Raw genomic sequence first — 72,089 nt, 5'->3', positions numbered from 1 at the left:
TGTTGGGGAAGTCCAGGACAAAGGGTCACAGCTTAAGGATAAGGGGAAAATCCTTTAAAACCGAGATGAGAAGAACTTTTTTCACACAGAGAGTGGTGAATCTCTGGAACTCTCTGCCACAGAGGGTAGTTGAGGCCAGTTCATTGGCTATATTTAAGAGGGAGTTAGGTGTGGCCCTTGTGGCTAAGGGGATCAGGGGGTATGGAGAGAAGGCAGGTACGGGATACTGAGTTGGATGATCAGCCATGATCATATTGAATGGCGGTGCAGGCTCGAAGGGCCGAATGGCCTACTCCTGCACCTAATTTCTATGTTTCTATGTTGAGGCAAGTACGATAACAACATTCAATCGTCATGTGGGCAGGTACATGGGTAGGAAGGGTTTGGAATGATATGGGCTAAATGCAGGGAAATTAAAGGGCATTTTGGCCGGCATGGACAAGATAGGCTAAACTAAACTAGATGTCTGATTTCTATTCACTATTCTATTTTGTTTCTAACTTTGCTTGAATTTGCTATCTGATCAGGTATAGGGCATGGATCCAGCATCCCATGGATTTGAGAGAAGACTAGATGCAGGTTAGTAAAATACAGTTCCAGTGTAGGAAAATATATTCAGTGTTATCCATTGGGAGTGTAGATGTCAAAGGTGCTTCAATGCATCATGGAATAGTGGTTCAGGAGACTATAACTAACTGGAGATCCATTGATAGCAGGAACGGCTGCTGTCTTGCATCAGTGATTATGGTACAAGGGGCTGCAGCTAAGGTCACGTTTGCACCCACTGTTGATAAAGGGAATAACGTTTAATGCAAGATAAAATCCATTTAGATTAAAGATAATCTGAGGGTCTCCAGTGAGGTAGATAGTATAGAGGTGTGAAGGAACAAAAGGAGCTCCCTGTTGTAGAACAGTGAACCCAACATTATAGATGCAGCCCTGAGAGCATGCCGTAGATTAAATGATCTAGCTAGTGCAATCCGTATCCTTGAAGCAGTGAAGGATAAAGCCGGACCTCACAAAGAGATCTATCCCTTTATCTAGTAAATCCAAAGGGTTTCTAGTAAATCCAAAGGGTTTCTACAGCTATATTAATAGCAAAATGATAACGAGTGATAAAATTGGTCCATTAGAGAGTCAGTGGACAGCTATCTGCAGAGCCAAAAGAGATGGGGGAGATGTTGAACAATTTATTTTCTTCGGTATTCACCAAGGAGAAGGATATTGAATTATGTAAGGTAAGGGAAACAAGTAGAGTAGCTATGGAAACTATGAGATTCAAAGAAGAGGAAGTACTAACACTTTTGAGAAATATAAAAGTGGATAAGTCTCCAGGTCTGGACAGGATATTTCCTAGGACATTGAGGGAAGTTAGTGTAGAAATAGCAGGGGCTATGACAGAAATATTTCAAATGTCATTAGAAACGGGAATAGTGCCGGAAGATTGGCGTACTGCGCATGTTGTTCCATTGTTTAAAAAGGGGTCTAAGAGTAAACCTAGCAATTATAGACCTGATAGTTTGACGTCAGTGGTGGGAAAATTAATGTAAAAGATACTTAGAGATAATATATATAAGCATCTGGATAAACAGGGTCTGATTAGGAGCAGTCAACATGGATTTGTGCCTGGAAGGTCATGTTTGACTAATCTTCTTGAATTTTATGACGAGGTTACTCGGGAAATTGATGAGGGTAAAGCAGTATGTTGTATATATGGATGTTGTATATATGGACTTCAGTAAGGCCTTTGACAAGGTTCCTCACGGAAGGTTGGTTAAGAAGTTTCAATTGTTGGGTATTAATAATGGAGTAGCAAGATGGATTCAACAGTGGCTGAATGGGAGATGCCAGAGAATAATGGTGGATGGTTGTTTGTCAGGTTGGAGGCCAGTGACTAGTGGGCTGCCACAGGGATCTGTGTTGGGTCCACTGTTGTTTGTCATGTACATCAATAATCTGGATGATGGTGTGGTAAATTGGATTAGTAAGTATGCAGATGATACTAAGATAGGTGGGGTTGTGGATAATGAAATAGATTTTCAAAGTCTACAGAGAGATTTATGACAGTTGGAAGAGTGGGCTGAAAGATGGCAGATGGAGTTTAATGCTGATAAGTGTGAGGTGCTACATCTTGGCAGGACAAATCAAAATAGGCAGTACATGGTAAATGGTAGGGAATTGAAGAATGCAGGTGAACAGAGGGATATGGGAATAACTGTGCACAGTTCCCTGAAAGTGGAATCTCATGTAGATAGGGTGGTAAAGAAAGCTTTTGGTGTGCTGGCCTTTATAAATCAGAACATTGAGTATAGAAGTTGGGATGTAATGTTAAAATTGTACAAGGCATTGGTGAGGCCAATTCTGGAGTATGGTGTACAATTTTGGTCGCCAAATTATAGGAAGGACGTCAACAAAATAGAGAGAGTACAGAGGAGATTTACTAGAATGTTGCCTGGGTTTCAGCAACTAAGTTACAGAGATAGGTTGAACAAGTTAGGGCTTTATTCTTTGGAGCGCAGAAGGTTAAGGGGGGACTTGATAGAGATCTTTAAAATGATGAGAGGGATAGACAGAGTTGACGTGGATAAGCTTTTCCCACTGAGAGTAGGGCAGATTCAAACAAGGGGACATGACTTGAGAATTAAGGGAGAAGTTTAGCGGTAACATGAGGGGGAACTTTACTCAGAGAGTGGTGGCTGTGTGGAATGAGCTTCCAGTGAAGGTGGTGAAGGCAGGTTTGTTTTTATCATTTAAAAATAAATTGGATAGTTATATGGACGGGGAAGGAATGGAGGGTTATGGTCTGAGCGCAGGTATATGGGACTAGGGGAGAATACGTGTTCGGCACGGACTAGAAGGGTCGAGATGGCCTGTTTCCGTGCTGTAATTGTTATATGGTTATATCATGTATCTATACTCTGTGAATGGCTTGATTGGCCACTGACTGGTTAGCATGCTAACTAAGCTTTTCACTCTATCTCGATACATGCAACAATAAACTAAACTAAACCGTACTCTTTTATGGTGTATTTCTTTGCCATTGTTACACATTCCCAAATCCCTCCTATTGTCTCATATTTTTACCATCTTAACACACCACCTTATTTATTTCTGCTTTGTTAAACTGGAGAATGATGACATTGAATTGCCTGAGTAAACAGATTCTTGCCTTTCGTAGTTTGATTCATTCCCCCAGTCGCAAAAGAGCAGTGAAATGAGACCTATGAACCATAAGTTACTGAGGGTATTGGATATATGCTGAACATGACACTGAAATATATTGTGCTGAAAATGCTCTGTCAAACAGACAGAATTTGTACAAAGCAAAAAAAGAGCTGATGTTTCAAGATGAGCCCGTTCTGTGGTAAATTTATAGGCAACTGCAAAGTGGATTGGGTGAAACAGTGGCGCAGCGGTAGTGCCTTACGGGTTCGATTCTGGCTACAGGTGCTGTCTGTATGGAGTTTGTACGTTCTTAGCATTTGACAGCACTGGGCCTGTACTCACTAGAGTTTAGAAGAATGAGTGGTGTCCTCATTGAAATGTACAGAATAGTGAAAGGCTTGAAGAGTGGATGTGGAGAGGATGTTTCCACCAGTGGGAGAGTCTAGGACTAGAGGTCATAGCCTCAGAATTAAAGGACGTTCTTTTAGGAAGGAGATGAAGAGGAATTTATTTAGTCAGTGGGTGGTGAATCTGTGGAATTATTTGCCACAGAAGGCTGTGGAGGCCGTCAGTGTATATTTTTAAGGTAATGATAGGTAGATTCTTGATTCATACAGGTGTCAGGGGTTATGGGGAGAAGGCAGGAGAATGGGGTGAGGAGGGAGAGATAGATCAGCCATGATTGAATGGTGGCGTAGACTTGATTCAAGATTCAAGAGACATTTATTGTCACATGCACCAATTGGTACAGTGAAATTTGGGGTCACCATACAGCCATACGAATAAAAACAGAACAAAACATGATCGTATTTTAACATAAACATCCCTTGCACAGCAGAATCAAAGTTTCCCACAGTGAAGGAAGGCCCAAAGTTGCCAAATGGTGCCGAATAACCTAATTCTGCTCCAACCTCTTATGATTGAATTGGGAAGGGTGATTATAGAGTGATGGGTGTAAATATGACTAAGATACTGTATAGTATATGCATTTTTTTTCTTTTCTTTTTCTTTTTTGATTTTTTTGTATGGCTTTGTAAATATTTGATTAGTGTTCAAATGTAATTAATTTGGTGTCCATATAGTGGCTGGTGTACATATAGCTGCTAAATTTGTATAAGATAATTACAAGCAGTTGAATAAGGGGTGGGAATTAATAAGCTTTGGTTTCTTCCTGCTCCTTTTCGGACACATATGATTTCATTTATTTATAGATATTGTTTATGACACTTTATAAATATTTTAGTTTTGTTTTTTGTATGCTGTTTCACATTTGCTTTTTATTCTTTTATTCTGTTCGAAATAAATAATAAAATTAAAATCTGGTGAACTCACTCTTGACTCTTGCCTGCTTGAACTGGGCACTAAGGTAGCGCTCCCCTTGCCCAGGGTGCAGCCAATGGGCGCTCAGTCCGGAGTGTGACGTAATTGTAGGTGACGTCAGCGGCGGCGGGCCGGAGGCGGCGCGCATGCGCTGTGCGCTCCCGCCGCTGATCGGCAGCGACGCTGTTGTCGAGAGAGGGAGGAGAGGGGGGAGAAGAAGAGAGAGAGGGAGGAGAGGGAGAGAGAGAGGAGAGGGGAGAGAGAGGAGGAGAGGGAGAGGAGAGAGAGGGGGAGGAGGAGAGAGGAGAGGAGGGAGAGGGGAGAGGAGGGGGGGAGAGAGGAGGAGGAGCGAGAGGAGAGGAGAGAGAGAGGGGAGGAGGAGAGGGTGGGGGAGAGAGGGGAGAGGAGGGGGGAGGGCAGGGAGGAGAGGAGAGGAGAGGAGAGGGAGGGGAGAGGGAGGAGAGGGAGAGGAGGTGAGGAGGGAGAGAGAGTGGAGAGGAGGGAGAGGAGGAGGGGGAAGGAGTGGGATAGGAGAGAGGAGGAGAGGGGAGGAGAGGGAGGGGGTGCGAGAGAGAGAGGGAGGGGTAGAGAGAGGGGAGGGGGCGAGGAGGGGAGGGGGGCGGGGGAGAGGGAGAGGAGAAGAGGAGGAGAGGGGAGGGGTGAGGGGGGTGTTGAGGAAAGGGGGAGGGGTGAGGGGAGAGGAGGAGAGGAGAGGAGAGGGGGAGAGGGGGAGGGAGAGGGAGAAGAGAGATAGGATGAGGGGGAGGAGAGGAGCGAGGGGGGAGACGAGGGGGAGGAGGGGGAGAGAGGGGAGTGAGGGGGGAGAGGGGTAGGAGGGTTACTAGGAGTTGGAGAGGAGAGGAGCAGGGAGAGGAGGGAGAGAGGCGAGGAGAGGAGGGGGAGAGGAGGTGAGGAGGGGAAGAGGGGAGGAGAGGAGAGGGGAGGAGACTAGAGGGGGAGAGAGGGAGGAGGGAATAAAGAGGGGGAGGAGAGGTAGAAGGAGGGGAGGAGGGGGGAGGAGGATAGGAGAGGAGAGAGAGAGGAGAGGGGGGAGAGGGGAGAGGGGAAGGGAGAGAGAGAGGAGGAGAGGAGGGCCTTAGAGGAGAGGGGAGGGAGAGGAGAGGAGAGGAGAGGAGGGAGGAGGAGAGAGAGGGGGAGGAGAGGAAAGGGGAGGAGGGAGGGAAGAGGAGGCGAGGAGGCGAGGAGGAGAGGAGGGGGAGAGAGGGGGAGAGAGGAAGGAGGGAGGGAGGAGAGGGAGAGGAGAAGAGGAGGGAGAGGGGAGGGAGAGGAGAGGGAGGGAGAGGGAGGAGGAGAGGAGAGAGGGGGGAGAGGAGAGGAGAGGAGGGGAGGAGAGAGGAGAGAGGGAGAGAGGAGAGGAGAGGGGGAGGAGGGGGGAGGGGATGAGAGGAGAGGAAAGGAGAGGAGGAGAGGGGAGGGGAGGAGAGAGGGGTGAGGGGGGAGGAGAAAGAGAGGAGAGAGAAAGAGGGGAGAGATAGATGGATAGGGAAAGAGAGGGAGAGAGAGGGAGGGAGGAGGGAGGGAGAAGAGGAGGGGGGAGGGGGTGGGGAGAGGGAGGGAGGAGGCAGAGAGGGGGGGAGAAGGGGGGGAGAGGAGAGGAGGGGGAGAGCGGGGAGAGGAGAGGAGGGAGAGGAGGGGAGGAGGAGAGAGAGGGAGAGGAGGGAGAGAGGGGAGGAGGGGAGGAGAGGGGAGGGGAGGAAAGGGGAGGGGAGGGGGAGGGGGGAGAGGAGGGGAGGGGAGGGAGGGGAGGGGAGAGAGGGGGGAGGGGGCGAGAGAGGGGAGGAGGAGAGGAGAGGGGAGGCGGGAGAGGGAGAGGGGAGGGGGAGGGAGGAGTAGGAAGGGGAGGGGAGGAGGGGGGGGAGGGAGAGAGAGGGGAGGGAGGGGAATGAGGAGGGGAGAGGAGGAGAGGTGGGGGGGAGAGGGGAGGGGAGGAGAGGAGAGGAGGAAAGGAGGGAGGGGAGGCGAAGGAGGAGGAGGAGAGAGGGGAGGGGGAGGAGGGAGAGAGTGACGAGGAGGGAGAAGGGAGGGGTGAGGGGAGGAGAGGGAGGAGAGGGGAGGGGGAGGAGAGGGGGAAGAGGAGAGAGAGGGGAGGGGGAGGGGGGGAAGGAGGAGAGGGAGAGAAAGGGAGGAGGGAGAGGAGGAGGGGGGGAGAGGGGGAGGAGGGGAAGAGAGGGCGAAGGAGGAGGAGGGGAGAGGAGAGGGGAGAGGGGAGAGGGAGGGAGAGGGATAGAGAGAGGGGAGAGGGAGAGGAGGAGGGAGGGTGGAGAGGGGAGGAGGGAGGGAGGGGGAGGGGGATGAAGGAGAGGGCCGGAGAGGGAGCGGGAGGGGGAGGGGGATAGGGAGGGGGGAGGGGAAAGAGAGAGGGAGGAGAGAAGGGAGGAGAGGCGGGAGGGGAGGGGGGAGTGCGGAGGAGGTGGGAGGGAGGGGAGGGGGGAGGAGAGGGGTGAGGAGGAGGGGGAGCAGGGGACTGGCAGGAGGTGAGGAGGGGGGGAGACGGAGAGGAGAGGGGGGGAGGAGGGAGGGAAGAGAGGAGAGGGGAAACGGGAGGGGAGGGGGAGGGGGAGAGAGGGAGAGGAAGGGGAGGAGGGAGAAGGGAACTGGGAGGGGGGAAGGGGGAGAGGGGAGGAGGTGGAGGAGTGGAGGGAAGAGGGGAGGTGAGAGAGGGGAGGGGGATGAGGGGGGGGAGGGTGAGAGGGGGAGAGGAAGGAGGAGGGAGAGGGAGGGGGGAAGGAGGGAGGGGAGGAGGGAGGAGGGGGGGGTGGAGAGGAGGGAGGGGGGGAGAGGGGAAGGAGAAGGGGGAGGAGGAGGAGAGGGGGGGGGAGAGGGGAGAAAGGGGAGGTGAGATGAGGAGGGGGAGAGGAGGAGGGAGGGAGGAGAGGGGGAGGAGGGGGGGGGGGGGGGAGGGGAGGGGAGGGAAGGGAGGGGGGAGGGGAGGGGGGGAGGGGGGAGGAGAGGAGAAGAGAGGGGAGGAGAGGGGAGGAGAAGAGAGGGAGGAGAGGAGGGGAGAGGAGGGGAGAGGGGAGGAGAGGGGAGGAGAGGAGAGGAGAGGGGAGGGAGAGGCGAGGGGGTAGGGAGAGAAGAGGAGAGGGGGAGGAACTGGGGAGGAGAGGAGAGCGGAGGGCGGAGGAGGAGGGGTGGAGGAGGGGAGAGGAGGAGAGGAGGGGGAGTAGGAGAGCGGGAGGAAGAGGGGAGGGAAGAGGGGAGGAGAGGACGAAGCGGGGAGGTGAGGAGGGGAGGGGGAGAGAGGAGGGGGAGGGTGAGTAGAGGGGCGAGAGAGGGGAGCAGGTTGAGGAGGGGGAGAGGGAGAGGACGAGAGAGGGAAGAGGAGGGGAGGGAGGGATGAGAGGGGATGGCGAGGATGGAGGGGGGAGAGAGAGAGGTAGAGGAGGGGGGGAGAGAAGAGGAGAGATAGAGGGGAGAGGAGGGAGGAGAGGAGAGAGAGAGAAGGGAGGAGAGGGGGAGGGGAGGAGAGAGAGGGAGAGAGGCGGGGAAGGGAGGTAGGGGAGAAGAGGAAGGGGAGGGGAGAGGAGAGGGGGGAGAGAGGGGAGAGAGAGGGGGGAGGGGGGAGAGGAGGGGAGGAGGGGAGAGGAGAGGGAGAGGGAAGAGGAGAGGGGAGGGAGGGGAGAGGAGAGGAGGAGAGGAGGGGAGAGGGGGAGGGGGGAGAGGAGGGAGAGAGGGAGAGGAGAGGGGGAGGGGAGGGAGAGGAAGGGAGGGGGAGGGGAGGGGGGGAGGAGAGAGGAGAGGGGGAGGAGTGGAGAGAGGAGAGGAGAGGGAGAGGAGAGGGAGAAGGAGGGGGAGAGGGGAGGCGGGGGGGGGAGAGAGAGGAGAGGAGAGAGGGGAGGAGGAGGGAGAGAGGAGGAGAGGAGGAGAGGAGAGGGGAGAGGAGAGGAGGGAGGGAGAGGTTGGGGGAGGATGAGGGGGGGGGGGAGAGGAGAAGGAGGGGGAGAGAGGAGGAGGAGAGGGGAGGGAGGGGGGTAGAGGGGGAGGGGAGAAAAGAGAGAGAGGAAAAAGGCTGGGGGGGAGAGGGAGGATGGGGAAGAGAGGGGAGAGGGGATGAGGGGAGGGGGGAGGGGGAGGGGAAAGGAGAGAGGGAGGGGAGAGGGGGGAGGGGAGAGAGGGGGAGGCGGAGAAAGGAAAGGGGAGGGGAAGCGAGAGGGAGGGGGAGGGGAAGGGAGGGGCGACAGAGAGGGAGGGGGAGGGGGGGAGGGGAGAAAGGGAGGGGAGGGGGGGGAGGAGGCGCGGGGAGGGCTGGGGGAGGGAAATGGAGGAGGAGAGGAAAAGGCGAGGAGGGAGGGAGAGGGAGAGAGGGGAGGGAGGGAGGGGAGGGAGAGGGGAGGGGGGCGAGATGGGTGAGGAGGAGAGAGAGAGGGATGGGGGGGAGGAGGAGGGAGGGGAGGGGCGAGGGGGGAGAGTTGGAAGGGGGGAGGAGAATGGGGAGCGGGGAAGAAGAGAAGGCCGGGAGTGGGGAAGGAACCTCAGAAGTGAGAGAGAGGGGAAGGGAGGATGAGGGGAGAGGTAGAGGGGAGGGTGGGGAGGGGAGAGAGTGGAGAGGGAGGGAAAGGAGAGAGGAGGAGAGGGGAGTGGGGAGGAAGAAAAGAGAGGGAGGAGGCGGGATAGGTGAGAGGGTGAGAGGGGAGAGAATAGGGGAGAGGGGGAGGAGGGGGAGTAGGAGAAGAAGAAGAGGAGGGGAAGAGTGGTGGAAACAGGGAGGAAAAGAAGGGGGAAGAGGGAAGGAGAGAGATGGAGGGAGGAGAGAAAGAGGAGGGGGGTCAAAGAGGAAGAGGGGGAGGAGAGAGGGGTGAGGGGGAAGGGGAGGGAGAGGAGGGAGCGAAGGAAATAAGGGAAGAGGGAGGGGGGGGAGAGAAGAGGGGGAAAGGAAGGAGGAATCACGAGGGGAGGAGAAAAGGTAGGATAAGGAGGAGGGAGGGAGAGAGGGGGAGACGAGAGGGGGAGGGGCGAAAGAGGGTGAAGGGGAGAGGAGGAGGAAAAAGAGGAAAGAAGGAAAGGGAGAGAAAGGAAGGGGAGCGGTGGGAGGAAGAGGGGGAAGAGGAAAGGATGAAGAGGGTAGGAAGAGGTGAGAGAAAGTGGCACGGGAGGGAGGAGGGGGAGAGAAAGGAGAGAAGGTAGGGAGGAAAAACGTAATGAGAGAAAGGAGAAGGGAGGGAGAGAGGGGAAAGGAGGGAGGGGGAGTGAGGAGAGGAGGGGGAAAGGGGAGGGGAACGGAGAAAAGGAGAGAGGGAGGGGAGAGAGGGGAGGACAGAGGGAGAGAGAGAGGCAGGAAGGGGAGAGGAAAGGAGAGGGGATGGGAGGGGGGGGAAGAAGGAGGGGAGAGGAAAACGGAGAGAGGGGGAGGGAGGGGGGGAAGGGAAAGGGAGGTGAAGGAAGAGGAAACCATAGAGAGGAGGAGGGAGAGGGGAGGGGAGAGGAGAGATGGGTGAAAGAGGAAAAAAGAGAATGGGAAGAGGAGAGGGCAGGGGATAAAGGGGGGGGGGGAGCGAGGAGGGAAAGTCAGCTGGAAAGGAGGGAAGTGGAGAAGATACAGGGGCTGAGGACAGGAGGAAGGTTGAGGCGAGGACAAGAGATTGAAAGGCAGGGGAGCGTAGAAGCAGAGGCGGGGATTGCGGCGGCGAGGGGGAAGAGAGGTGAGTAAGAGGGGGAGCGAGAGGGGGGAGATGTAGGAGAGAGAGAAAGGAGGGAGGGGAGAGAGAGGGATGCGGGGGATGAGAGTGCCGCCGAGGATGGTTGGGGAGAAAGAGAGGGGGAAGGAGAGAAGAGGAGAGGGTGGGAGAAAGAGAGGAAGACCGCAGCAGAGGGGAGGGGGGAGAGGAGAGGGGGGGAGAGGGAAGGGGGGAGAGAAACGAGAAGAGGAGAAACAGAGGAGGGGGAGAGGAGGGAACGGGAGAGGGGTGGAGAGGGATAGAAAAGGAGCTCAACAAGGGAGAGCAGAAGGGAGAAGAGGAGCGAAAAGGGGAAGAGAGGGGTGGGAGAGGGGGATTGGGGGAGGATGAGAGGGGGGAAAAGAGGGAGGATATGGGGGGGAGAGGAGAGGCAGAGAGGGGAGGGGGGACTCAAGAGAGAAGAGGAAAGGGAGGGGGGAGAGAGGGAGACTAGGGGTGGGAGGGAGTGAGAGAGGGGGGGAGAGAGAGGGCGGGGCGGGGAGAGGGGTCAAGAGGCAGGAGAGGGGGAGAGATGGGGGCATAGCGGAAAGGAGGAGCGGAGGAGAGAGTAAGCCGGGAGAGGGAGAGGAGGGGGGAAAGGGGAGCGCACGAGAGCGGGGGCAAGAGGGAAGTAGAGGTGGTTAAAGAGGGGGGAAAGAGGAGCCGGTAATGGTGGAGGGGTGAGTAGAGGAGAGGGGGGGGGGAGAGAGTGAGAGGGGGGGGAGCGAGTGAGGGAGGGGGAGAGACTAGAGTGAAGGGGTGGGGGAAGGGGAGAGAGCAGGGGAGGAGGGGGGGGTGAGCGAAGAGGGAGAGGGGAGAGTGAGAGGAGAGAAGGGAGCCTAGTGAGGGAGGGGGGAGAAGAGAGAGGGAAGTGAGAGAGGGGGGCGAGAGGAATTGGGGGAGGGGGGGGGAGAAAGAGGGGGATGTGGAGAGGGCAGCGCGAAGGAGGGGGGGGGGGGAGAGGGAGCCACAGGGGGGTAGAGGGGAGGAGATGGGGGGGAGGAGTGGGGAGGGGGGGAGAGCGGTGGAGGGGGAGAGAGAGGGAGGGGGGGGGGGGGCTCGAGGGAGGAAGGAGGGAGAGGGGGGAGGGGGGAGAGGAGGGGGGGGGAGGAGGAGGAGGGGAGAACGGGGGGAGAGAGGGGAGGCGGAGAAGTGCAGGGAGAGGGGAGAGAAGAGAGGGGGAGGATGAGGGAGATTGACGGAGGGGGGGGAGAATTAAGGAGGGAGGGGCAGAGAGGAGGGGGGGAGGAGAGAGAGAGAAGAGGGGGGGGAGGAAGTGAGGGAGGGGGGAGAGAGAAGGGAGGGGAGTGGGAGGGGGAGAGGAGGGGTGGGAGGGGGAGTGAGATGGAGGGGGAGGGGGGTGGATGGCAGTGGGAGGAGGAGGGGGGGAGAAGTGAGGGAGGTTGATTGGGGAGTGTGAGGGAGGGGGGAGCGTGAGAGGGAGGGAGGAATGAAGGAGGGGGGTGAGCTAAGGAGAGGGTGATCAGGCGGGAGGGATTGGGATGAGTGGGAGAGGGATTGAGGGGGTGAGAGGGAGGCAGGGGAGAAGTGAGGGAAGGAGTAGTGGCTGAGGGGGAGGGAGGAAGGTGAAGGAAGGAGGGGGTGAGGAGGGAGGCCGGCAGCCCCCGGGCTGTAAAGAACAGGGGTGAAGGAACACCGGCTCCCACTACACACAGGTAACATCGCTGGAAAATATGGATAGGTGATGCTTTGGGTCAGGACCCTTATTCAGACTGGGTGGGGGAGGGAGCAGAGGTAGGAGGACAAAGCCTGGCAAAGTGATAGAAGGGGGTTGATCGGCAGACAGTTGCACAAGGGCCTGAGATGAAAAGACTAAAGGCGTGAGATAAGGACAATGATATGCTAATTGCAAAACCAGTGGACGGAATATAGATTGAAGGGGAGAAATAATTGCAAGTCCAGCAGGCAAGCGGTGGAGAAAGAGGAGGGGGGTTTTGGTAAATTTATTAAATTTGGAAAATTCAATGTTCATACTGTAGAAACAAAGAACTGCAGATGCTGAGTTATGCCAAACATAGACAAAAACTGCTCCAGTAACAGCAGCTCAGGATAAATGACATTTTGGGTCAGGACCCTTCTGTCTATCAATGTACATACCGTTGGGTTGTAAGCTATCCAAATGGAATATGAGGGGCTGTTCCTCCAGTTTTTTGTGCATTGCCTCACTCTGGCAATGGAAGAGGCTTTGGACTGAAAAGTTAGTGTAGCAATAGGTAGAGGAGTTAAAATAGTTAGCAACCAGGAGATCCAGTAGGCCTTGGTAGATTGAATGCAAGTGTTCGGCAAAACGGTTGCTGAGTCTGGGTTTGGCCAGATTTAAAGGAGGCCATATCGGGAACACTGGATGCAGTAGACGAGGGTAGAGGATGTGTACATGAACCTCTGGGAGGAGTGCTGAGGTTACTGGATGGAGGAGAGGGAGGAAGTATTGGGACAGATATTGCATCTCCTGCTGTTGTTAGGGGAAGTACCTGGTGAGGGGGTGGATTGGGTGGAAAGGGATGAATGAATCAAGGAGCAACGGTCTCTAGGGAAGGCATAAAGAAGGGATGAGAAGATGTGACTGGGATCTCATTAGAGGTGGCGGAAATGTCGGAGGATGATATGTTGGATGTGGAAGCTGGTGGGACGAAAGGTGAATATCCTTTTCTGTTAGTTTCTATTAATTGGATACACTAGTTCCTAGGATCTCAGGCTAAAGGCATGATACAAGAAACTGCAGATATGGAATCTTGGGTAAACAATTTGCTGGAGGAACTCAGTGTTTTTTTCTATGGATGTACAGAAACTTAATTATTTCTTCTATGTAAAGCACTTTGGTTTCAACGCGAGTTGATTTAAACATGCTATATAAATAAAATGTACTTACTGTACAGTGAGTGAAGGGAAATGGGCAATGGTATCTGAAGAAGGGTGCCAACTTGAAACACGGTCTATATATTTTCCGTCTGCAGATGCTGTCTGGTCTGCTAAGTTCATCCAGCTGTTTTTTTTTCCTCAAGTTAAAACATTAATTGCAGCACAGTCTTTAATTATCTGTTAAAGTCTTGACGACTTGAAAGTTTGCTACTGAATCGGCTACCATCCATCTATAAGAAAGGCTATGACGTTCTGTTTTTGAAATTGCCATAGGCTCTTTAGAAAATTTTAAAGCACTTAAAGTGTTTTTAATAGCACAGTTCAAATAGATGTGTGCTCGTATGCAAAGTCCAAAGATGACATGCAAGCACAAGTTATTACAAATCGGTAGTGCTGCTGCAAGTAAGAATTTCATTGTTCCAATTCAGAACATCTGACAAAAAAACTCTTGACTGTTGAAGCGAAAGGGAGTAATAGAAACCTTGTTTTGACTGCATGGAAACAGTCAAATGTAATTTGAATTGAAGGCTTTGACTGCTATTTCTTCCATTAATGCACTTTTAAATACAGATTTCATCTTATTGTTGAAAAATATTTTTGTATTTGCGAAAATTAATTGAAAGGTTCATTCATTTAATTTCTGGATGAAAGAATTGTCAAATATTGAGCTGATTGGTACCATCATGATTAGAATTTTTTTAAAGATACTATTGAAAATGTAAGATTGAGGAGATTTAAGATGGATGCTGAGAGGATCTTTTCCATCGGGAGAATCTGTTGAGGGGGGGATAGAGGGAGGAGGAATTAGGTGTCATGTATCTAAGACAAAGGAGGAGGAACTTCTCTTTGTGAAAGGGTGTAAATGTTAGGAATTCTCCTGCAACGAGCTGCGAACAGCACAAATCATTGCAGACTAAGAGAGCAGGCTTAAGGCCATGGGACCTTCTATTACTGATGTTCGTGTGTATGTTTTGATTGTATTGAAGTGGGAACGTTTTTGTGATTGGATTCTCATTCCAAACCCACCCACACCTGCATATTTTTAATCGGGTCACACATTCAAACTGCTGGTGGCACATGACTGAGCAATTCAGGGCATGATTGAGAGAGAGAGAGAGAGAGAGTGTGCTGCACTGGTTTCTTTGGAAGATGCATGAAACCAGATTCCCAACAGACTCCTTATTTGATTTGAGGATAACCTGGGGAATTTTTGTTTTGATAAACCTTTAGCCTATAGTTTTGAACGGCCACGTTGTTATTTTGTAAGCAAAATTGAAGCCTACAAGAGGGAATGGTTACCGTAGCATTGAAATTAAATTGACTTCAAGATAATGACAAATTCCCGGTAACGGTTTTTCCAAGTTGGAAGAAAGTGTACAAGACTAGGTACTGTTTAAGAAAGAAATACAGATGCTGGAAAATCGAAGGTAGACAAAAATGATGGAGAAACTCAGCAGGTGAGGCAGCAGGGTATTGGTGTAAAAACTGAATATTAATCGTTCCTCAAAATCTCTCCAGTATAGTAAAAAGACACATATGTATTTGAGAAAATGCTGGAGGAACACAATGGTTCAGATAGTTATATATGCTGATTTTTAAGTATTGGAAAGATGTAGTATTTAAGCTTGGCTGTATACTGATAAAGCATATTGTCTCTGAGTCAGACTGATGTTTATATTAAACCCAGTCAACTTTGAATTGAATGTTCCCTCAGTATCATCGCACCAAATAGAGAGGAGAGATTCAAGAGAGTTTATTGTCATGTGTCCCAGATAGGACAATGAAATTCTTGCTTTGCTTCAGTACAACAGAATATAGTAGGCATAAATAAATACAGAACAGATCAGAGTATATATCTATCTATATTACTAAAAGTAAGACCATGACTGCTTTTGATTCACTGCAATGTGATTTCCGAGAGAACGCCGCCACTTACGGCCGTCGTTTGTGGCCACCTTGCTCAGAGCCCCCCTCCGCTGGAATGGACCAGAGGATTTTTCCCATCGATGAAAAATCAGAGAGATATTAATGTTTTAAAAAATGTTACCATTCTCTCTGCTGCCCCTGCTGGTGGGAGGGGGGAGGGACTATAAAACCCGGATGTGGTGTGCCTCACTCAGTCTCTGCAAGATGGCCTTTTAAAGCAGGCGGGAACCTCAGACCTCAGAAGTGAGGGGTTGAAAATGTCTGTAAAAACTCCAGCCAGTTTTTTTAGAACATGATCGGGTATACCATCAGGTCCATGTACATTTCCGAGGCTTCACCCCTCCCAAGGCTTTTTTGACGTCGACCTCTGTGACCGTGACCGACATACCATCACAGCGAATGGGGGCTCGAGAAGGCACATCAGTGTTCTCCCTATCAAAGTGTGCGTACAACGCATTGAGCTCGTCAGGGAATTATATTTCACTGACATGTGAGCTGCCTCTTGATTTCGCCTTGTAGGAGGTGATTGCATTCAGGCCCCGCCACAGCTGTCGAACATCCGTCTCATCCTCTAGCTTGGAGCAGAAGTCCCTTTTGGCCTTTTTGATGACCTTACTAAGGTCGTATCTGGACTTCTTGTAGTCCTCGGTACCTTCAGACATGGTGTCTGGTCTTCAGAAGGGTGCGGAACTCATAGACAGTTTCAGCGCCGAATGTGCAGGTTCTGCGGCAGACGTTCTCCAAACTAAACTTTTCTCCATTTAGAAACATGAATGACAAGTTTACTTGATGAATATTATATAAATAGAACAAATGTTGACTTTGCTGGGTACAATATTGGTTCAACAAACAATGTTGATATAAAGGACATGCAGCTTTCTTTGTGTAGTTTAGTTAGATCCAATCAAGTCAACTTTATTTGTCACATACACATACAAGATGTACAGTGAAATGAAAGTGGCAATGCTTGTGGCACTGTGCAAAACAACAGGACAAAACAGAACCAGTATTTACATTAAAAAAAGAAGACAACAGTATCTATGCCCTGGTGAGATCAGAGTTTACAGTCCTGATGGCCTGTGGATAGAAACTCCATCCCCTCTGTTTTCGCAGCATGACAGCGGAGGCGCTTGCCTGACCGTAGCAGCTGGAACTGTCCTTTGCTGGGGTGGTAGGGTCCTTCATGATCTTGCTGGCTCTGGATCTGCATCTCCTAATGTATAGGTTCTGCAGGGGAGTAGCGTAGATCCTGTGCTGCGTTCGGCCAAACGCACTACTCTCTGCAGAGCCTTCCTGTCCTGGGCAGAGCTGTTGCCAAACCAGATAGAGATGTTTCCGGTTAGGATACTTTCTACAGCACCAGAGTAGAAGGATTGAAGGATTCTCAGAGAGACACTGAATTTCTTCAGCTGCCTGAGGTGGTAAGGCGCTGCCTTGCCTTTCTCACCAGTGCGGCAGTGTGTGTTGTCCATGTCAGATCCTCTGTGATGTGGATTCCCAGGTATTTAAAGCTGCTCACCCTATCCATGGTAGTCCCATTAATCCCCAGTGGCGTGTATGTCCTCGGTTGTTGTGCCTGTTTAAAGTCCACAAACAGCTGCTTAGTTTTTGTGACATTCAAGAGGAGGCTGTTATTTTGACACCAGAGTGCCAGGTCAGCCATCTCCTCCAGGTAGGCCTTCTCATCGTTATCGGAGATCAGCCACACCACCACTTGTCATCTGCAAACTTAATGATGAAGTTGGAGCTGAACCTGGCCACACAATCATGTGTGAACAGGGAGCACAGTAGGGGGCTGAGGATGCACCCTGGGGGGATCCTGTGTTCAGGGTGAGGGGGTTGGGGGTATGTCTACCCATCTTGACCGCCTGGGGCCTGGCGGTCAGAAAGTCCAGGACCCAGGCACACAGGGGAGTGGTCAGCCCCAGTTCCTGCAGCTTATCAGCAAGTCTTTTGGGGGCTATAATGTTGAAAGCTGAACTGAATTCAATGAACAGCAGCCTCACATAGCCCCTCTTCTGGCTGTTAAGGTGAGAGAGAGTAATGTTGAAAACCTGGGAGACCGCATTATCCGTGGATCTGTTTGGACGGTATGCAAATTGCAGCAGATCCATGGTGCGAGGGAGGAAGGCGCAGATGTAGTCCTTGATCAGCCTCTCGAAGCATTTCATGACCACTGAGGTGAGGGCCACCGGTCGGTAGTCATTCAAGCAGGCTGGAGAGGCATTCTTAGGCACTGGTACAATAGTGGATCTCTTGAAGCAGGTAAGGACCATGGACTTGGCTATGGAAAGGTTGAATATTGTGGTGAATACTGGAGCTAGCTGATTAGCACAAGACTTTAGTACTCTCCCAGATATACCATCTGGGCCTACAGCTTTCCTCATGTTCACACGCGTCAGAGCCCCCCTCACGTCAAGTCAAGAGAGTTTATTGTCATGTGTCCCAGATAGGACAATGAAATTCTTGCTTGCACAACAGAGTATTGTAAGCATAAATACAGAACAGTTCAGTGTGTCTATATAGAGAGACCATATATATACACACATAAATAAAAAGATGAAGTGCAATAGGCTGTTATAGTTCAGAGTTTGTTTGATGGCAAGTTTAATAGCCTGATGGCTGTGGGGAAGAAGCTGTTCCTGAACCTGGATGTACCAGTTTTCAGGCTCCTGTACCTTCTACCTGATGGCTGTGGAGAAATGAGTGTGTGGCCAGAATTGTGTGGGTCCTTGATGATGTTGGCAGCCTTTTTGAGGCAGCGACTGCAATAGATCCTTTCGATGGTGGGGAGGTCAGAGCCGATGAAGTGGTCACCACTTTCTGTATCCTTTTCCACTCTTGGACGCTCAAGTTGCCGAACCAGGCCACGATGCAACCAGTCAGTATGCTCACGATTGTCCACCTGTAGAGGTTCGAGAGAATTCTCTTTGATATACCGACTCTCCGAAAACTTCTCAGGAAGTAGAGGCGCTGATGTGCTTTCTTTATAATTGCATCAGTGTGCTGGGACCAGGAAAGATATTCAGAAATATGCACGCCCAGGAATTTGAAGTTCTTGACCCTTTCCACCATTGTTCCATTGATATAAATGGGATTGTGGGTCCTTATCCTACACTTTCCAAAGTCCACAATCAGTTCCTTGGTTTTGTTGGTGTTGAGAGCCAGGTTATTGTGCTGGCACGATTTGGTCAATCGTTTGATCTCACTTCTATACTCTGACTCGAACTTGATTATGGAGTTCGCACTATGTCCAGCTACACAGTCATGAGTATAGAGTGAGTACAGCAGGGGGCTGAGCATGCAGCCTTGAGGTGCTCCCGTGCTGATTGTTATCGAGGATGACACATTTCGGGAAGTCGAGGATCCAATTGCAGAGGGATGAGCAGAGATCCAGTTCTGAGAGTTTGGTAACCAGCTTGGAGGAGATGATGTTGTTAAACACCGAGCTGTAGTCAATGAATAACAGCCTGACATATGAGTTTCTGTTGTCCCAAGTGGTCCAGAGCGGAATGGAGAGCCAGTGAGTTCGTATCCACTGTTGATCTGTTGTGGCAGTAAACGAACTGCAGTGGGTCGAGGTTCTTCTCGAGGTATGAGTTGATTTGCGCCATAATCAACCTCTCAAAGCACTTCATCACCACAGACGTTAGTGCCACTTGTCGATAGTCATTGAGGCTCGTCAACTTGCTCTTCTTGGGCACCGGTATTATTGATGCCCTTTTAAAGCAGGTGCGAACCTCAGACCTCAGAAGTGAGAGGTTGAAAATGTCCGTAAAAACTCCAGGCAGTTGGTCCGCACGTGTTTTTAGAACACGGCCGGGTATCACATCAGGTCCAGGCGCTTTCCGAGGGTTCAACCTCCTGAAGAATCTTCTGACGTCGGCCTCTGTGACTGACTGAAATACCATCACGGGGGCTCGGGAAAGCACATCAGTGTTCTCCCTATCAAAGCGTGCGTAAAACGCATTGAGCTCGTCGGGGAGTAATGCTTCGCTATCAATTGAGCTGCCTCCTGATTTCGCCTATTGGGAGGTAATGGCATTCAAGCCCTGTCACAGCTGCCGAACATCCGTCTCATCCTCCAGCTTGAGTTGAGTGAAATTATAAATAATTCTCTTCTGTTGAGCTGCTGGCAAAATGTCGCTACGGGCAGGCGCCATCTTATCTATCTGTCGTGGTTGGACACCGTGAATGTGTGCACATCCCCAGCCATGTGCCTCACTCCAGCCTCGCTAGCCAGCGTGCTGACGGTGTTGTTGTTAGCCGGCGAGCTAGGGGTGTTATTGCCCACCTCAAATCGTGCATAAAAGGAGTTCAGGTCATCAGCTAAGGAGGTGACAGCACTCCCGGTTGAGGGGCTGCTCCTTTAACCCACGCCCTGAGATCATCCATTTTGTTTTCCAGGGACTGGACATTAGCAAGAAGAATGCTGGGCAGAGGTGGACAGTAGGCTAGAGCTCTTAGCCTGTTCCGAACCCCCCCCCCCCGCTTACCTCGATGTTTTTTTCCTACTTTTTCCCGCGACCATAAAATGTGTGGTATCCTTGCAATTTATTTTGATACCCATAAATCTGGAATTTAATAATTGGTAATAGTTTCTTGACTTTCTTCATGCTATTGATCTGCTTGGACAATTCGATTGTTTATTCATCTCACCATTAGATTTTCGTCTTTGACTTGGGCGGAATTTCCAATGGGGCAGGAATTGGGAAATTGCATGCAACATTTCCCAATTCTATATTTACTTTACAATTTCCTAACAATTTTATTTACCATATCCAAGAATGGATGTAAACAGGCAGAAATCAGCACGAATGTTCTGAGCTCCTTGGAATGTACCAACCCTGCACCATAGATCCTTTTGTTCAAATATAAAATAATAATGTTTCATGTCATCTATCATGCATAGTAGACACAGCATGTTGAAGAATAACTATTTACACTGCCAATGCTCCATGCATTTATTTTGTTCAAAAATCATCATAAAATCTAATGTTATTTGTTGCTGTGCCCAGATACCCCAGGTATTTTGAACCTGCAGACATTTTGCATGGTTTAAAATAATTGTGAAAAGAGTTAAGGGAAACTCAGAAAATAATAGTAATCCGCTTCCATGCTTGACAGATAATTCCATCAGTACACTACAACGTTAGGTGCACTACAGACCTCATCTCTTGTACCATGCACGTTTATCACAGACATTTGGACAATATGGACAAATGGAGCTAATTTATTGTCTGTTCCTGAAGAATCAATGCAAAAAATGCTCTTTGTAATAAGTCTTCTATGCCTGATTTGCATTTGTCAGCTGTAGTTCAGCTATCAGTGGTTACTGCATGTATTTAAGGTATTTTGCATTGTACCTGTTCTTGATTCTTTCCTTGTGAAATTACAAATGGATTTACAATCCTAGACAATGCAGCCTGATCCCTTGGTTATATTATGCTATAAATAGTAAAGGGATCAGTTTCCTGTTAGCGATTTGTTTCCTTCTGGTTCCTATTCTCTCTATTGTATAAGATACAGTGAATTTAGATATGTGTACGAGCAGCAGTAACTGCAAATTGAGCTGAAACAGCCTACTTGCTGTCTGCTGGCTTCTTACCAAATAATGATAGCTCCAATTCATGTTGCTGGGTGGAAATTCTACAGGATACCTGAGATTATGAGGGGTTTGGGCAGTTTATCTCTCCAGCAAGGCTCTCTAGTATATGCAGGAAGTTACATAGCAGTGTTTATGTGTGCTGATGACCCCGGTGTTAAAGTTTGGTCTCGTAGCAAGATGCGATGCAAGAATTCCATTTATTTTTAAGTAATTGAAACAAATAATATACTAAGCTTTAGCAAGAGTTTATTTCACGCGAGGTGTGGTCTTGAAAATTACACAGATGACAAACCCAAAACCAGAATTAAGAGCGATAAGCAAATTATTCAATGTTTTTTTTAATAAAACAAACATGATTAACCTATTTTGTCTATGATTGGGCACTTTAGAAGCACCTAATTATTATGTAATATTTAGACGTTCTCAAGGAGTTTGGTTCCATTGGAAATTTCTCCAGAATAAAATGAAAATGCAGTATTGGTATTGTAGTGGCCTGGTCAAGGTCAGGAAAAGACCGGACGCCAGGCGGATTCAAAAGAAGCTTTTTAATTCCAACAGTTCAAGAACACACACCGACACTCTTATCTCTACCCCTCGGGAGTCGACCGGTAAACCCCGTGGCAGACCTACGCCCCTGTCCCTCGATCGTCGAGGGGGATGATCCAAGGAGTGGCCTACCCCCCAGGGACCGCCACAGGACCCCCCCCCAAGTACCCGAGGTACGAAACGGACAGCGTACACGACGGCCAGACCGGGTGCAGACTACACTCGGACCCGGAACAGGCGCCTGATCAACAAGTGCGGGGTACGAAGTAACCAAAGGAGAGGTACCCTAGACAGAGGTCGCCCTCGCTTACGGGGCAGTGCTACCAGGGCCGGCCGATCGATATCGATATGTGCTGGCTTCAACCGCGCAACTGAAACAGTCTCCCGCCGATCCCCCATGTCCAGGACGAACGTCGACGAGCCTTGTTCCAAGACCCGAAAGGGGCCTTCGTAGAGGCCGCTGTAGAGGTGTCCGATGTGCATCCCCGCGCAGAAAAACAAACTGGCAGTCCTCCAGAGCAGAGGGAACGTGCGGAAGGAAGGACCCATGACGAGAAGTGGGCACCGGCACCAGCTTGCCCACCGTCTGCCGAAGACGTTGCAGAGCTTCTGAAGGCTGCTCCACCTGGCCACGTGCCGGCGGGATGAACTCCCCACCAGAAAATAGCGGAAATGGCGTACGGCGAGATATAGGGCGAGGAGCTCACGGTCGAAGGCGCTGTGACGACGCTGTGGTCCACTGAGATGCCTGCTGAAGAAGGCAAGTGGCCACCAGGAACCCTCAATGAGCTGCTCTAACACTGCCAGAACCGCAATCTCCGAATCATCCGCGGATGACAGGGGGCCATCAGGGCGTACTACAGGATCACCAGTACGGAGGAAGACTGGCTCCAGCGTGACGGAGTGCATCAGGCGCCGCCGCTTGACATCCACGAGCAGTGAATGGGCTCTAAGGAAGTCTGCGCCCAGCAGCGGCTGGGAAACGTCTGCAATGACGAACCTCCACGAAAACGAGTTGCAGCCAAAGTTGAGGGGAATGGTGCGAAACCCGTAGGTGCGAATAGCACTCCCGTTTGCCGCGGTGAGGAGGGGGCCTTGTTTGCCCGCCCGGATGTCGGTGATGGAGGGAGGCAGAACACTCACTTCCGCACCAGCGTCGACGAGGAAACGTCCCCCACTGCGGCGATCCCAAGCGAAAACGCGATGAATCGTGCCGGCCGCTGAAGGAATCGCTGACGACCGGCCCTTTAGTTTCCCGAGAACGAACAGGGTGGGCAACAAAGCCTGGCTGCAGCTCCCCAGCGGCGATGATAATAACACCAACCAGCTTTGCTGGCGTCTGGTTGAACTGCAGGCTGGTTATAGCGCCAGCGACCTCCGCTTGGGTCTGGTGAAACTGCAAGCCGATTCGGCTGGTTTGAACACCAGCGAAGGTGTGTGTTCTTGAACTGTTGGAATTAAAAAGCTTCTTTTGAATCCGCCTGGCGTCCGGTCTTTTCCTGACCTTGACCAGGCCACTACACTGGTGACCCCGACTTCGTTCATCACGTGTCGTGATGGATAATAACGCTGTTGCGCTGAAGCTCCCAACTCTATGGACTGAAGAACCCGAAACCTGGTTCCAGCAGGCAGAGGCCCAGTTTGCTGTGCGAGGTATCACGTCGGGGTCACCAGTGTAGTGGCCTGGTCAAGGTCAGGAAAAGACCGGACGCCAGGCGGATTCAAAAGAAGCTTTTTAATTCCAACAGTTCAAGAACACACACCGACACTCTTATCTCTACCCCTCGGGAGTCGACCGGTAAACCCCGTGGCAGACCTACGCCCCTGTCCCTCAATCGTCGAGGGGGATGATCCAAGGAGTGGCCTACCCTCCAGGAGTAGTTTTCAGCATATCTTGGGTATTGACACTTTACAAACAGGCGGTTTGCTGAATTTAAGTTCCACCTGCTTTTTTGCAGCATCAAGATCAAAACTGTTTTGATACTTGCAGTAGCCATTTGGCTTGTTTTGTGTGTCATTAATTACGGCATGTGTCTTTAAATTTTAGACTGCCCGTTATATTGTGGGTGGGATTTATGACGTATTTTAGGGCATGTTAGGAGCTCCTTTTTTTGCGCAGAAGCTTAGTTTTTTGTTTAGTTTTGGACCAGCATGGGGAAGGTATACCCTTTGACCATGCGAAGCGCAACAGAGACACTGGGAATTTCTAACCTTTAAAGCGATATGCTGGAGTACAATGAAGATTATAGTGTACGAGTCGGAAGAAGTTTGGGTGTACCTTATTGTTTTTCATCAACAATAAAGAATCTATTAATCATAAGACTGTTTTGAAAATTTATCTGTGAAAAGCTCTAAAGGTCCCCAGCGGAGAGCTCACGTGTGTATAACAACATTCCCCTTAGCCATGTAGTCCACTTAGCGGCTAGAGGGAGTAATCTCTTGAACGATATAAATATCTGCCGCTACAATACTTTCAATCCAATAGTTAGAAATGCTGCCACTTTAACGTGCTTTAAAACCATCCATATCTAATCTTAAGACATTAGAACACCCATGCCTCAATTCCTAAACTGCCATGATCTTAGTAAAAATTCTCTTAATATCTGCTCATCTCGTGTGACTCTACACAAAAACAGCCATGCTTATTTTTAAGTGGACCTATTAATTCCCTCAACACTTTTTTACTCTTAATATACTTGTAAAGTCTCTTAGGGTTTTGCTTTACCTTGCCCGCCAGCTCTGTTTCATATTCTTTTTCTGCCCTTCTGATTACGTTCTTGCGTATTGTCCCATACTAATTATATTCGTGGAGCGATTCACTTCATCCTGACTGCTTAAATCTGTCGCATGCCTCCATTTTCATGAAGCGATGATATGCTGGGCAGGGAAAGGATGTATAGGAGACATGATTTCTTATAGTTCTACTCAATTTCTTATCTGTTTACAAACTGATTGTTGGATGGTTTTGGGTAAGCTTTCAGGCTATGGCTTGCTACATCAATGTAAACTTACTATGAAAATATGAATGTAACTGAAAATCTATGCCACATTATAATGAATAAATTATAGGGTGGAGTATAAAATTGCGCAAAATATGACCTCGGCTCGTATTTTGAGCCAGTGTTTAGAGTTCAATGTTTGGCTTGAACATAGTTAATCTAAGAATAAACAAGATCTTTGCAACTATTTTCACTTTTTGTCCCTCTTTTTCCAGTCTCTCCCATCTTTAGAGGTAAACAAGATGTAAGGGGCACCAGGAGACCTCTGAGAGACAGCTTTCCCTGCTACAGAATTTTAAAATAATACCAAAATGCCATTGCAGTACATTTTTAATGGAGTTTTACTTTATTTTGCTTTTGTTTATCAAGTTATGCAGTTGAGAAATGTTTAACTCTTTGTTAGCTAAATAAGTTTGATATACATAGATGCATTGTAATATTAAATGGGGTTTAGTAATCAATGAGAATACATTATTATGATATTAAATGGGATTTAGCAAAATCAGGTAATCGAGCTCCTCCTCCGACTGGGCATCTACTTTATTCTATTTCAGGGTCTTACTGTGCTAGAGGGCTCGCACCGCTAGTGCACTAAAAGTGCCTTTCAGATGCACTGAATGCTGCCCACTTGCCCACCGATACTAATGCCAGGTAATTCTTTACTCCTAGTGGCATAATGTGGAACTGGCTTCGGCGAGAGAGCAGGTCGAAGGTTGCCAGATGAGTGATTAGCAAACAGCTCCTTGGATCTAGCCATCTAACCCAAGATGACACGTTGCCAATTACAGCAGTGGCTCCTAATTAGCAATAAATTATTCCTGCCCATTCAGTGCTTGCTCATGAGTTTCCAATATTGGTATAAGTACTGTAAAACAAAATGAATAGCGTGACTAATCAAAGATCTACTTGAAAAGTATCACCAAGTTAAATTAGTATGTGTAGGAAGAAACTGCAGCTGCTATTTTACACTGAAGATAGACACAAAATGCTGGAGTAACTCAGAGGGTCAGGCAGCATCTCTGGAGAAAAGGAATAGGTGACATTTTTGGGGTCAAGACCCTTCTTTAGACTCAAAGTAGGTTGGGTGTTAGGATTTATTGTCCTGTTTTTCCCACAGCATCATTTATTATTTTCAACTGATTTATTGTAAAAGCAAATGACAGTTTATAGTTTGAATATATAATTCTGAGGAGCTGCTAAGACAAAACTAGCAGATGTGAATCATGGATTATCTTAATGAGTCTCTGTCACAAGGTGTAATTACATGCTGAATATTATCATTGTTGACAGGAAATTGTGTGAAGCATTGTGTGAATGCAGGATCGCGAGAGAAAGTTATTATGTGTATATCTAATGGTCTTGCTAATGTTATCCATTAAATTACCGTTACATCTAGAAATGGAATAAATTAAATTATAAAATATGGACAATGCCATGATAATTGCATAAAATCAGCACGGCACTTTTGAAATATAAAACCAAGGGCAGGTCTTTGGAGAATGTCATCAGAAAATGCAGTACAATGCATGTAAGGCATAACTTGTGAGGAGAAATGATCTTTCATCAGATGGAATTTATTTGTCCTCCTATCCCAATCCCATAATTGGAGCACAGGAACGGCATTGATTCAAAAGGACGACCACTCACACTTTTCTGCATCCAGAGATGTATTAACACAGCGGCATTTGAGACTTTTAAATAGGCCCATGGACATACAGGAAATGGGGGACGATGGATCATGTGCAGGCAGAGGAGATTAGTTCAACTTGGCATCATATTCGACACAAGCATTGTGGACCGAAGGGCTTGTTCCTGTGCAACATTGTTCTGTGTAACATCCTTCACCAACAAATCAAGTTTGTAATCAATCATTGTTCTTTCCTATAGTAAAACAGAAGGTGGAAGTGTTGGAAAACGTGCACCTATTTTGGGACTTGAAATTCTGTGACAGTACATACACAAATGGGAACCGTGTAAGCTAAAGAATTCCACCCTAGAATTTGCCTGAATTTTGCACTCTTCAGCAATGTGATGGTATGCATTGCTGGCTTTGAAAAAGTCTCCACATGGATCTACTAATGTTTTGTGATGTGCTCTTCCCCTTTTCTAACACTGGTTGTTATAAGATATTAATTTTGGGAATCCCCACCATTCAGTAACATTGAATAGTCACTACTGAAGGATTTTCATAGAAAGCAAATAGACAATAGGTGCAAGAGTAGGCCATTTGGCCCTTCGAGCCAGCACTGCCATTCACTGCGATTATGGGTCAAGTCAAGTCACTTTTATTTAAATAGCACATTTAAAAAAACAACTCTCGTTGGCCAAAGTGCTTTACATTGGTGGAGGCACTAACGTTATACAACAGTGTTTCATAGATTAAATACAAACATCACTACATACATATAGCCCTCGCTCAGAGGACATCAAGAAAGGCTTGGGAGTAGAGATGAGTTTTAAGTCTCGACTTAAAGGAGTCGATGGAGGGGGCAGTTCTGATGGGAAGAGGGATGCTGTTCTAGGAGCTGCAACTGCAAAGGCGCGGTCGCCCCTGAGCTTATGCCTAGACCACGGGATGTTCAGTAACTCCAAGTCGGCCAATCTGAGGGACCTGGAGGTGGGCTTGCCCCCATCTACAGCAGACTTTTGATGTAGGTGGGGGCAAGCCCATTAAGGGCTTTGTAGACATAAAGGAGGATCTTGAAATTTATTCGGAACCGCACAGGGAGCCAGTGGAGAGAGGCCAGGATCGGGGTGATGTCCCTTTTTCAGGTGCCCGTCAAGAGTCTCGCTGCCAAACGGAAGATTGGCTGATGCCTGTGTAGAGGGAGTTGCAGTAATCGAGGCGGGGGGAGATAAATGTGTGGATGATCTTTTCGAGGTCATCAAACTGGAGGAATTGTTTTATTTTAGCTATTGTCTGAAGCTGAAAGAAGCTAGCTTTTACCACGGCATTGACTTGTTTGTCAAATTTCAATGCTGAGTCAAATATCACGGGTGATCATCCTCAATCAGTACCCCGTTCCGTCCTTCTCCCCATATCCCCTGACTGCTAACTTTAAGAGCTCTATCTAACTCTCTCTTGAAAGCATCCAGATAATTGGCCTCCACTGCCTTCTGAGGCAAAAAATGTTGCAGATTCACAACCCTCTGTGTGAAAATGTTTTTCCTCGTCCTCGTTTTAAATGGCTTGCCCCTTATTCTGAAACTGGCCCCTGGTTCTGGATTCCCCCAACATTGGGAACATTTTCCTACCTCCAGTGTGTTCAAACCCTTAATAATCTTATATTTCAATAAGATACCCTCTCATCCTTCTAAATTCCAGAGTATACAAGCCCAGCTACTCCAAGCTATCAACATATGACAGTCCCGCCATCCCGGGAATCAACCTTGTAAACCTACACTGCACTCCCTCAATAGCAAGAATGTCCTTCCTCAAATTAGGGAACCAAAACTGCACGCAATATTCCAGGTGTGGTCTCACTAAGGCTCTGTACAACTGCAGAAGGACCTCTTTGCTCCTATATTTGATTCCTCTTGTTATAAAGGCCAACATGCCATTTGCTTTCTTCACTGCCTGCTGTACCTGCATGCTTACTTTAATTGACTGATGAACAAGGACCCCCAGATCTGTTGTACTTCCCCTTTTCCAAACTTGACGCCATTTAGATAGTAATCCGCCTTCCTGTTTTTGCTACCAAAGTGGATAACCTCACATTTATCTGCATTAAACTTAATCTGCCATGCATCTGCCCACTCCCTCAACCTGTCCAAGTCACCCTGCATTCTCATAGCATCTTCCTCCTCCTCACAATTCACACTGCCACCCAATTTTGTGTCATCTGCAAATTTGCTAATGTTACTTTTAATCCTGTCATCTAAATCATGAATGTATATTGTAAATAGCTGCAGTCGCAGCACCGAGCCTTGTGGTACCCCACTAGTCGCTGCCTGCCATTCTGAAAGGGACCCGTTAATTTCTACTCTTTGTTTCCTGTCTGCCAACCAATTTTCTATCCATGTCAGTACCCTATAAGCAGTTGAAGCCACTGCTTTTAGCTAATGTTCTAAGTTTAAATTGTGTTCAAAGAGAGATACAAGGACAAACCCAGCAAGCACAGGTTACTTTTGACCCCAGAAGCTTGCAGGAACAATTGGTGCTTGGGAGAGGGTTTTGGGATAACTTGAGGAACCAGAATGAAGAAAGGAATGCCAGACGAAAATGGGCAAAGGCAAATTATGTTTGGCTAACCTGAATCGTTGACAGGATTCGGCAAGGCAATGTAGGACATGATATCTATTGATTTTCAGAAGTTGTTTACTACAGTAAATATATATTAGCATATCTTGAAACCCTCAGATTACCATATGATAATGGAAGCCAGGATACAAACCTTGTCTGAAGGGCAAAACGTTGCAAATTGTAGCTTTTGGTCTGGAGAATGAACTACAGTGTTGTTCCTTCAAAGGTCAAGATTGGGACTACTTCTGTTTTTGATAATGTATTTTATCAAATATCGACATGAATGCATGGCAAAATCTTTATTTATAGATAAGACACAGCAGTATAGTAAGTATAGTAAACAATGGGAACATTGTAACAGAATTGCAACATACACAAAGGCTAGTGTATTTGAACAGCAATGTGATAGATGAAATTCAATGCTAAAAATTGTAAAGATGCATTTTGGTGGAAAGAACTTGGAGAGACAAAAAAACGTATTTGTTGGATTGTAAAGAGGATGGAGGAATGTGGACCTGAAAGAGAGTGGGGAACAGGAGGATGCAGGCCAATGTATTTCCCAGAATGAATGAATGAGTGAATGATGGTAGTCAGTGTATCTGGTGAGATTAAGCATTGAAATACGAGTTGATGTACAATTATCCCAGTGAGTGAGAGACTGGCAGAACAAATTGAGGAAGAGTTTGATAAAGCCTTTCAGTTTTTGCCCTATATAAATAGAGGCATAAAGAATTAAAACAAGGAGATTATTGTTATGCACTGGTTAAGCCGCAACTATGAAATTGCTTTCAATTATGAGCATTAGAAAGGATGTCTGAGAAAAGTGTGGGGGAAATTTCTTGGATTGATTCCAGGAATAAGGATGGAATCTACATTTATTTTGTAATTGGTAAGGTTGGGTGATAGTTGTCTACAAAATGGTGATGATTAACACAGGATAAATAGAAACTGTTCCCACTAGTGGCGGGGCTAGTGGATCAAAGAAATGGTTTACAGTGATTGACAAAAATAATCTCAAGTAACGACAAAAATCTTGTGTATAATAATAATAATAATAATAATCTTTATATAGCACTTTTCAACAAAACCAGTATTTGAACCAAAGTGCTTTACAGAGATTGATTAAGTAGCAATTAGTTGTGATCTTGAACATATTGTCTGAAAGTGTGACTAAGAATGACTACATTTTAAATATTTGAACAAAAAATGTTGGAAAATCAGCCAGGCAACATTTTTGGAGAGAGCAACAAACATCGTTTTAAGTCTGCAAATCTAATAATTTCATTTTAACTCACCTGATCAGAGAAAAAACCTTTGGTCTACACGTCCAACCTCACCTTCTCTCTGACTGAAAACAAACTTGTATCTCTCAGTTCTGAAAAAGGTCACAGACCTGAAATGTTAACTGCAGAAAGGGGTGTGGTTGTCTGTGGCTTGGCCCCTTGTTCAGTTTTAGATTGCTTACTAATTGCTTTATAGAACACTCAGACTAGAGTTAAAGTAGCAGTTTGCAAATCTTTCAAAACTCAGGCGAGTGGAAAAACTAGGATAATTGCAGGCTTTAGAATGGCATGGACAGGATGGTGAAATAGGCAAACACGGTATGGGCCTTAATGTGAAAACAAATGAAGCGATATTCTTTAGAAATATGTTGAAATCTTTGGCTCTTTATAGTACAAGGTGGCTTGTATTTTTCAGCTGGTAAAAGATCATGCATGCAATTATTTAAATAGAAGTTAACGGTTTGATTGAAAATTTATTTAAATGCTCTTATCCTGGGTAGCAGCAAATTATCCTGTTCCAGTCTTCTAAAATCCTGCATCTCTTCCATTGCTTTGACTCCACTCTCTGTTATAGTTCGATTCTGGTGAGGAAAAGCGTACCTAGTTAAAGAGACATGCATAATAATAACCAAGGTCTCTCAGAAAGCAGCTGTGCATACAAACGTTAAGAGGGTACTTCCAATTAAAGTAATAGGCACAAATAATAAAAGAACAAAATTGAAGACTAATTAAATTAATGGACATGGCATAAGATTACATTCTAATAACTTAAAACTTCAGCCACGATATCAGTACTGAAACATCAAAAAAAAGGGGGGCAGTCCTATGATTAATGTAGTAAGAGATTAATCGGTTGCTTTGTCCAATTTGGGTGGGTTGTTGCAACCCTTCTACTGTTTTGTTTAATGCAATTTCCCAGCCAGTCTTTAATATTACCAAATCATAATTAGTACTGTGCTTGATAAGATCAGCTTCTGGGCTTGTCAGTAGTTTGGAAATTTAAATTATATACTTACAATTCAGGATGAAGAATGATATCAAACAATATACTTTTGTTCTTGTGTCTGGTGTTTTTACAATTGTCATCACCTCAAACCAATGTATTTTGAAATGTTATCTTTACAGTTTCATATTTCATTTTCTATGTTTTGTTCCAATCGGTGGAATAGTCCAAAAGTTATGAAGGTTTAAAAATTGTAAAAATTGCCTCTTCCGGCACCCGCTGTCAATCACCGGCGGCGAGGAGAATAAAGCTGAGTGAGCAGAGTGTGTTGAGCGGGGTGCGCGGAGTGAGCAGCATGCGGGCTACTTCTGCGGGGACCAGCATGATGAGCCGGGAGCCGCTGATTGGAACTGGAAACTGCTGAGTGAAGCCAGAGCCGAACCGGGAGCCGTTGAGTGAGGCCAAAAGCTGATTATGAGCTGAGGGGTTGTGGTCTGCAGCGACCACAACCCCTCAGCCCCCCCCCCCCCCCCCCCCCCCCCCCCCCCCCCCCCCCCCCCCCCTCCACAGCCCCCCCCCTCTACCCCGCCACGCCTCCCCTCCCACACGTGCACACATCCTCCCACGACCTCCCCTCCCCACGCCCCCTCTCCCGGTGGGGGAGGGGGTCCCTAGCCCCCTGCCCACCTCTGCTTCCCAGGCCCGTCTGAAGCCGTTCCCCTCATCGCACAGGTTGCTCCCACAGGGCCCCACAGCCTGAAGCCGTTCCCCTCATCAACAGGAGCTCCACCAGCCCCTGCCTGACGACACAACAAGAGATGCAAACCATACACACACCCAACCACCCACACCCACACCCCCCACCTTCACCCCCCTGTCCACACACTCCCCCTCTCCTTCCCACCGCACACCCGCCTCCCCTCCTCCCATCCCACTCATAAAGATGAGGAGTGCTGGGGGATATGGGGAAATGAGCCCGCCTGCGCAGTTAAAGAATGAGTGGTGGAATATTGGTTTGGGGGAACGGGTTGCATTGGGGGAACAAGTTGGTGCGTGGTGGAATATTGTATTGGGTAATGGGTTGCGTTGAGGGATCAGGCCTCCCTGTGACTTAGACCCAAGGGGTCCCACTTAATCTTGTACTGTATGAAGGTGTCCACCTGGTCAATTTTCCCATATCATGCATGAATTTTCCATGTCCATAATTTTTGCATCATCAAACATTTCCCATTTAAAATAATTCAATAGAATCCTGGCTTTAAATTTGTGAAGTCAAGTTGAATAGTAAATGGCTTACCAACTCTCTAAAACCTTTCCACTGTCTAAAAGGCATGAATAAATGTGACAGAACACATTCTAATTGCCTGAATATGTGCAGCTCAAACTAACTTAAAGCTCGGCACGAACGAGGCCAAAGCAGCCCGTTTGGCACCAAATGAATTTTGTGGTTTACTCTGTGTGATCTCTGAAGCCTGTCACTGACCACACATGCTGAACCTGTAACTTCTGCGTAGAAAGACACAGAGACAGCTGCATTGGAATGCCACAATCTGAGTTCTCCACCACATTCGACACATTCTGACTTGGAAATATTAACAAAGCTGTACTGCCTCGGTTCAAAATCTTGCAGCTTCCTCTTCAAGCAGCACTAGAAGCACTTTACAATGATTACTGCTGTTCAGGAAAACAACCAAAGGACAATTAGGAAAAGGCAAAGAAATGTTGGTCATGTTTCACAACTGCAAGGCAGCTGTGATTTCCAGTTTTTGTTTGTATTTGCTATTCATTGCACTGTGTTGGACTTTGCTGCTAAAACAACAAAGATTTAGCTTTTATGTTTTGTTGTGAAACCCTTGGGGTACCTTTAAAGATGTGATTATTTTTATATATATATATGTGTGTGTGTGTGTGTGTGTCCTGAATCACCAGAATCTACTCAACAATCAAATGGAGACAGACAAAGATTATTGCAGATCAAATGTACTGCATTCTTCACTCAGAATAAGCAGATCAAAGTTCTCATGTGTAGTCCTCCCTGCTTGTATTATATTCTCCCTTCTGTAATAATTGAACTTATGAAAGGAGAAATGCTTAAGTATAAAGACATGAACTGGCACTTAATTGAACTTTGCTTATTTGCCATTTCAGTTCTTAAATGTTCTTCCTTACAGGCTTGGTATTGAATACAGCTTGCATTGAATCCTAGATCAAACTTATTGCATGAAATTAGTGTATAGATAAATTCTAATTGTGCTCATCAGAAGAGGTTTGGTGCCATCTAGTGTCAATTCATCTCTGTACATTAAATGTGTTTGTTTTCATCTGGATTTAATAGCTCAAACTTATTCTAAAGAAAAGAGTATGCCTGTAGATGACTACAGGTGTATACAACACTAATTAATTTATTTTGAAAGTATTTGGACCTTTATTCCATTTATGTTAATAAATCATCATTGAAGTTGAGATGACATTGAACCACTACATGTACTGTTGGATTGCATGTTCCAAAATTTAGACCCAGTGACAAAAGAGAATGTCAAATCATTTCAGGTAGGATGGCATATGTTTTACAGGGGAACTTTATTTTAGTGGTATGTTCGTGAATCTCATTGGAAAAATTGTAAAAAATAATAGAAGCTGCTTTTGAAGAAGCTAGCAGGTTGTTAGAATGCTTTTTTTTTTTTTTTGCACTAACACTGCAGATGAGTCTGAGTTTGAGTCCTGGAAGCTAGATGGAATTATATTAATTGTGGTGACTGGAGTGACCATCGGACAAGTTGCTAGACTTTAGATCGTATCCAATTTGAGTACTGAGGGATTTGTGGTCATTGAGGCAAGAGGAGAGTATTTTCGTTTTCCCAATTGTGCTTTGTACTTGGTGGAAACGGTTTGTGAAGTAAAATCATGCCCTACTGTAGCCCAACCTCCGATCTGCTCTTTTAGATGAAGTAACTCTCGTTAAGTTCCTGTTCAGTTGTGACCCCAGGATGTTGACCGAGGCAGGGTGGAGGTGGCGAGCAGGAGGAAGGGTTCAGTGCAGAAGAACGGGCTCTTGGTGTTATTAATGCTGTTAATTGTTAATGGGTGTTTTATGTTCTTGTTGGAGATGTTCATTACCTGGCACTTGTGTGTTGAAAATATTAATTCCACTTGGTGCATGCCTAAATGTGGTCTAAGCTGCACAACATTCAGTCATGGAATGCACTTGAGATCACCTGGAATTATTTCTAACTGCTGACCTTATGTGGCTTGTGTGTCTGTTTGAGGGGATGGTGAGTGGAGAAGAATGGTTGGCCTGGGGAAAATGTGCTGATAAACTCCTGCCCTGGTATCGTAGGGCCGAGATTGATGTACAACAAACAAAACCATCACCTTTTTGAGGAAAGTTTGATGTAATTTGGCTGAGGACCAAGGTGGAGACCTAAGGGACACATTTATAAAGTGGAATGTCCCTACCCAAACCATTTATCTTGTTATCTTTACAGATCGTGATACACCAACCTGATATCTGGAATGCTGAAATCTTCTGACTATTTTTAGTGCTAATGTGTTATCATGTTCGACACAGACATTGTGGGCTGTAGGATCTGTTCCTGTGCTGTACTGTTATATGTTTTAGTGCCATCCTCCTTTACAATACTGTCATTCACAGATAGATCTGTATCGGGTGCAAATTTGCAGATCACGTTCTTTAGCATCAGTGAAGGTGGCGACATTAAAGGTTCCAGTGCTCATCCCCATGAGACACTCTGGCAAGAAGATCCAAATCAATTGACAACTTTAAGCTTCAGATATTCAGACAATTTTTAGTCCAACACAGCAGGTTACCGTCAATTCTGCAAGATTAATTCTTGTGCAGCACCGTTCCAAAGGATCTTTGACAAATATATATCTAGAGATACAGACATCCATTATTTTGCTGTCAGCGATATCATGTCGATGTTACCAGGAAGAATTGTGTATGTCTTAGTGAGAAACCAGGTTTCTCAAGCTGTTCTGTTTTCATGCCAAAGACTGACTGCTTTAGATTGCCCTTGGTGGTGGCTGGTGATAGAAAAATTGTAGAGGGATATGTGTGAGAGAATAAATTGCAAGGAAATAAGGAAAGGAATGGGGTCATTCAGAGATCCAACAATTGTTTGACGGACTAAAATGGCCTCTTGCGTTAGAAGATTGCGTATTGTATAAATTATGCTGTCTCCTTGACAGTCTGTTCAACTAAATTCTAACTTTTTTTAGCATTTTGTCTGATATTGGTCACATTAATAAGCCAGTGAAATAGGCTTTGCATGTTTTTTTTTTTTTAAACACAAGCATTCTCCCAATCTCTGACGTTTCCATATTATTTAGTGAGTAGGAATTAGGCTGCATTTCAGTTACTCGCACTGCATCTCTGTTATACAGTGCCCTCCAAAATTTTGGGGATTAAGACCCATCATTTATTTATTTGCCTCTGTACTCCACAATTTGAGATTTGTAACAGAAAAAAAATCATACATAGTCCCCCCCCCCCATTTCTGGGCACCATAATGCTTGGGACACGGCAGTGTCATGTAAATGAATGTAGTCCTGTTTAGTATTTTGTTGCATATCCTTTGCATGCAATGACTGCTTGAAGTCTGCGATTCATGGACATCACCAGTTGCTGGGTGTCTTCTCTGGTGATGGTCTGCCAGGCCTGTATTGCAGCCATCTTTAGCCTATGCTTGTTTTGGGGGCTAGCACCCTTCCGATTTCTCTTCAGCTTATAAAAGGCGTGCTCAATTGGGTTCAGATCGGATGATTGACTTGGCCACTCAAGAATTGACCATATTTCAGCCTTGAAAAACTCTGTTTTTGGGATCATTGTATTTCTGTAGAATGAACCGCCAGCCAATGAGTTTTGAGGCATTTGTTTGAACTTGAGCAGATAGGATGTATCATTTCAGAATTCATTATGCTACTACCATCAGCAGTTGTATCATCAATGAAGGTAAGTGAGCCAGTACCTTCAGCAGCCATACATGCCCAGGCCGTAACACCCCCACCACTGTGTTTCCCAGATGAGCTAGTATGCTTTGGATCTTAGGCAGTTCCTTCTCTCCACCATTCTTTACTCTTGCCATCACTACGATATAAGTTAATCTTTGTCTCATCTGTCCACAAGACCTTTTTCCAGAACTGTGGTTGCTCTTTTAAGTACTTTTTGGCAAACTGTACCCTGGCATAGAATTTTTGCGGCTAACCAGTGGTTTGCATCTTGCAGTGTAGCCTCTGTATTTCTGTTCATGAAGTCTTCTGTTGACAGTGGTCATTGACAAATCCACACCTGACTCCTGAAGAATATTTGTGATCTGTCGGACAGGTGTTTGAGGATTTTTCTTAATTATAGAGAGAATTCTTCTGTTATCAGCTGTGGAGGTTTTCCTTGGCCTGCCAATCCCTTTGCGATTAGTAAGCTCACCAGTGCTCTCTTTCTTCTTAATGATGTTCCAAACAGTTGATTTTGGTATGCCTAAGGTTTAGCTAAAGGTAAGCCTAAGATGTCTCTAATGCTCCTGTCCCACTTGGGAAACCTGAACGGAAACTTCTGGAGACTTGGCGCCCCACCCAAGGTTTCCATGCAGTTCCCGGAGGTTTTTGTCAGTCTCCCTACCACTACCTGCAACCTCCGGGAACAGTAAGGAAACCTTGGGTGGGGCACAAAGTCTCCAGAGGTTTCCGTTCAGGTTTCCTAAGTGGGACGGGCATAACAGTTTAATTCTTGTTTCTCAGTCTCATAATGGCTTATTTTACTTTTATTGGTACAACTTTGGTCCTCATGTTGATAAACAGCAAAAAAAAGTTTCCAAAGGTGATAGAAAGACTGGAGGAAAGACTAGGTGCAAAGGGACTGGCAGGCCAAGGAAGACCTCCACAGCTGATGACAGATATATCTTATACCTGGATTAAGGCAATTACACAACCTGTGAAGCCATGTGTCTCAATCATTATGGTGCCCTGAAATGGGGGGACTATGTATAAACACAGCTGTAATTTCTACATGGTGAAACCAAAATGTATAAAAATATCCTTTAATAAAATCTGACTGTGCACTTTAACCAAATGTGATTTTTTTTCTGTTACTTATCTCAAATTGTGGAGTACAGTGGCAAGTATATAAATTATGGGTCTTTGTCCCAAACATTATGGAGGGCACTGTGAATTGTCCCTAGTGTGTGTGTCGAATAGCGTTAATGTGGGGATCGCTGGTCGGTGCAGACTCGGTGGATCGAAAGGCCTGTTTCTGCACTGTATCTCTAAACTAAATTAAACACAGCAGTTTTCATGGCCCTACCAATCACCTAACAGTACCAATCTCCTGTTAATTGCAATACAATTGGATACCCTGTAATATAATTTTGCTCTGAAATTAATTTTACTTTTGTTTTCAGGTCGGTCCCTGGAACTACTGCGGCAGAATGCGAGTCTAACCTGAAGAAAATTTATACTGTGCAAACTGTACAGGTGAGGAGAAAACTAATTATCTGCTAATACTGCAGGAATTCAAAGGTAGTCATAAACAAGATCTTGCATTACTCAATGCAGCTTTTGAAAGTTAAGCATCAGTACAACAAATTGAGAGTAGGATGTGCATCTCACATGGAGAGGTTTAATAGATTGTCATTGTAGCACAGACTTGTATGTAGTTTTGTCCATGTTTCTATTTTCGGTAGTGAAATATTTGGGAGTTTATTAGATTGTTACTCTGCTAATCTTCCTTTTTCAAAGAAACATTTTGTAGTTGTGAATATATCAAAAATATTGCCTCAAAGGCAGCCAATATCATCAAAGTCCCACATCACCCTGGTTCCACTCTTATTGCACTCACTGTCGGGAAGAATGAGCCTGAAAACCTTGACCATCAGGTTCAGGAACAGCTTCTTCCTAGCAACCAACAAGCTGGTGTACACTACACAATACTAATTGCAGCAACTATGAACTTCTATCGTCAATTACATTATGAACTTTTTTCAACTGATGTTAGTCATTTACAGATTTTTTTTGATTATTTTATTTATCTGTATATTGCATGTTCATATCATTGTTCCATTGTTGCTCCGTGTGCTGATTAAACACTTCACTTGATTCGGCTATAACTGAGCCTCCTGGTCCAATGCCAAGCTCTAGGATTTATTTTGTTTAACGATACATATGAAAACACTGACCATCGACCACCTGTTCATCATAGTTCTATGTTATCCCACATTCTCATCCATTCCCTTCACACAAGGGAAAATTTCCCAGAAGCTAATTAAGCTACTAACCCACGCATCTTTGGGCTATGCGAGGAATCCGGCGCACCAAGAGGAGAGGGAGAGCACCCTAACTGTAAGCGGCCAGGGAGACAGTTCTAGCTGGGGATGACATTGTCTGATATAACCAAAATCCTTTATAACGATGTCCCTTGAAATTATGGTTTACTGTACAATGCTACTGTTGGAGTAGATGCAGCAAAGACCCATCGTGCTGTGTTTGGTGGCTGCTGTCAAATTTTTTCATCTGCTGAGATGTGATTCTGCTCTTTCCATTGTTGTGATGGTTCATCATTCACTGTATGTCTTTTTGGGCAGTGAATTTGAAAGGTCAGAACAATGCTTGCTCAACTGGCATTGGATCTCAACCTGAAACATCACCTATTCCTTTTCTCCTGAGATGCTGCCTGACCCGCTGAGTTGTTCCAGAATTTTGTGTCTATCTTCGGTGTAAACCAGCATCTCTAGTTCCTTCCTACAGTCCAAGGCATATTTAGAACCTTACTGCATCTCTGAAGGACCAACTTTACATGAGTCTTTCAGGTTTTATTATAAAAAAAACAAAAGCACAACTGAATGAAATACAGTTAACTACATAAATAGCAGATGAGTCATTTGGGACTTGGTTAGTTAATTGGACCTTGTGTGTTGTTTCAACATCCCTTTTTAAACGTACATTTTGGTGCCATTTTTGTTCTTTTTCCCTTGTCTCCAATCCCCAGTAGAAAAATGCTTAGTCTTCGCTTGCCAACTGCGCTTGTAATTAACTGCAAATGATCTAAGTCACTGCCTCTTGAGCACCATCACAGGTTTATGTTAAAAATTTTCAGCACACCTATTTAAAAGCCAGATTGAAACAAAGCCAGCCTGGTGGCAGCTGCATATGAACATGGAGCAAATGGTGTTGAGAATTGTAATAGGATATGGCTTAAAATGGAATTCATTGAGTAAAATTGACAAAGTCAATTAAAACCTTAATGTCAACTATATGACAAATATACCCTGAGGAAAAACAAAGCTATATTAACAATTAATAGTGCCTCAATATAGAAATTCAAGTAGAGCTTAACAGGAGGAAAGACTTAACAAAATAAAGCTTGCAAGGAAAAGAGGGATATTTAATTAGGAATGTAAAATCATTTTTTAATATTAAAAGATAATTTGTCACCTTCAAGGTAATCAGAAGACATTAGATGAATTGAAGTAGTTGAAAGCAAGTCTGGTAATTCTTAAATATAGGTACAGAAAACTTAAGTGTTGGAGTACCTCAGTTGGTCAGACAGGATCTCCGTAGGATATTGAAAGGCACATTTTGGGTCAGGATCCTTCTTCAGACTGATTGTAGTGGGGGAAGGAAAGATGCAAATGAGATGAAAGGGGTGGAAACGCGGCGGGACAAAGCCTGGCAAGTGATGGGTGAATACAGGCAAGGTATTTGTTTTGATTGACAGGTTGGTGAACAAAGGCTAGAGATGAAATGGTAATGCATGGGTGGAGGGTATATGGAACAAGCTGCTAGTTGGGGTAGTTGAGACCGTTACTGTGACAGCATTTAAAAGACACTGGCACGGGTACATGGATAGGAAAGGTTTAGAGCAGGGGTCGGCAACCTTCGGCCCGTAACCCGAAATCATCCTGCCCACAGGCGGACTTTTTTTTCGTAGTCATCCGGCCCGCAGACTTCCTTCATTGCCGGCGGTACCTCCCGGGCTCGAGGCACGGTGATGTAAAGGACACAAAATTGTGCAGCCGCCGCGGGGCCGAGCTCTGGCTGTACCGCATCCTGCGCAAAGCCACCGGTACGGCCTTGCACCTTCTGTGTCTGGGCTTCACTGTCGGGATCGAGGTTGTCAATATGCCGGTGACGAGTGAGAGTGAGTATCTGAGCCACCGCCTTCAGGGCAGAGCCAAAGCAATGGACCAGAGGTACGCCGTGTTCGTGAGCACCCGTAACTAAGGGCAGTACTCCGTGGCGTCCTCGAAGGGGCGGGATCTGTGTGAACACGTGATTTGATGCCTGCCATCCAGGTGGGATAGGGGTGGGATCTATGTGAACACGTGGTAGATGTGGCCCGCCATCCTTTCACAGACATGCGTCTTGGCCCCTATGCAGAACAAGGTTGCCGACCCCTGGTTTAGAGAGTTAATGTCTGGCAAATTGGACTAGCTTAGATGGACATCTTAGTCGGCATGGACGAGTTGGGTCGAAGGGCCTGTTTTAATACTGTATAACTCTCAGTATCAATCTAAAGAAGCACAAGAGTGCGATAAGGAGAGGAGGGGTGAAATGCAAAGCCAGCGGGAGGGCCATCTATCTCTCATTCTAACTACATTTGACTCCATTTTCACTCCTGTTCAACACCCCTTTGTCTCCTTTAGTCCCCTTTTGTCTCCTTTTCATCCACCCATCTGACAATCAAAAAACACCCTTTGCCTGTATCCGCCAGGCTTTGTCCTGTCCACACTTTTCAGCTTTCTCACCCCCATTGCAATCAATCTGAAGAAGGGTCCCAACCCGAAGTCTCACCCGTCCATGTGTTCTGTGGTGCTGCCTGACCCGATGAGTTACTTCAGCTCTTTGCATTCGAGCACTCCTTAAACACGAGTTCTCATGTTCTCATCAAATATGGATTTTTTTTTTAAACTTAAGTTTTGATAGAAAATTGATTGCTGAATTCACTGAGCCAGATCTTGTGGGCTGATTGATTACCCAGAATCTCACCCATTCCCCATCTCAAGACCAAACGTGCATTTTCTAGATACGGTAAACCTGCCAATCTTTTTATCACATCTTGAAGTTCAAAGGCCTGGTCTGAGTATGTGCCAACCCATTGGCGGTGCTATGAGGATCCCCCAGCACCCAAACATCCTTGACAGGAGGCAAAGTTGGGGTCAGGGCTTTGTCAACTTGTAATTGTTTTTAACATCTTTTAAATAGTTGACATTTGAGATATTCCAAAGCTGTTAAACATGGCATTTGATTTTTAAGAAGTTAACTAAAATACCTTAAAGCAAAATAATGTTTTAAAAAGATGACGTCTTCCAATCTGTTAATAAGTCCCAAACTTCCATGTGTTCACGGTGTTTGCTCAGAGGTCCAGCACTTTTAACACTGGAATGTTGGACCTGCAGTTCATGACATTTTCCATCAGATGGCACAATATTAAGCTGCAATTTATTATGAGGTATGACACCCGAGTGGCAAAAAACTGCTGAGCTGATCAATTTTTTGCAATCTATTTATTTATTTTGATGCGTACAATGAAGATGCTGTTTAATTATTAAACAATTAATCTACAGACATTTAGGCACAACATAAATGCAATATGACAAATTAAATTTTAAGAAAGACTTTGATACTTATTAATGATCATGTTTCCTAGATTTCATTGAATAAATTGGTTCCTGTCCAACAATATACTGATTGCTGAAAAATCTAATTTGCAATTAAAATATATATTAACTACTGGTAGCTCACTTATTAAAATGTAATTTGAACGATAGATACTGTAAACAACAAGATTTCATGAGTGGTCTGCTGATAGTTGATTACATCTGATCAAAGGATGGTTCATTTGATCTTAATTTTCAACTGAAGTTCTGCCCTCTACCCAAAAGAGGCTGCCAAACTACCTGCAGATATTAGCTTGATTACATTGATCCATGTGCTGCATAGATTCTATTAGAATGAGTGATCATTGGATACATAACTTCTGCACTCACTGAGAATTGATTAATTGCAGGAAAGGTGAGTTGAGAGGCTGGAGGTGGCAGGATTTAGAGGGGGCATCCCTTCACATTCTGGTAAACCAACCTGGTCCGTGAGACCTAGACTTTGTAGACTTTCAACCAGCGCAGTAATTCAAATTATTCTTGAGATGGTGAATGAGAGGTGCAGCAACATTCAAACAGGCATGGCACGTGGGCACAGTGGTAGAGTTGCTGCCTTACCACGCCAGAGACTTGGGTTCAATCCTGACTACAGGTGCTGTCTGTATGGTGTTTGTAAGTTCTCTCCGTGACCTGCATAGGTTTTCTCCGGTTTCCCCCCACACTCCAAAGATGCACAGATTTGTAGGTTAGTAAGTAAGTAAGTTTTATTTATATAGCACGTTTTAAGTCAACTCGCATTGACACCAAAGTGCTTTACATAAATTAAGTTAAGTGACAATCGTTGTGTGTGCAGGATATTGTTAGTGTGTGGGGGGGATCGCAGGTTGGCACAGACTCAGTAGGCTGAAGGGCCTGTTTCTGCGCTGTATCTCTAAACCAAACTAAACTTAAAATAAAAGATATCAGGCGTTGTTTGAATGTTCAAAAATTGTCTTGTATATAACTAGCCATTTGGTATATTTTATGAAATTGGTACAAATGTTGTCAGTATGCCTGAGCTAGTAAATCAAACTAGAATTTTTAATATTCTATCAATATACGGTATAATTATAAGACGTGCAATGTTAGTGATTTTCTTCAAGCTGGAATGGTTTCTTTAGCATTAGTATATCTTAGTTTAAGGGAATGCATTTAAATATTAACTATGAATGCTTCACAGATAAGGAAAGCAATCCATAATTTTGATAATTACGAACAGTTATTTATAATTTATTCTGCACATCAAGGCCTAGCATTTTCATTGTTTGTACAGATTAATCAATTTTAATGGTTAGATGTGGCAATATTTTTTTTAATTTGAATGTTGTGCTTAACAACCAATTGGCTGCTGAAGAATGTCAGTGATGACTGATCTGGCATCTGAGTAATGTAGTATCAGTCAACTGCCTGTGTTTTGTTGTTTGATTTTTGATAAAATTGGACTTGATAATTGACATTCATCAAAAAAATGGACATCTGCTTATTGTCTGGCTAATGGAAGAAACTGCAATTATAGCAAAATATTTGGGAGTCTTTGTGAACCTGCGCTGTTAATTGATCAGTCTAATCGGCATCATCCACTTTGATGGAATATGATGCTTCAGACCATCTGCTGCATATCTAGGTTTCTAAAAAACAGTTCAACCTAAACATAAACATTCAATAAAGGATTCACAAAATTCTTGTGTGGATTTTTTCGGATTCTACCTGAGGCTGCATTGGAAAGTTAAATTGTATCTTGAGCAGCCACGAACACAAAATAATATCGGCTTGGGTTCCCACACCTATCTTATGATCAATGTTTCATTCACCCTCGCTTTACAGGCGTTCGCAGGTGAAGAAATTTGATTTTGGTTGCAATGCTTCCATTAATCACACTGGGAACACAGATGTGTGAATAATATAGGTTCAGCTTTCAAAAATGGGAGAAGAATAGGAAGAAATAATCATTCCCAAACTCTTAAAAACAGGATGTTCAATTAAAATGCATTTTTAGTGATATATTGTAATAAAGGAGCTGAATAGTTTCGACCAGGCTAAGGTTTAATAGAAGTTTATGCAGTCTTAAGACTTTCTATCCACATTGCATGCCAGAGGATATTGTGGGAATTCCATCTTGTCATGATCATGGGCAGCAGTTCATACTGTGGGAACTGAACAGTACTTCAGTAAAGTTTCTCATTAGTGCCAGGCTAAGCATGTCTGATCACACTGACCCATGAAATCAACAACTTGAACACCTAAATGTCTGTTTTTTTTAGTGATAAGGCTGTGTTGGTCGGGGTAAGAGCAGAATACTGGATCACCAAGCGTGTGAATAACTGTTACCCATTCCAAATATGTGCCTGTCAAAAATGATTTTAAATGGTTTTATGCTTTGTATCTATAGAACAGTCTGCCCCTTGACTTGTCCTCGTCTTAACGACAAGGTATTTCTCATAAATTGTGAATAAAGATATTCTGACACTCGCATCTCATGTATATTATTCCAACAATAGTAAGGATGTTTAACCTTATTGAAATCTCATCATTGTCTTTCCATGTATTTCCATAATCATTTCCATCAGGAGGTATGCAGAGTAACATGAATCAAGAGTCTGATCAAACTCAAAGTCAAACCCTGATCACAATCCAAACTAACTACGGCTAATCTAAAGCCAAGCCGGTATGCTTGCAATTATTCCATGCCTGACTCAAAGGCATGATTGAAAACACAGGGGAAAAAATATACTTCCCATGTGTATAAACATAGCTATTGATCAGGGAAAGGGCATGCACAGTTATACTATGCAATTGGTGTACACCTGGGTCAAGTATCACTATTACCTTGCACAGTACCGCCCAACTTGAACCCAAATGTTTTATTAGAATATACATTAGACCTAATCTGAACCTAATGCATGTGGTACTATTGTGCTGGGATCACCTAGTCTGTAATGTTAGGAGCTAGCTTTCCTTTTGCACTGCCCAAGACAAGTAGGTTTATTGCCTTTAATAATCTCCTGTGCAAGAAAGAATTTGCCAAGATTACATTTTCACAGTTTGGGTCTTTAGTTTCAACACCTAGCAATCTAATCTGACAGTTTAAACTGTGAGAACATTCTTTTACAAGTGCTTTAAGAATGGATAATCCGATACGGCCTGTCACCTGAAATCATGTCTGTTGCTCTGTTGACCAGCTAAATACTTCCATTAATTTCAGTTTTTAATCAAAAAGCTAATGCTTAATTCTGTTTCGTTTTGCTCAGTAGGTGTTTTCTTGTCAATATTAAATGTGACTAAAAGCTATATTGACAATCCTGAGCAATACCAGATTAACTCAGTAAGATACTAGAAAACACAGAGTGAAGACACTGCTTTTAGCGTATGCTGTATTTGACCATCTGTTCAACTTCCCATCTCTTAATATCTCTCCTTGCTACATATACAGGCAATTCATACTTCTTATTCCCATGGAATTTCAGATTTTCATGCTTCAATGAATAATAAAGTGGTGTAAAATCAGATGTTTCTTTTTCCACAATATGTTGGCACTTCCTCATCCATTACTGTACCAGCCTTGCAAGTGTTGCATGAAACAGATGGACTTATAAGGCAGTTGTATTTAAAGGAAGTTTACCAAAGCTGAAGAGCACAGTTCATTTAAATTACACGCTTCATTTGTTTTCCCTCTGGATACTGCAGGTATTCCTTTAAACCAACAAATTCCACAAGTGGAGGTTCTAATTAACAATAATCAGCAAAATATCTTTATTTTTCACCACATTAGAAAGAACATCATTTCAGATGTTCTTAATAATGTGCTTTGTACTTTTATGTACTTTTTTATTTTTTATGGGCACTTTGCCCCGGCTATCTTCAGCCAAATAATCAGAGAGATTCAGACTCAAGTTCACACTCGAGTCCCGACTCTCTAATCTGGCTGGAAATGCTGGTGTCACTAGTGTGTGTATGGGTGTATCCAGGCTGCTGTATTCCTGGGGTCCAGCTGGGTTTCCCTGATAAGCTCTTCTTGGAAGCTGCTAGGTACTGTCCGTGGAAGTTGTTGCTGCCTGATGTGCCGTTGAGCTGGGTGCCCCGATGTTGGGTGAACTTGCCATCGGTGGGTATGCCGTGTACCGTGATCCCGTTATTGCCTGTGGATAAACCTATCAATGTGAATTGGGAGGCAATTAAATCACAACCTTTCACAAGCTGTCACAGATAATCTTGAGTCAGATTCAGAAACGGTATCACATTATACATGGCGAGCATGCTGATGTTGTGGTGCCATCATCCCCATTTGCGGGTGACCCATGAATGCCATGTGCCGCATCAGACTCTGCAACACCAATGAATTCATAGTGAGTAATTCATACAAAAGCATTATTAAAAGTCAAACGTTTTATAAATTCCACAAACTTTGATTAGGAAATTTTACCGGCTGAGAGAGTCTGTGGGCCCTTGTTAAGGCAAAGGCCTCCATGGAGTAGCTAACCCATTCGTTTTCAGAAATGTGGAACATCTCTTTTAAGAACGCTGAGAATGTTTCAACCATCCTCTCGTGTGGTGTCTTTGGCTGTGCCACGGTGTTCATGGTGCCTGTTGTCGCCTTTGCCTGTTGCACGATCTGCAACAAAAGAGTACGATACAGGTAAGTAATTTTTTGGGAAACGGGAGAAAAATGGATGGAAGGGTGAGAAATCTGCTGATGATTCATATAACCATATAACAATTACAGCACGGAAACAGGCCATCTCGGCCCTACAAGTCCGTGCCGAACAACTTTTTTTTCCCTTAGTCCCACCTACCTGCACCCAAAAGCACTTACTTCTTTGATAATCAACTGACTTGCCTGTCTGGACTCTTCTTCCTCAGCCGCAGTTGTGCTGGAGCCTGCAGTGGGGATGGCAATGGTCTGTTTCCTCTTGCTGTGCTCCTGACTTGTTGGGGTGGTGGATCCAGAGGGTCCCTCAAGAGGATCAAGCTCATCCTCACTGGAGATGGCACACTGTGGTTTCTCCTTGTATCACAAATTTTCAAGGCCATCAGGACGTGGCAAGCAAGATGACAATCAAATTATCAATGTCATAATATTTTTTTTAAATAATCACCTTCTTGGTGCTCTGCCTCCACTACACTCAAATGATATGGTTCTTTATAAACACCCATTTATCGACTATCCACAGTTGCCTCTGGGTCACAAATTTACTGCCAGAGCTAGACTTGTGCAAACTGTGCAACAGCATGCCGTACCTTGTCCTCTGGCTCTTAAACCATTGGCACAGTTGGTCGTCTGTGAAAACATAGAATGAATGAAGATTAGTGTGGAACAAATTGTAATTTTAATTGTGATTGTAATTATAATGACAGAAATGCAGGCAAACAACAAAGTTAAGTGTGTACTTACAAGTGCAGTCAGGGAACTCCTTCGCCTTGGTCTCAAGCAGCACGTACTTTGTTTCTAAAATGTCTGCTGTTTTTATCATACAGCTCAGGGTTGGCCTAATACCAATCTACCAAGTCCCCCCCCCCTTGTTCCCTGCTGAAATCATATGGCTTGGTTACCATTTGCCTCTTCTTCTTGATCTCAACTGAGGCATCAGTATCCTCAGCAAAATTGGAATCCCAATCTACGGCAACAGCAGCAGGAGCAGCAGCTTTAGAAAATGTGGCCCTGAGTGGGGTGGTGCTGTGGCCATGAGCCCCCTCCATGTTCACCTCCATGGTCTCCTCCTCCTGGACCTCAATCTGCTGAACCTGGGTCTTCTCCTGCATGGTTGGTTTTCGTTGTGCCTTGCTCTTCTGATGAACCCTGCTTCCCTTGGGTGCCATTTTCTGATGGTCTCCATTGCAAGTGAAAAAGGTTTTGAAAGTCGGCGCTTTATATACCCTCATTATCACGTGGTGCGACGCTCAAATGACGTATGATGACGCAAAATGAATTAGCTGAGGTCGTGACCGGGCGTCACCCGCAGGACAGCCTACGTCAACGTGCGACATAAGACACGCAGATGTCACGGAAAGATTTTGAACATTCCAAAATCCAGCGGCGGCAGGGAGACACCGCGTGTCATTACATGCATCACCCCGCGTAAAGCCATGACAACCTCTTTTCAGGCTGACGCCAAAAATGTTGCCCAAGTGGGACAGGCCCTTAATGTGGTTCTGTTTGTGGCTCATGCGTAATTACACATATTGACCTTGTGTAACCTGAAAGCAGCCATGAACCCACGGTCTACAATAAACAACCTCCTTTGCTTTATTGCCATGAGTAACATACGCAGGCAACTTGTGGAACGATCAAGTGACAAGTAGTACGTAGTCTACAGCTCTAAGCCCCAGGATGATAAACAGACGTTGATCAGTGGATTCTCAGGTTGCTATTATAGCAAAAATGCATTGCTGTTGAGCTTTGATTTTTGTTATCAGTTATTTAAAACATCAGCCTTCAGTCAATGGCACTCTGTCGAACAAACGGAAAGCAAGCCACTAAGTAACTATAATAACTTATCCTGATTGCAGTAAATGTCTTGTTGACCAAATCCCATTTGGACAGGCACATGGTTTAGAAGAGGGATATGGCCAAACATGGATTGGTGGGAATAATTTAGATGGGGCATCTTGGTCAGCATGGGCAAGTTGGGCCGAAGAGCCTGTTTCCATGCTGCATGACACTGACTCCAAGTCACCCCACAGCCTCCTTTGCTCCAGGGAAAACAAGCCTAGCTTATCCAATCTTATCCCATATCAAATGTATTGCAAACATGCATGTGAATCTCCTCTGCATTCTCTCCAGAGCAGCCATGTCCTTCCTGCAGTGTGTTGATTAGAATGTTGAAACACATTGTCTGGTTTAGCCATGGTTTTATAATGTTGGAACAATGTACCTACTATAATATCTATAATAACATTGCCAATGAGTACAAGCGTCCCATTTCTGCACTTTTACCCATTTTGTATGTGGTCTGATCTTGGTACAAGGATGATCAATCACAACATTTATTGTATCTCCATAGGACAATGTTTGTTTAATTCTTGTGTAGCTTGTTTATAATAGAAATTAAAATGCGGTGTTCATTTGAACATTTGGAATAGTAGAATATTTATAATTTGAATATCGTACTTCTCTTGTCCAAAATATATTTTGTTTTGAACTTATTTTCTTTGTCTCCTCAGAGTTTCTGGAGTGTCTACAATAACATCCCTGCAGTGACTAGATTGTCTTTGCGTTGTAGTTACCACCTAATGAGAGGAGAGAGACGGCCGCTGTGGTAGGTAATTGGTTGTAATAAATAATTTGTTTGGCTACCACATGGAACAAAGTTTTTAATTCTGACAACAATAAACCGATGCCATTACCAATAACTAAAGCAATTCAGAGCACTAATCAAATACAACATTGTAATGCCTTAAAAGTGATTTTTTTTGTGTTGTATTTTTCATAGGGAAGATGAGAGTAATGCCAAAGGAGGAATGTGGAAAATGAAAATTTCAAAAGAGCATACTGTAAGCATTTCAGAAAAGTAATAAATCACCCTTCTCAGTTAAAATATATATTTTTAAATAAGACTTTGCTGAAACTTGTTCTGCATCACCACCTACTGTTTGGAGTGTTGCTTGGCAGTTTAAATAGCATTTTACCATGAGTAGATTTAACACGTGACCAAATATTATAACAGGGATCTTGTCTGCGGCACAAGGTGTTTACTCTGCTTAAGATGTTTTACAAATTTTGCAAAGCTTTGCACATAGTGCAAACCACAAATGAAAGGGAAATTTTAAAGAAGGGATAAATTGGAACAGGATAGTTGAATTATCTGGAAGCAGAAATAGAGTTTTTTTCTGCAGCTCCCATGGAATAGAGATAGGAGATGCCAACTAATGCATTTAAATGGCTACCAGTGCAGCATGCAAAGCTGAATGGAAACTGGTTATTGCAAATTAACTAATTTCCCTGGGCCCCCAGACTCCTATCCCTCCCCTAAATACATATCAAAGAAAATATTCCACAAAACCTCGGGTGTTTATCATTTTAATGTTTGTGCGGGGGTCCCGCTGTCTACAATTGACTTTTATCCAGAATGTTCTGAGGTCAAGGAAGAAAATTGTTCTTGTGGGAAACTGTCCTTTTTTATTATATGTATGACTACAGGGAAACAAAATTTCGTTCAGACCGAAAGGTCTGAATGACAATAAAGGAATCTAATCCAATCTAAGCCATGGTAAAAGTTGAGTGTACTGGACCTAGCAGATACTTAGATGCTGTACATAAATATCTAAGCATGGGAGTACTTTGCTTTATTTATTGATGTCAGCATGGCTTATATATTGGTTGCACCCAGTTGCAATCTTCCAACTTGCATTCAGAGAGTATTGTCTGCATACATTTTTGGTTGAATTTGCTTTAAGGAGCTAAACAAAGCAGATAATCCGGCACGGCTCTGGAACCAAGGGTGCCGGAAATTCAGTGGTGGGTTTGTACTGCGAACACGATGTGAGGCAGATGTAAAAACCTCATGTTGCCATTTGAGAATAAAGGGATTTATTGCTCAAGCCAAGGAATCTTTATCTCTAAAATAACATGTAAAAGTATAATTTAATCACTAGAGCAGTTTGTGAGAGATTGTTGCACAAAATCATTAACCTGCTTCTTTTATTATTGTAATATAAATATTTTTTTTAAACACTCATTGACTGTAAAGTATTTTAAAACAATTTGTGAAACACTCTTTGAAGAAGTAAATCTTTATTCTATTTAAGCTGTTTTTTATTGGCTGTGGATACATTTTGTTTTAATTTAATATACATTATCAGTTCAATTTTTCTGCATTTATGCAAACAATTTTTTTCAGCTTCATTCTGACTGCATTTTCATTTTGCTTAGATGATTAAATCTTTCGAATTTGAGCATCCATATTTGTAATTTCCTTAACAGTAGGTAATTTAAAAATACATTCCTAAGAAGAGTTCTTTATCTGTTTCTTGTGACAGCCTGCTGTTTGGAAAGAATTATTACTGGCCACGATTGGTGAACAGTTTGTAGATTGCTGCACTGTAGGTAAGGTCAGGCTTATGGGTGACAATATTACCTTTGGTACTTGTAATGATTTTTATTGTGTTAATCTGTTCAAGATTAGAAACATGCATTTTGAGTGTTGTATATTCATTAGAAAACAAGATTGCCTCTTCCCTCATCTTAAATTGATGGGTTTTGGACCCTTGAAAAAGGACCATTTAAAAAAAAAGGTGTAAAAGAACAGCATTTCCAAATTTTCCTGGATTATTTCACACGAGGAAGAAATCTTTTGATGGAGTGCGCAGTTACATATAAAATTGTACCCACTACCTCCTGCACCCTATCCACCCAAGGAAAAATGTAATCTTAGAAGGAAAATTGGTCACAGTCCCTGTTTCTGGTGAATCGTAAAATGTGTGCATGGACATCGAGAAGAGAGGAAAAGACAAAATGATCCAACAGTTCTTCCCTAAACACATTTTTGCATTGTAACAACTCTATTTACTTTAGTGAGCGTTATAATTGTCTACTGTTGTCTATTTTCTGATTTGTGTGAAGATAAAAGCTACATTTCTCATAGATATACCCTACATTGTGGTGGTTCTTGTACAGCAGCATCATTAAATTATGATAGGTAAAAATGAACTCCCCTTCCTCAACAGTTTTCAAAGGAGAAACATGGGGCCCATTGCATAGTACAAAAAAAATGTTGCCTCCCTTTTAACCTCCCATGAGTGCTCCCTGTATAGCACCCAGCAAAAGTACAAAAGCAAACAGGTTAGTCATAACTTAGCTTTTATAATGATACCTGACATGCTGTCGACCCCATTGCCATCTGTTGTTCCATACTTGGGTATCCCACTGCTACCCTCCAGCTTTTCTGTTCTGATATGTCATCTTTCTTGTCAGCATTTTATTCCCCAGTCTGTTTCCTCCTGTGTCGCCTCCTTTCTCTTGCCCCCTGTCATAAATTCATTCCTAGATCTTCACTCGTGGCCAGTGAAGAGTATTGTGTATATACAAGTTTTTTTTTTTTTTTAATACTTAAATTTTTATCAGATGATTTAATAGTACCCATTTTTGCGCCAATCATCTAACAGGGTAATATCACTTCTGTTACCATCAGCAATGGTACTGAAACGGTTTCATTTAAAAATAATTATCTTATCGTATGAATTCTCAACCAAAATAGCAATGATGCTTAAAAAGTTTATCTTAATCATTCCATCGCTTGACTGCTCAACATTATAGGAGACTAGTTTACAAATATGGATGAGGGTATATTCATATCTGGGCAGCTCGGTGGTGCAGCGGTAGAGTTGCCGCCTTACAGCGCCAGAGGCCCAGGTTCAATCATGACTACGAATGCTGTCTGTATGGAGATTGCACATTCTCCCATTGACCGCGTGTGTTCTCCCCGGGTGCTCTGGTTACTTCCCACGCTCCAAAGACGTGCCGATTTGTAGGTCAATTGGCTTCAGTAAAGATTATGAATTGTCCCTGGTGTGTAGCGTAGTGCTAGTGTGCGGGGATCACTGGTTGGCGCGGACTCGGTGGGCTGAAGGGCCTGTTTCCGTGCTGTATCTCTAAACTAAAGTATTTTAAATTATATTTTGGATATTCTGCATGCAACACATTTCTTATGTATTTTTTCAAACTTAGAATATAATAATATATGCTATAACTTTGCTTATTTCAGATATTGCTTTATTTACACAGATGATGAGGTAGTTGGTGTCAGTGTCAGTGTTAGAGACCGTGAAGACATTGTTCAAGTTTGGAATGTAAATGCTGCTGGGGCAAATGAAGTAACTATTACACAAAAGATTTATGAGCTTGTCCCAAAAGTAACCTTCAAGGCAGTGTTTTATAAACGTAAGTATTCTGTCTAAAATGCCATGAAACTGCTTTTGGTTCAATCCTAACAATTTGCAGTTTATATTATTACATAAAAGTTATTTGTGTCTCACGTCAATTTTTTTTTTCTTCTGTCAAGGTTTTCTTTCATCACCATTTTTCCGTTTAACTTTCATCTTAAATTTATCTTTGAATGCTGATTTGATTAATTTTAAAATATTTGTGAAGCAAGGTATCCAGTAAATATTTTGTAGTATCTTTAAAATAAAATATTAAAAATAAGCTGGAAGTACTGGTCCTCTCTGTGAACTAATCCCAGAGGTTTCTTATAAACATAATTCCGATATGTATATGACTTGTGAAGATATCAGGGCAAACAGAATGGAGAATGATCATGCATTGTCAGTACCACTCCCACCCCAAGAATAAATTGGGGAATAAATTAATTTGATTAAAGCAAAGTTGTTCTCTAACGTGTTTTGGAAAAAATCCTGAGTTCTTTGGGTGATTCACAAGAAATATTTACCAAATCAGACCAAAATACGTGTTCGAAGGCTACAAATTACACTACCCATCTTGTATGTTTTCCCCAGCTACATTTGTGACTATTCCATCATACTAGGTCTTTTAGCGTAGTCCAAGAACTTGGAACTATTTCCGAGGCCTTGCCTGTCCTGAGAACCTATTGAAAACATGAAAATCTAACTATGCAGTGTTCCCATCAATCTAAATAATTGTCTTTTTTTTTTTTACAATGGTTTTATGTATTACTGTTCATATGAGGAAATTGAATGATAATCGATCTCCAGCTGTAAATGGTAGCTCATTCTATTTGTGAAATAGAACTTCATCCTTCATAAGAGGTTCATTCTTCATCCAATTGCATCTCGAATCTGCTGTGAGATGGGACATCCCTTACCCTCTTATTCCAATTACTGTTTAACAATGGGATACCAAATAAAAAGGACATTTCCATCAAATATAAAAAGGCATTTATTTCCCCAATGTTCCTTGAGTACAATGTAACACATTAGGCGAATATAACCTGATTCCTGAGTGCACATATTTAATTCTCTTTTTCCTGTGGATTAATGTTAATAGGCTATTTATATTTGAGATTGACTTTTTTTTTAAATGTTGAATGATGTGACTCACATAATCTAACATTTTAAATTCTTACAGTTTCATAATGTAATTTAACTAGAATAATGCTGCTATCCACGTTTTTGTTTTACAGCTCATGTGGAACATCATGCTTTCGAACGTGGTCGTGCAAAGCCATAGCAATTTCACAGCAAATACTTAATTACAAGTGTTGAGATTGTAATTCTATGTAAAATTAGTGTCGGACTCTGATCACCGCTAAGGTGAATTCCAGTAGAACATTGATAAAATAGCAAAATCAGGTGACTAATTCTGAAAAACAGCAAGTGAAAAATTGACACTTTTGTTGCGAATGTGTGACTTGCAATAATTTCTGTATTAGGTTTAAAAAGAAAGGCAGATGTGTTTCTCCACTATTGATTTGATTTTCATTATTTTAATGTTAAGTTATATTTTGCTTTTGACTGCATTCCCGTTTTAAGAATGAAAATTATGTTTTAACTGTTTGTACTGTATTTGACAGCATTACTAATGAGCATAATAGACCTGCTGCTTAATCTCAAAGAAAAATAATCAAAATAGGAAATGTTGATACACACGTTGAAGTCAAATCTGGTTCATTGCCGTGTTCTTAATAGATCATAATTTGTTCCTTTTGGAATATTGATTGCACTGCATTATTATGGAAATCACCATAACTTTGGTTATGTGGTTGTCTTGCACTGATAGACACGGTTCCATCAGAAAGTAGTGCAAATTGTGCATAATTTGTTTTCTACTTCACTTTTTCATTGTACATCTTCGTATATTGACTGTAATTTTGCACACATTTAAGTCATAACATGGAAGTGCTGGCCCTCAGTTAATTAAGAATCTAAAGCAGTAGCATGTGTGCTAGTTTACGTATATCACTTACTAAAATCTTAGTGGTGGTTGGCTAAGAAATGGTTGCAAATTATTGGTTTCAACACTAGTTTAGCTGTCCACAATGAGCATGTGATGAAGAAGTTGGTTTTGCCGGATGCAGTATTTACTGTAGTCAGTGCATTGGTGTTATTTGGGATTGTGTTTTTCATTACTACAGAGCCAAAGAATTCTAATGCTGTTTTGAGAGCATTGGGGGGAAGAGGTGGGGGGAGGGTAGGTTTTGGACTGAAAGCTCCAAATCTTCAAATGCCACCGCAAAAAAAGATAAAATAAGAACTGCACAAAAATATGGTGTAAATGTGGGTGTTTACTACAGGAAATTCCACAGTGTATAAATTCGGTCATACTCCTAAAGCTGTTTTGATTTGCCTTGATACGTAATGCGATCATGATCATTATTATTCATAGGATGAAACATTTTGAAAAGATCATAGGGGTTTCCCACATGTCATCATGATTACTGAACAATGAAATAATTTGTTCAATAAAATCAAGAATTCTGCTTGTCTGAACCCACATATTGTGGAGACACATGCATTTCTGATCATCAAAAGTTGTATTATCTGTAAAGATGAAATTCCCATGTCTTTAACCATGTTATAAATCACTGCATTTCAATCTCAATTTAAATAACCAACATCGTCATTGTAGCCATATGTTTTTCCCCTTGCATCCTTGTAAATTAAAAACAACAACATATTTGTAAATGTGAACCATGCATTAGATTTTAAAATTTAATTTTACATTTATAACATACATAGAAAAAATCTATAGTGCTGCATAATCCATATTACGTAGCATCAAATCATGACTTTGTGCATTTATACACGAAGGATCATGTTTTACTTGTGACAAAGCAAGATTCTTCAAAATTACCACAGCTTTCCTGCTGTCGTTTCTTGAGCACTGATTCTACAAAATACCAGTCTGCATTGTTTTTCCTCAACTACCCAGGTCTGCACATGTAAAATGGATTAAAGCACAACCTATTTTTATAGCATTCAGGATAAACTGATAAATCACAACTGTGAATAGTGTATACTTCAGTACATATGAAAACAAACTGATTTTTTTCATGAATGAATGGATCACAAAAGCATATTGTACTATTTTAACCTGTTTTTCATATAGGAATTGAAGTTTTGTGATGCCCAGATATAAATATTGTCTATCTCTAGGTATTTAAGACCAGATCCAATGCAAATCAGGTCAGCAACTGATGAATTTCAAATTGTATTTTCTTCTGACTGGAAAATAAAGATATTTTTAAATGTATTAATCATAGCTGACTATTGCACTGTAACAACACCACGTCAGCTTCAACTATCCATGGTCAATGTTCTGAAGCATACATGATATTAAAGTCCCAAATGATTTTCTTTTTATGTATAAATTCAGAAGACACTGCTGGAGATAGTGTTATTTAGCCTTGGTGGGTATCTAGAAAGCATTGTTTTATACTTTTTCTAAAATTAATTTGTTTAGAATGAAAATATAAATTGATATTTTAATTCCATTAACATGGGGATCAGAAGATATGACTTAAGAGTCTGACAGATGGTGTGAAAGTTGATTTAAAAGCAGACAATGTTGAAAACCGCCTTTGACCTGAAACATGGTTTCTTTCTCCACAGATGCTGCCTGATCCACTAAGTGGTTCCAACATTTTCTGCTTTTATATCTGATTTGCAGAATTTTTATGTTAAATTAATGTAAAAGCTGGTACCATGTGTGCTCAAGGTTATCAAAAATGCTACAGATTTGATATTTATATTTTGTAATCCTATTAGTACTGCCGTACTTGTATGCCATTTATGAATTTTGCTTGTTCATTTGGCATCTATTGAATAAAAAGAAATATGCATTACTGTGATGCTCTCACTTTCTGTGACTTCTTATAAAGGTTTGAGTTCAGAGATACAATGTGAAAACAGACCCTTTGGCCCACTGAGTCCACTCTACGCTAGTTCTATTCTGCACACTGGGGCCAATTTTACAGAAGTCACTTAACCTACAACTCTGCACATCTTTGCGATGTGAGGGGAAACCGAAGCAGCCAGAGACCCCACTGGGGTCACAGGGAGAATATTCAAATTCCATAGACATCCGTTGTCAGGACGCTGTCAGGCAGCAATGATACGGCTGCGTCACAAAAAATGTATCTTAGTCTTTAATCAAATACGATCACTAAACTCAGCTGTGCCGCAGCTGACAAGGATGGAGGTGGATACGATGGTGACATTTGAGACAGGCACATTGGTATGCAAGGAATAGACGGATATGGATCGTGTGCCAGTCGTGAAGGTTAGTTTAATATGGCATCATGTTTGCCACAGTCATTGAGGGCCAAAGGTTCGGTTTCTGTACTATTCTGTCTGTGTTTGGAGTTTCTTGATTAGACGACTAAGTGGAAGAGAACAGATTTATAGATTAATTGGCTTCTGTAAAATGATCACCGTTTTTCATCCTGCATGCTCTGGGCAATGTAGAACTAGTGTACATGTGATCATTGGTTGGTGTGGACTATGGGCCGACGGGGCTGTTTGGCATGCTTCACCTTTAAACTAAACTCTGGGTATAGAGGTACAAATTATTAATTACCAATATAAAAACATACAAACAAGCCATTGAACATAGATTGCCATTCAATTAAATCATTGTCAGCCTTGCCTCAATATCCATTTTTCTTGAAGAATAAAAATGCTCTTGGCCTTAGGCTCCTATTTCATATTCACAGTCTTTTAAAGAAATCCAGATTTGTGTTATCCAAAGCTCACTATTTCTCAAAGTCTTACCACACCTGCTGATATTGATGAAATTAGCCTAGATCGGTAACATTTCATTTTGTGACTAGATTGGGAAATAACTGAGCCTTGACAAAAGAATAATTAAGAAAAGCAAGTCTTGAATATGATCTGCAGAGTTGAAGGCTGGAGGTGATCAATCCAACCTGTGGGACCACCGTTTATCACCAACTCTACAGGATGGACCATTGTGGGTGCCATCGCTATCATTGTTGCTGACTTTCATTTGTCCTTCTGCATACCTTTCATTCAAGTTGCTGGGTAACACAGTGGCGCAGCGGTAGAGTTGCCTTACAGCACCAGAGACCCGGTTCGATACTGATTATGGGTGGAGCCTGTATGGACCTTGTACGTTCTCCCTGTGACCGCGTGGGTTTCTCCGGGTACTCCGGTTTCCTCCCACACTACAAAGATGTACAGGTTTGTAAAAATTGACAGGTAAAAAGTGTAAATTGTCCCTAGTACTTAGGATAATGCTAGTTAGGCTGCTCGGTGCGTCTTGGTGGTCTAAAGTCTGTCCCCCCCAACCCCAAATTCAATGGACAGTCTTCCCACCATAATTGCTGGGAATCTTCCACAACTTGCGTTCCTGTCTGCTATCCGAATCCATCCATGTTCACAATTATTGGCAAAGAGTGGCCAGTACATTTGGAACAAGTTTTATGATCGTGGCTATTTCAATGTGGAGGTCTTAAGATTTAGGAACAGTTACTTTTATCACTTGGTCTCACCAGCGAACAATCACAACAGCCCCAAAACATAAGCAATTACCCTGTAAACAATGTATTAAATTCCACTCTTTTAATGAGATTTCGCCCAGTGGTATGAATATTGATTTCTCTCACTTCAGGTAGCCCCGGCATTCCCTCTCCCTCTGTCCCTCCCCCACCCAAATCGCGCTAGCTTCTCGTTTTCACCCAACAAAACGGCCATTTTCTCTCCAGAGAAGCTTCTAGCATCGTTTTTATAATTTTTTTGCATATTTTTGATAGGATCTTTCATATTCAAGTGGCAGGTGATGGGAGTTTGATTGGATAACCTCTGTGGAAGGTAATGTAATACTTCTAGAAAGCAGTACTCTTTAGGTGGACTGACCAAAATATTTGCACAATGGAAGCAAAACTTCCAATCTTGTATGGACTTTACATCAAAGTCTTGCAGGCAGCAAGCCCCATCCTTACTCTCAAAGCCGAGCATAATCTCAGTCTGAAGAAGGGTCTCGACCCAAAATGTCACCTATTCCTTCTCTCCAGAGATGCTGCCTGTCCCGCTGAGTTACTCCAGCATTTTGTGTCTTATCTCCGCTCTTTTAATGATTCGAGGTAGGAAATTTGTATAATTTGAGAATAAATGGTATCCTTGTCAATGATCCTCACATGTGGGTAGAAAATGTTTAATAAAGAATGGGGTTAGCATGAAATGAGTGTAAATTAATGGGACTTTTAGGTTTATCAAAAATATCTTTCACAAATCAAGTAATGTCACCAATGTATTAAACATGTACAGACAAATAATCGCAAACTTTTGAAGTGACGGTGGACTCGTCAAACAGAAAACATGAAAAGCAAACCTTAACAGATATTTTTAACATCAGATGAAAGATGCTGCCAAGATTAATTCTACCGGTGACAGCAAAATATTGACAAAAAATGCTGGACTGTAAAACCAGCATCATTTTTTTTTAAATTATGCCCTACTTAATTGTTCCAGCGAACTATACATGTCTCTCAAATGACAACGGTGAGAGATTATCGAGGTTTATGAGCATTAATGTTCTTGTTGCTGTCTCGATCCGATTAGTAAAGAGCCTTTTCATGGTGCAGGTTGTTATTGGAGCAGAAATCAATGCCATTAATATACGCCTATCATTAGTAAAAAAAATATTCATATTGCAAATGCCTTATATTTTGCAACATGCTGGGTATTGGTTTACCATTGCTACCTCGTAAAAATAACTACAGTAACTTGGATAGACTCAAAATGCTGGAGTAACTCAGCGCGACAGGCAGCATTTCTAGATAGCGGCTAGTGGAGTCAAGGGAGATGGCAGGCACGGGTTATTGATAGGGGACGATCAGCCATGATCACAACGAATGGCAGTGCTGGCTCGAAGGGCCGAATGGCCTCCTCCTGCACCTAGTTTCTATGTTTCTAAGGAATGGGTGACGTTTCGGACCGAGTCCTTTCTACGTTACCCATTCTTTCTACCTAGAGACGCTGCCTGACTCCGCATTTTGTGGTCGATCTTCGGGTGTGAACCAGCATCTGCAGTTCCTTCCTGTACAACAACTTGGACTTTCTCCACCGAGACGCCGTACAAGTTCCCTGGGAGCTGTGGGTTTTTCTTACAGCCAAGGTGTTTTCGAGGTTGGAAAAGATGCGGCAGAAGCTCTGGGTATTATTTTGAAAACCTCTCGCTAATTCCATCTTCAGTTAACCATCTTCCGCTCTCTTGAAAATTTTCCCTCTGTACGATTTCATGTTTTTACACGAAGGTTACTTTTAGCTTGAAAACCTGAAAAGTCACCCATTCTTTTTCTCCAGAGACGCTGCCTGAGCCGCTGAGTTACTCCTACACGTCGTGTATATACCAGCATCTGTAGATCCCTTATGTACAGATAACCATATAACAATTACAGCACGGAAACAGGCCAACTCGGCCTTTTTAGTCCGTGCCGAACACTTATTTTCCCCTGGTCCCATCTATCTGCACTCAGACCATAACCCTCCATTCCTTTCCGTCCATATACCCATCCAATTTATTTTTAAATGATAAAATCGAACCTGCCTCCACCACTTCCACTGGAAGCTCATTCCACACAGATGGTGGAATCTTGAGCGAAACATAAAGTGCTGGAGTAACTCCATAGATCAAGCAGCAACTGGGCAGGCGTCGTTTCGGGTAGAGACCCTTCTTCGCACCGTCGGCCTTATGTATTTGCCTGTCCGACACACAGAAGTGGAACTCGCTTCAACTGCTGACAGACAAAGAAAGGTGGAGTAACTCAGCGGGCCAGGGAGCATCTCTGGAGATGAGGAACAGGTGACGTTTTCGTTCGAGACCCCTTCTTCAGGCTGAGAGTCAAGTGTGAGTGCAGGCAGGTGGGACTAAGGGAAAAAAAGGTTCGGCACGGACTTGTAGGGCCGAGATGGCCTGTTTCCGTGCTGTAATTGTTATATGGTTATATGGTAAGGAAAATTAGAGATATAGACGGAACATAGAACGAATGGATGGAAGATATGCAAAAAGGAACGATGATCAAGGAAAGTGGAGCCCACAATGGCCCATTGTTGGCTTGCGCTAGGTGATAACGATTTATACAGACAGTGACACTCAACAGGACCACAGTGAAACTGGTACGATGACTCGGATGGAGGAGGGATTGAGGTAGAGAGGATGCAAGGATTACTTGAAGTTGGAAAAAGCTACTTATCTATCTATCTTCGGTGTGAAATCAGCATCGGCTGTTCCTTCCTGCACATGTCTATCCTCACAGCTTGATGTTTACGGCCCACGGAGAATAATTTAAATGTTGCGCCCATAAAAGATATGGGCTGGACATTGGTGGCCAAATAGGTTGAGTTAAGAGACAAGTGGAAGGTTGGATTTGGGCGCAATGGGGGATGAACTGGCAGGTGATTGGGCTCGCCCTCCCTTCTACCTGTGCAGAGGGTGGGTGGGCGGTTCCTGTCCAGCCCCTAGCTATCCACCGTCCTCGCCCTCCCTGTCATCTCACCTACCCCCAGCCAGCAACTCGGACAAGGAACCAGGTCAGCGTTCTCCTTCCTCCCGTTGTGTCAGACGAACCCAGAGTCCGAGGCAGGGGCTGAGAGGGTGCCATGGCATCGGTAAACGTGGACACCAAGGCCGCATTCTTTAGACCGTTTGCTGACTCGGAGACACTGGGACATGAGGGACCCGCTGGAGATGGAGACCTCCTTCCTACCTGCCCCTCGCTACCGTTCGTGGCCGAGGCTGAGACGCCCAAAGCCAAGGGGACAGCGTACTGGAAGAACGAGTCAGAGGACAGGTGCTACCAGGAGCCTGCAGAGAATCCCGTTGAGGGGGACATCACCGACCCGGTCACGGGGGAAGAGGTCCTGCATGAAAAGCCAGGCCAGGAGCAGAAACCAGCAATGTCCTACATCGCTCTGATCGCCAAGGCCATTCTAACCTCTCCCAGCAAGAGGCTGAATCTTGGCTCCATTTACAAATACATTGAAGAGACGTTTCCTTATTACAAAGGTCGTGGCCAGGGCTGGAGAAACAGCGTTCGCCACAACCTCTCTCTCAATGAGTGTTTTATTAAAGCCGGGAGGTGCGAGGACGGGAAAGGCAACTACTGGAGCATTCATCCCTCCAACCTGGATGATTTCTCCAAAGGAGACTTCAGGCAGCGGCGGAGGTGCCGGAGGAGGGGTCGAAGTAAGGAGCTGGAAACCAAATTGGCCGGGCCTTTCCCGAGCTGCCCATTCCCGGTGGAGCCCCTAGCCCTGAGCTCGCTGTACTCGCCGTACACTGAGCAGGAGCGCAGGGCGTACCGACTGGACGAGGTGCTCTACAGACAGTACATCACCAACCCCTTCTGGCGGTGGTATCACGGCTGCAGGAACCCGGGGGCTGAGAGTGATACCGGCCTGGTGTTGCCAACTGCCCCGGGCCCGGGGCCACAGTGGCAGCAGAGTTTAATGGAGAGCGCCTCCGCTCCAAACTTCTTCAAAGCTGCCGACAACTGACAATATATGGGCTTTCAGACCTTAACCACCAAGTGTATCGTTTCTAGCGTCGCTCTTTGTCTTGTATAAATAGGTGTACATTTGTGTAGTCATGCCATTGAATTAATGCAATAAATGCTCTGAAAATCGTGTCGAATGTCAAATGCTTTGTAGCAAATTAACTCAGCATCGACTTCGGTAATCGAGTCAAAATTGTACAAATAGAATAAGATAGAATTGATAAATAATCGTTTTTTACTCTCTCGCAAATTTACGCAAATTGCTCTCCAAATAATTCCCAAGAATCAGACACTGTCCACATTCACCCTTCTCCGAGTGTTGCTGAACTTATTCAGTAAGTGCTGGCTGTTCCATTTTCTGTGTATCTATTGTTTAATTGGATGTGGATTGTTTACTGGTAAATGCATGGCCCTTCTCTTTCATAGGAATTACCCTTGTATGTTAAAGGTTCCTTTACAATGCAATTAAAAATGTTTTGGATTGCGCGTAATCTCATTTGTTGATTTTTCATTGCACACCACATCATGCCTGGCTGCCTTCATTATAAAAGCACGCCGCCGCTTTTAGGAATTTCGCACACTGTAGGATTGTGACAGTGTCTGAAGAAGGGTCTCGACCCGAAACGTTACCCATTCCTTCTCTCCAGAGGTGCTGCCTGTCCCGCTGAGTTGAGTAACTCGAGCATTCTGTGTCTGTCTTAGATCGAAGTTAAGTCGGGAACACACCACTGGCTTATTCGCCGAGACTGCTGTAACTACATCATCATATTACCATCTCAAGATACATATAAAACATTGCTTTTATGAATCTACAGCAAATGACCACAGGAAAATGTTAACTAAAGTTATTCTCGCTGAAAAAGTTTCCCAAAGCAAGAAAAAAGTAAATTATCTGAGATACATTCCCGAGGACTGTACGCAACGTTTCGTGGCTGTAACCACGCGGTTAATGCCCTTACATCGAGCGAGGAGTTAGCGATGATTATCAGTCTGAAGAAGGGGTCTCGACCCGAAACATCCCCTTCCCATTCCCCTCCACAGGTGCTGTCTGACCCGCTGAGTTAGTCCAGCAAAAAAAGACACAAAATTCTCAGCGGGTCAAGGCAGCAACTCCAGAGAACACGGACAGGTAACGTTTCGGGTGTGGACCTTCTTCAGACTGATGCTTCAGACTGATTTCCTCCAGCACTTTGTTTAAACCCCCCGCCCCAAGATTCCAGCATCTGCATTCTCTCGTTTCGCCGAGTTGACGATCAAGTCTCGCTGTATTTTTGTTTATAAGGCATTTCAAAACGAGTAGCGTAACAATAAGACTGCAGTTGCTGGTTTAAACCGAGAATAGACACAGTCTCTGAAGAAGGGTCTCGACCCGAAACCACCCATTCCTTCTCTCAAGAGATGCTGCCTGTCCCGCGGAGTTACTCCAGCATCTTGTGTCTATCATTTCAAAACGAGATGTGGGAGGTTTTGCTCTTTGCTTCCGTTCAACTTTTTGGCCTCTTCCATCCATCCATCCATCCATCCACATATTTTACTAGTTTGTGTTTTTGAGGCTTAATAAATAACCCTTGGAGTTCGTAACTAATTTTACCCACTGATACTCCTACAAAGTAATGATTAAAATGACACTCGGGGTGTTTGTTGATATTGCACGTTCAAACACAAACGTGTTAACAGTTCCACTACAAGCTGTGGCCCCGTTTATAACCTTTTTATTCTTTTATGAGCTCTTTCTTGGATAAGTCTTGTTCTGCAGAAAGCAAGAACGCGCTTTAATAACGAGTTGCGAGTAGTAATTTGGCTCTCTTCACTACAGGCGCCGCGTAGATTAAAGAAACTAGCAAACAATGGTGTCGATTGACCTCGACATAAAGCGTTTCAAACACGTCGAGTTTTTATTTTATTAGACAAACCTTCAGTTTAATATTGAATAGCCTAAAAACTGCAAAGGAAACCGTGTTATCTTAATTGACAGTAAACATGTCAATATATAGTTGTCGGTGGTTTTAATTTAGATCAACAAATAATCAAATTCCATTTAGAAAATAATATCTTCAAACCTCTGTCATGTAACATGCCCAACGTCGGTTGTAATGGCGTAGTCTAACAAAACTGTTATTGAAAGTACTTAGAACAAATAAAAATAGCTGACAACTTAATGTAATTTAATGGGAAACATATCTTGATGGCCTTTAGTCAATATTGTTGTGTCCGGATTATATCCTCTAGTTTGGGTGCAGTCCGCGTACATCCAGACTGTGTTGGGGTGCAGCTCCTTCAGATATGGTGCTCTCTCGTCCCGGTCAATCATTCACTTTATGGTTTCCTGGTTGAAGCCAACGATTTGTGTAATCTTCAGCAAAAGAGGTGAAAACAAAGCATTAAGTCTCATCAAATAAAGCTGCGTCCACTGTCTAATGATGGGAGCTCAGCGATAAAAAGGCAGTGGCAGGAAACGGAGCTGCCGCTAACAAGGCTAATGTCCTTGGCGTTGCTTGCTATCAACCCCGGCGGCGGTGGTGGCACTGTTTGGGAACAATCAAGTGTCTGCAAAACAACCACATCAACGCATCACCATCGACACCAAGCAATCATTTACTGTCAATTGAATTTGTCTACTTAATGGAATGTTCTTCCTCTTCCAGGTCCTGCAATGGACCACGGGCAGTAAAGTGTAGCTAACCAATCGCTTGGAGTTTATATATAACATCAACGCAAACTTTTTCCTAAAAGTATCGTGAAGAGACGAGGAACACCAACAGATGCTGGAATCCTGAGCAAAATCTTGAGCGAAGGGCCGAATGGCCTCCTCCTGCACCTATGTTTCTATGTTTCTATAAACACAAAGTGCTGGAGTAACTCAGTGAGTCAGGCAGCATCTGTGGAGAGGGGTGGTCAGGCGACGTTTCGGGTCTGGGCCCCTCTTCTGACTGATGCGTGGCCCCGAGTCTAATGTAGGGTCCCAACGCTATTTCCCTCACATATGCTGCCAGACCCGCAGAGTTACTCCAGTACTTTCTGTTTCGCTTTTCAAAGTACCATCCGGAACACATTCTCGGCTTGTTTGTGAATTGTACGATTGATAACCCGATTTGCCTTGAGCATCTCTAAGTTTGACGACGGGAATCTTCAGAACGAAATGTTTTATGCGTCAGAAGAATAAAGATTCCCTCTGTGATTTGAATAGCTGAGTCTGAAGAAGGATCCCGACCTGAAACGTTGCCAATACTTGTGTGTGAAACGATTCATTCTTGTATGGTAGACAAAAATGCTGGAGAAACTCATCGGGTGAGGCAGCATCTATGGAGCGAAGGAACAGGCGACGTTTCGGGTCGAGACCCTTCTTGTATAGTGTGATTAACATGGATAGCAAGCAAAACAAAAGTGTATCTTGGTAAACATGATGATAATAAACCAAAAACAATACTGATCTAAAGAGAAATACACTCTTCTCAAACTCTGAGCATTTAATTAAACTAGTTAAAGAGATCTTAAATATTAATCTGTTAGCAATAAAACATATTATTACATCTGTAAGCCAACTATTGCCTGAATTAATGAACGGAGAATTGCCCGTGGAAATACTTAGCAGTGTTTGCATCTCATGTATATTGTATTTTTTTAATATAAATTACAATTAAAATTATTTGAAATACTACAAAAGCAGTTGCCAAAGGTTAATGTGACGGGAATTGTGTTCAGTTCTGGGCACCGTCTTATAAGAAAGATGTTGTGAAGCTGGAAAGGGTACAGAGAGGATTCACAAGGACTTTGCCAGGATTAGAGGGTCTGAGCTATAGGCAGAGGTTGAGTAGGCTGAGACTCTATTCCTTGGAGTGCAGCAGGGTGAGGGATGATCTTATAGAGGTGTATAACATCACGAGAGTAATAGATCAGGTAGATGCACAGTCTCTTGCCCAGAGTAGGTGAATCAAGGACCAGAAGGACACAGGTTTAATTAAGGTGAAGGGAAAAAGATTTATAGGAATCTGAGGGGGTAACTTTTTCACACAAAGGATGGTGGATGTATGGAACAAGCTGCAAGAGGAGTTAGTTGAGGAAGAGACTATCCTAACAATTAAGAAAAGGTTAGACAGGTACATGGATAGGACAAGTTTGGAGGGATATGGGCCAAATGCTGGCAGGTGGGACTAGTGTAGCTGGGACATGTTGGCCGGTGTGGGCATGTTGGGCCGAAGGGCCTGTTTTTACACTGTAGCACTCTAGGACTCTAAGAAAGTTATACTTTAAACCTATGCCATATATCTGAAGTCAATCAGAAAGGAAATTCCTTATCAAAGAAATATATTTTCATAGCCATGGTAAGATCTTGCTTTAGATATCAAATATGTCAGGGGATCATGAAAAGCCGCAGGCATCAAACATGCTGTTATGATAATGTGTTTTCACTGCAAGTGATACAGTAGCTGTTACCTATCATGCAGCATTGCAAGATGATTCAAATAATAAAAATAAATGCTGAAAATATATATGTGGAAAACTGGGAATAATTGAAACAGCTGAAGAAAATGTCCAAATAGCATCAATGATTGGGAAATTCTAAACCACTGAAAAATGTGCACCAGGGTTTTGCTATTTGAACCAGTGGTGGATGCCCACAGTATTGCTGTTGCTACTTCACCATTCTAGTTTCCAGTATCCCAGCAGCTTTAACCACTCCATTTGTACCTCACGCTGCCTCAGCAAGGCCACCAGCATAATCAAGGACGAGTCGCACCCTGGTCACTACCTTTTCTCCCCTCTCCCATCGGGCAAAAGGTATGGAAGTGTGCAAGCGCACACCTCCAGATTGAGGGACAGTTTCTTCCCAGCTGTTATCAGGCACCTGAACTATACCGATAACTGGAGAGCTACTATCGACCTCACTGTTGACCCTTGGACCATCTTTGATCGGGCTTTATCTAGCACTAAATGTTATTCTTGTTATTCCTTGATGATGTATCTGTACACTGTGGATGACTTGATTGTGATCATGCATTGTCTTTCCGCTGACTGGTTTGCACGCAACAAAAGCTTTCCAGTACCTTGGTACGCCTGACAACAACTGTACAACTCCTCCCCCTTCTGTCATGGGACTGACTCCCCTCCCCACCCCCCAATCTTTGCACATCCCCCATATCCTTTCCACTCGTCACTTTAATTTCATGTTTCATGTATTTTGTGTTTTTATGACTGTTGGCAGATCAATTTCCCACCTGGGATAAATAAAGTTTTATCGTATCATTTCTTAAACTCAACTAAACTGTGCTGGTGATCTCAGTGAATATCCACCTATTTGATAAGTGGCAAGTAGCGGTCACGGTGGCGCAGTGGTAGAGTTGTGGCCTTACAGTGAATGCAGCACCGGAGACCCAGGTTCGATCCCAACCACGGTTGCTATCTGAACGGAGTTTGTATGTTCTCCCCGTGAGATGCGTGGGTTTTCTCCGAGTTCTTCGGTTTCCTCCAACACTCCAAAGACGCAGGTTTGTAGGTTACAGGTTTGTAGGTTAATTGGCTTGGTAAATGTCCAAAAATTGTGTAGGATAGTTTTAACGTGCGGGGATGGCTAGTCGGCGTGGACATGGTGAGACAAAGGGCCTGTTTCCGCGCTGTATCTCGAAACTAAACAACAGAAGAGAGAAAACATGAACACACATAAAGTGAGAAGGCAGGGAATTGAGGGTGGAAGAGAGGTGTATCCTCTTTGATATCAGTGAATGATGGAAGTGATTGAGATTTGGAAGGCATAGAACAACAAAAGGGTGCAGGCACATTTTCAGGGCAGCTTTTGAACACTTTGGTCGATGAATTGATACAATCTCAACCCAGAGATGTCCAGGATAGTCTCCAGATGCACAGCCAACCAGCAATGGGAGGAAACCACTCAAGTTCAATGTGAAGAATGTCATGCATATAGTGTCACAGAAACTTAAATGACCTCATAAATCAGTGAAAACATCCTCAGATTCCCTCTCTTAACAAAACCTCCAGTACACCACACACACACATACACACTCTATGCTTCATATATAAATCCAGCTACTGTTCTTAACAAACTTTATATATCGTGGTCATTCAACATCATATCCCTCACTATATTTTATATTTTATTGGTATGGTCGGTATTTCCAAAATTACATTCTCCCCACCGTGGACATTGCTGCCTTACAGCACCAGAGACTCCAGTTCGATCCGGGTACTGTCTTTATGGAATTTGTATGTTTTCCCTGTGACGCAAGTGTTTTCCCCGGGTGCTCTGGTTTCCTCCCACATTCCAACAATGCACAGACAATCCAATAATCAAACCCAGATCTCTGGCACTGTATGGCAGCAAATCTATCGTGCCACTGTTCTTCCCCAGATGTTGGTGTTGGCATGAGTTGTCCATATGGCTCCTAGTTGTAGATAATACATCGGCCACTTATAGTGGGAAGTACCTATCTCAGACGTACTGAGGATCTCTCCTGGCTATGGAGCTACATGCGTGGATTATCGTTGGTCATGTCTGTGGTCCTATAGAGGTGTAAAAGATCATGAGGAGAATAGATAGGGTGAATGCACAGAGTGTTTTACCCAGAGTAGGTGAATCAAAAACCAGAGGACATAGGTTTGTGAGAGGGGAAAGTTTTAATAGGAACCTGAGAGGCAACTTTTTCATTTGGAGAATGGTGGGTATATGGAACAAGCTGCCAGATGAGTTAGTAGGGGCTGGTACTATACCAGCATTTAAAAGGCATGGACAGGTACAGGGAGAGGCAAATTTTATAAGAATATGGGTCAAATGCAGGCTAATGGGACTAGCTTATCTTGTTTAGCATGAGCAAATTGGGCTTGAGGCCTGTTTCCATGCTGTATAGCTCTGTGGCGCTACGTCACAGTATGCTGGCCCTCTTCATTGCAAATAGAATGATTTTACTGTCATCACCTTAACATTCGGTCATTTTTTCATTGGGTGAAACATGAAAAGTGGAAGCTATATACAAAAGAAACTGGGGATAATAAAGCATTAACTGAACTGGGAAGAACATACCAGTTCCGTGAACATAAAATGTGCATCACTGATACCACTAACTGCACAATATTAAGTGCTGGTGAATAAGACCCTTGTCAATGTGCATGGTTTATTGTCATGACCACATCATACTTCACTTTCAATGGTTTAATGGAATGGTGCATATTAATAACAAAGTGTCTGATTCCTCTGAAAGGTTCCTGATGTGCGGTATCGTTGCAGTCGTGAATTGAACCACTGTATTAATTTGCAGACAGTGATTGTTTTAGACTATTCTCAGACATAGCCAGCATGATAAGCCTGAGATTCCGCATGCATTGTTCCTCCACGAATCCATGGATACATGCTGCAAATATGAATCTTTCTCTAAACGCTGGGGACATATATGGCAAAAATCCTTGGGGAGTTTTTCTATACTGATGATGCAATAAAAGTGCAGGTTTAGTAGCAATGTTACAAAATTTTGAGATTTTAAAATTCAAGTCTGCAATTTATCCCATCAGATAAAGCATAACAATAAGTTTAATTTGACACCAAATTCACTTTCATATCTCAAGTATTAAAAAAGTTATAGCCATTTTCATACTCGGAAATTAGCATCTTGTTCCCTATTGATTTTCAATGGACATTACAAAAAAGCTGTGATCTTGGATAGTCAAAAGCCCATTTCTTAAGGAAAGATTAACATTTTTAAATAGCCTAAGTGTCCAAAGATTATTCACAAATAATTCACAATATAACATGATTTTTATATATAATTTACATTAATTTATAGGCCAAATGGAAGGAATTTAGTGTTCAATTGCTGTAAATAAATGCCCATTTAAATTGGCTTTCTAGTGGGTTCATGTGGAACGCGCTGGTTTAGAACGTTGACATCGCGCTGGATTAGTGCCCTCAAATGCCGAGAAAAATACTGCGGGATATAAAAAGCCCAAAATGAACTACTCGCTATAGATAACTTGATATATAGGGTTATATATATGCCCCATTTAATGTAAAAATAAGGTACATACCTTTAATAGTTTGCTTTATAAAACCCTGGGGCTGCGAGAGGTTGCGGAGTGAACGAGAGCTTTTAAAACTATTATATCTATTATTCGAGGCCTATAAAACTAATAATAGCTTTTGCGACCGGGTCTTGCAGCGATTCTCCGTTAATGATTTACTAGGCTGAACATCTGCGATTGGAACAGCCTAGTAAAAATCGCGTTTTAAACCCGCCCCCTCCAAACAGCGCCAAAATCATACACAAGGGGTGGGGCAGATGCTCAGCCACGATTCAGGTAGGTTTTGTAACATACCTAGGTTTAGATTTGTTTAGAGATATGCAGCATGGAAACAGGCACTCTGGCCCAACAAGCCCATCTTAGTTTAGATTAGCGATACCGCACGAAACAGGCCTTTCGGCCCACCGAGTCCGTACCAACCTACGATCCCTGTACACTAGCACTATCCTACACACTAGGGAAAATTTGCAATGTTTACAGAAACCAATTAACCTACAAACCTGTACGCCTTTGGTATCTCAACACAAAATCAGAGTCTAAACCTGGGACTCCCCTGGGGATTTACGTGGCTTAACATCCATGAAAATCATGCTGTTGCGAGTTCTTATTGTCCTGTCATCTTTTAGTCTCAGTGATGAGCGTAGAACTGATCTCCAGCTTATGTGTGTGGGATAAACGACCAGTAGATGGAGCAGAACAGAGTGCAGAGGATGCAAACACCGTAGAACCAGCAAAACTGAATGAACGCACAACAGGAGATTGACCTCGTTTGGTCAATCAAAGAATCCCAATCATTGTTTCATTTGGTATCACCACTGGTTAGGCAGAGGATCTGAAATAATGACTTCTTCCATTGAGCTATCAGGACACCAGTATTTTCAATACTTTGCCAATTTAAAATAAATTGATAAAGGATGTATCCAGACTCCATCTGGTGGTCATTAGATTGAATAGTTTTACTGCACAAAATCAGCCTTGTTATTGATGACTACTTCACTTTGAAGCCGGTGTACTGCGTAGGTATATCACTGGCGCATGATTCCTGCTTATGGTCAATTGCAAATATCATCATTTCTATGAACTGGAGGTATTTATTTATTTATTTATTTATTTTATTTATTCCGAACAAGTAAAGACATTAAAGACATTAATAGTAACAAAATCGAAATGATCAAACAATTAGACATTACAATCAATATTTACAAGCAATGAAAAGAACAAAACGCAAATTTCCAAGGTCCAACTCTGTGTCTGTACCAGCTCGAAAAGGAGTGAGAAGAAGAATAACTTAAGGTACTCAGTTGTTGGTGAAGAACGATGATGCACTTTCAAGTCAGAATGCTGTCTAACTTGGAAGGGGAACATATAGGTGTTCGAGACATAGAAACTTAGAAAAGCAGGTGCCTATTTGAGCCAGCAATGCAATTCAATATGATCATGGCAGATCATCTAAAATCAGTACCCCGTTCCTGCTTTTTCCTCATAGCCCATGATTCCTTTAGCCCTGAGAGCTAAATCTAACTCTCTCTTGAAAACATCCAGTGAATTGGCCTCCACTGCCTTCTGTGGCAGAAAATTCCACAGATTCACAACTCTCTGGGTGAAGAAGTTTTTCCTAATCTCAGTCCTAAATGGCCTACCCCTTATTCTTAAACTGTGACCCCTGGTTCTGGACTCCGCCAAGATCAGGAACATGTTACCTGCATCCAGCCTCTCCAATCCTTTAAGAATTTTGTATGTTTCTATAAAATCTCCTCTCATCCTTCTAATTTCCAGTGAATACAAGCCCAGTCGATCCATTCTTTCATCATATGTCAATCCCGCTATCCTGGGAATTAACCTACGCTGCACTCCTTCAATAGCAAATTAGGAGACCAAAATTGGACACAATACTCCAGGTGCGGTCTAACCAGGGCCCTGTACAATTGCAGTAGGAACTCCTTGCTCCTAAACTTAAATCCTCTTGCACTGAAGGCCAACATGTCATTGGACCTATCTTCCTGCTGTCCCCTTCTTTATGCAAGAAATTGATGAGACAGGGTGATGCCATAGGAGCAGGCTCGGTCATTAACCGCGGTATATTGTATACAAGGATCAGATAGCAACCATAATATGCCAGTGGAGAAGAACATTTGCGGTGGCGGATGGAGTGTCATCCAAGAGTATGGCTTTGTCGTGGAGAGTCGGGACCCTTCAGACCTTCTCCAGTCCTTCTTCAGTCTGAGGAAGGGTCCCAACTCAAAATATCACCCACCCCTTTTCTCCAGAGATGTTGCCTGACCCGTTGAGTTACTCCAGCACTTTTTGTTTATCTTTTGTATAAACCAGCATCTGCAGTTCTTTGTTTCCACATTTCATCTGGCCCACTGCGAAATCTCCTCAAGAAGTTCTCTTCCTCTCTCAG

The 72,089-nt window shown here is 44.0% G+C and overlaps 2 protein-coding genes across 2 annotated transcripts; both read left to right on the top strand.

The window, feature by feature from the left end:
* The first annotated feature begins 36,959 nt into the window (after nt 1-36,959).
* Nucleotides 36,960-55,989, top strand: eif4e3 (eukaryotic translation initiation factor 4E family member 3). The gene is made up of 6 exons (XM_055647689.1): nt 36,960-37,074; nt 48,393-48,487; nt 48,662-48,722; nt 50,208-50,274; nt 51,952-52,107; nt 53,327-55,989. The coding sequence occupies exons 2-6, from the start codon at nt 48,462-48,464 to the stop codon at nt 53,371-53,373; spliced, it is 357 nt and encodes a 118-aa protein (XP_055503664.1). The 5' UTR covers nt 36,960-37,074; nt 48,393-48,461; the 3' UTR covers nt 53,374-55,989.
* A 4,708-nt stretch (nt 55,990-60,697) lies between these two features.
* LOC129704521 (forkhead box protein E3-like) lies at nt 60,698-63,011 on the top strand. Its single transcript, XM_055647688.1, has one exon. The coding sequence runs from the start codon at nt 60,765-60,767 to the stop codon at nt 61,659-61,661; it is 897 nt and encodes a 298-aa protein (XP_055503663.1). The 5' UTR covers nt 60,698-60,764; the 3' UTR covers nt 61,662-63,011.
* The last annotated feature ends 9,078 nt before the right edge of the window (nt 63,012-72,089 follow it).

The sequence above is a fragment of the Leucoraja erinacea genome, chromosome 16 (assembly GCF_028641065.1).
Source record: "Leucoraja erinacea ecotype New England chromosome 16, Leri_hhj_1, whole genome shotgun sequence".
NCBI classification, from domain to species: domain Eukaryota; kingdom Metazoa; phylum Chordata; class Chondrichthyes; order Rajiformes; family Rajidae; genus Leucoraja; species Leucoraja erinaceus.
The sequence above is the reverse complement of the archived record's forward strand: the minus strand, read 5'-3'. Positions and strand labels throughout refer to the sequence as shown.

Bases quoted from the DNA above. Each gene is read 5' to 3' on its own strand.
- eif4e3 (XM_055647689.1), top strand. From the start codon at position 48,462: ATGAGAGGAGAGAGACGGCCGCTGTG. The intron at 50,275-51,951 runs GTAAGGTCAGGC...TTATTTACACAG, and splicing joins TGTAGATTGCTGCACTGTAG to ATGATGAGGTAGTTGGTGTC. The intron at 52,108-53,326 runs GTAAGTATTCTG...TTTGTTTTACAG, and splicing joins CAAGGCAGTGTTTTATAAAC to CTCATGTGGAACATCATGCT.
- LOC129704521 (XM_055647688.1), top strand. From the start codon at position 60,765: ATGGCATCGGTAAACGTGGACACCAAGGCCGCATTCTTTAGACCGTTT.